At 43.1% G+C, this 72089-nt stretch overlaps 3 protein-coding genes across 3 annotated transcripts in view; all 3 read left to right on the plus strand.

Moving 5' to 3' along the window:
• Positions 1-15513: 15513 nt before the first annotated feature.
• chst6 (carbohydrate sulfotransferase 6) lies at positions 15514-16710 on the plus strand (the record flags this gene model as incomplete). Its single annotated transcript, XM_079223152.1, has 1 exon — positions 15514-16710. The coding sequence occupies one exon, from the start codon at positions 15514-15516 to the stop codon at positions 16708-16710; it is 1197 nt and encodes a 398-aa protein (XP_079079278.1).
• Positions 16711-24537: 7827 nt separating this feature from the next.
• On the plus strand, positions 24538-52127 carry spire2 (spire-type actin nucleation factor 2; the record flags this gene model as incomplete). The annotated part of the gene is made up of 15 exons (XM_079224065.1): positions 24538-24835; positions 33700-33740; positions 34036-34422; positions 35451-35528; positions 35642-35806; positions 36477-36563; positions 37672-37789; positions 40501-40661; positions 41423-41636; positions 46443-46570; positions 47425-47562; positions 47703-47770; positions 48536-48563; positions 49363-49460; positions 51668-52127. 15 exons carry the CDS (start codon positions 24538-24540, stop codon positions 52125-52127), a joined length of 2469 nt encoding a protein of 822 aa, XP_079080191.1.
• An 11341-nt stretch (positions 52128-63468) lies between these two features.
• The window catches only part of sntb2 (syntrophin, beta 2), a gene marked incomplete at its 5' end in the record, with an annotated part of 22939 nt that continues 14318 nt past the window's right edge, over positions 63469-72089 (plus strand). Inside the window, one exon of the mRNA XM_079224346.1 lies at positions 63469-64198. Within this exon, the coding sequence (XP_079080472.1) occupies positions 63469-64198 (730 nt within the window). The remainder of the gene's footprint in view (positions 64199-72089) is intronic.

Here is a 72089-nt window from a genome sequence, read left to right on the forward strand (position 1 = left end):
AACAGTCCAGTCGGAGGCACACCCTGTTTGCTCAACGCCAGCGCCTAAAGTTCCCTTCGGCCCTTAAACATTTTGTCCTTTTGCAGCCGCCCTCTGTAGACGGACACGGTGCAGCTAGAGACATAGAGTACTATTTGGTATGTAAGACAACAAGGATAAAGGAGAGAATGAAGTCATGTTTGTGTGTTTATTGTAATTCCTGGCATTAAAGTGACAGCTCACCCAAAACCTAAAAGGAAATTAAACCAGTCACACGGTCTTCACTTGTCCTCAGTAACTGGGTCATGATGTCTGGAAAGAGACATCGCTGTGGAGTTTTTCAAATGAACTTTTTGGGGCGCACAATATATAAGCTAACATGCTGATGCTAAGCAGGTGTCATTTTTGTCATGTTCGGCATCTTAGTTTAGCATGTTAGCATGCTAAACTACAAACTACACCTGAGGCTCAATGTCATCAGTTTAGCTGGTGTTCGTTCATGGTTCATGTTCTAATTGGACCAAGTGATATTTATACTTGATGGTGCTCGATATATAAAGTCATGGGATCCCAGAAGGGAGTAGGCTTCATCCTCTGGGAACCATGAATGTCTGCGCAAAACTATACGCCAATCCTTTTCTTGTCGGTGTTGAGACCTCTCACAGCAGAAGTGAAAATGTACAGAAATCCATAGCAATGCATCCAATAGTTGAGAGATATTTAAGTCTTGGCACGCCTTAAATATCATCAGTGGAACCCACTGATTATCGTCTGTCTGTGTCATGGGGTGGTTCAAGGAGTGGACTCAAATGCTGATGCAACAGTTCAAAATGTAAATGTATTTGAACAAAAAACAAGAAAAGGCTTCAAAAACACTATATCTAAACAGAGAAGTTGACAGAGGAACGGACAGGTAACACACGAACCAACCAACACTGGGTTAAATACACAGGTGATTGGACACAGCAGGGAACAATCAGGGACAAGGCAGACAATCACCGGGGCAGGAAGTGCAGGGAAGACAGAGGACAGACGAGACAAGGACTCCATAATAAAACAGGAAACAAGACAAACTCACACCATGGCAGTCTAGTAGCTGGTTTGTTAGAATCAACTATAGTGACGTCACACAAACGGTTACGTGTGAGTGACTTTTGTTTAAACAACAGAGCACTGTATTCATTCTTTTTTTTACACCTTCCTGTGGTTTCAAACCGATTCCACATCAGTGCACCAGAGCAGAGGCATCTCCTCATCCAGCATTCACTGGTGACCAAAGAGCTTTGGCTTTGGCCTCAGAGAGCCGGAGAACAGGATATGAGTGTTTTTTTTTACAGGATGCATCCTTTTTTTTTTACCAGGTGCATCCTTTTTTCAGTGTTGTGGTGCTCTGGATGAATGATGTGATCAATAGCATTCCCTTCCAGTTCAAAACAATGTCTGGAAGAAGATACGGTGGCTGTTTACGGTCGCTTAGCAACCTGCCTCTGCACCCTTGAAAGTTGGGCACAGTAGACATGCTGCTAAAGAATGCTACTCTGGACCTTCCTGACGTTAGAATGTCCCCAAATCATTTCAGTGTTTTGATCGAATCTCCCAACCGCTCCTCGACATTAGCTTTCTCCGGGCGTTTCAATAGCCTCATGTGTATCAGAAGTGGACGTAGTCACCGTAACGCCAGCCATTGGTTTGTGGACTGCCGCTCTGAAGCCCAGAGGTCGGCATTTGTGCCGTGGCCATCTTGTCTTCCCACTTTAACTCTGCAACCAGGATTGACACAAAGGGGTGGAGCTTAGTGCACCTGCATGCTGAGTAAGACATGTTTAGACGACCAACATGATTACTATTAACTTTCATGAAGTGGAAACACACTGTGACAGGGTTAAAGTTGTCAGACCACTCCCAGACCAGACCACCCTGTTAGCGACTTGTCAATCACAGTAAGCCCCGCCCTCAAGCATCTAAATAACCATAATGTACTAAATGAACATCATGCTGTATTGAAGAAGACTTGAAACTAGAGATTGAGACATAAACTCATGTTTACAATGTTTACTGAGGGAATAAATCAAGAGAAGTAGAGTCATTTATATAGACTTCTATACAACATAACTTTCATAACATTGAAACACGATAATGATAATTATGAACAACATTTTAAAGTAGATTGGGCAAAGATCACAGAAGATGATTTATTGCTTTACAAGTCACAAACTGATAAGAGCCTCGGAAATATTTATATACCATCCATCCATCCATCCATTATCAGCCGCTTATCCGGGGTCGGGTCGCGGTGGCAGCAGGTTCAGCAGGCCGACCCTATTTATATACTACTTGATGCAATTCTGTGTGGCAACATTAACTGTAAAAATCTTAGGCCAGGATGGAATGAATATGTGTCTGAACTCCATATAGAGGCAAGAGAAGCTTTTAAAAACTGGGTTTTATCAGGAAAAGCAAGACATGGTCCAGAGTGAGAACACAAGAAACAGGCGAATGCTAGATTTAAATATGCTGTGCGCTTTATTAAAAGAAATGAACAAGCCACAACCCCTCCAGCTAGACCTCCGTCACTGGTTCTAAGTGCTTTGACGCAAACACCGAAGTCAAAGCGCCGTGCCCCTCCCCCGCCTCCACAACATCTCCACAACATCCTCTATCTCCACGACCTGATAAAGACATTGGTTGATATCTTTTGGGTCCGGACTACAAGGTTAATGACACCACTGATTATCTCCAGGAACAGTCGGGCCCTGTATGAAGTTAACCTTCTGAATTCCTGTCCTGACTTATCGAAAAGGAAAGGTGAGGCTGCGAAGAAACATTAGTAAATCTGCAAATTTATCCAATTTAACATTAATTCCTCGTCAGCCTGTCCAAAGAAATAGGGCAAATATAGTTTTAAACACATTAAACTTAGCTTTATTAAATGTCAGGTCTCTGTCAGGAAAAACCTTTTTAATCAATGATTTCATTATTAGGCACAAACTTGATTTTTTGTTTTTAACTGAAACTTGGTTAGACCAGGATAACAGTGCAGCTGTTCTTATTGAAGCAACACCTCCCAACTTCAGCTTCATGAGTGAAACAAGAGCGCATGAGAAAGGAGGTGGAGTTGCTATTTTATATAATGAGTCTCTTCAATGCAAGCAGATGTCTTTTGGTCATTTTACTTCCTTTGAATATGTGGCTCTCAATTCCACGCAAGTTTTATTCCTCAATATTTACAGACCACCTAAATACTGTGCAACCTTCTTTGATGAGTTTACTGAACTGCTGTCTATAATCTGCATTGATTTTGATTGTGTTGTCATTGTTGGTGATTTTAATATCCATGTTGATAATCCCCAGGACAGAGGGTCTATAGAGCTATGTGGTGTCCTTGATAACTATGACCTGACTCAGCATGTGACAGGTCCCACCCACAACAAGGGGCACTCTAGACCTTATCATCACCAAAGGTCTGGACATTTCCAAGGTTGCTGTGACTGATGTTGCACTCTCTGATCATTCCTGTGTTTCCTTTGAGTGCAATCTCTCTACACACAAATGTCCAAACCAAGGTTGTGACAAAGCGTTACATCACTGAAAACACCAGTGAACTATTTATTCAGAAGTTCTGCTCCACACCAGGCCTCTCTTGCATCTCAGTCAATGAGCTTGTGGATGGCTTCAATTCTAAAGTTAAAAATGTTATTGACGCCATTGCACCCACTAAGGTGAAGGTTGTCTCGGGTAAGAAAAGATCCCCTTGGAGAAATGCCACGCTGGTCAGAATAGAGAAAAGAGAGGGTCGGAAAGCTGAACGCAGGTGGAGAAAAACTAATCTCCATCATCACTGTGGTATCGATAAAGAGAGACTTCACAATTATAATTTGGAACTTAGAAACGCAAGACAGGCCTTCTTCTCTGACATCATAACCAAAAACAAAAACAATACACGCGCCTTATTTGCTACCGTGGACAGGCTAACAAACCCTCCGGTGTCGGTAACGGATACGCTCCAATCCACCTGGGCATGCAATCAATCTGACTCCTATTTTGCTGATAAAATTCAGAGAATTAGACAAGCAGTCGGTGGCTCCACACCAACCACAGGATATGTGTTGTCCCCATCTTTAAATAGCATCCATTCAAATATCATGACTCAATTTCACTCAATTAACCAAAGAAGCCTAGAAGACGTTAAACAACATCTGAACACATCCTCCTGCTGCTTGGATATTCTACCAACACACTTTTTCAAAAATATTTCACACTGCATGACCGCTGATCTTTTACAAATTGTAAACACATCCCTTCTCTCAGGTGTCTTCCCACAAGCCCTAAAAACTGCAGTTATTAAACCACTTCTAAAGAAGGCTAGTTTAGACCCCGAAATATTAAAAACTATAGACCAATATCAAACCTCCCATTCTTAAGTAAAATAATGGAAAAAGCGGTTTTTCAACAGCTGAACAACTTCTTGGCTGAAAATAACTGTGTTGATGTCTTCCAGTCCGGCTTTCGTCAGCACCACAGTACTGAAACTGCTCTTGTTGAGGTTTTCAACGACATCCACTTAAACACAGACAGTGGCAGAACCTCAGTCTTAGTATTACTGGATCTCAGTGCTGCATTCGACACGGTTGATCATGACATACGACTAGACAGACTGAAGTCTGGGTAGGACTCTCTGGCGCAGCACTTAACTGGTTTGAATCCTACTTGAAGGACCGACAATACTTTGTGTCGGTAGCTAATTACACATCAGAGCTGACTAGGATGACATGTGGTGTTCCCCAAGGTTCAATACTTGGGCCTCTCCTGTTCAACATCTACATGCTTCCACTGGCTCAGATTATGAAAAACAACAATGTGTGTTATCATAATTATGCAGATGACACACAACTCTACATAACTATATCACCAGGGGACTATAGTCCCATACAAGGGCTGGCTAAATGCATTGAAGAAATCAATAACTGGATGTGCCAGAATTTTCTTCAATTAAATCAAGATAAAACAGAAGTAATTGTTTTTGGTCCCAAGGACGAACGATTGAAAGTCAGCGCTCAGCTTCAATCACTAATGTTAAAAACCTCAAACCAAGCCAGAAAAAAAGATTTTATAAAGGAAAGATTTGCATAAAACTACATAAAACACAGGTGAAAACAAAATTACTTCACGAAGACAAGACACATAACAGATTACAGATAGCGCTAGTTTTCTGAGGAATGAATGGTGTAGTTATGGATTCAGACCTCAACCTGAACAGCCATATCAAGACAATTACAAAATCAGCATACTACCACCTGAAGAATATATCAAGGGTTAGAGGACTTATGTCTCAACAGGATCTTGAGAAACTTGTCCATGCATTTATCTTCAGTAGACTTGACTACTGTAACGGTGTGTTCACAGGTCATTTCTCTTCAGGAGACTTGACTACTGTAACGGTGTGTTCACAGGTCATTTATCTTCAGGAGACTTGACTACTGTAACGGTGTGTTCACAGGTCATTTATCTTCAGTAGACTTGACTACTGTAACGGTGTGTTCACAGGCCTCTGTAAAAAGTCAATCAGGAAGCTGCAGCTGATTCAGAACGCTGCAGCTGGAGTCCTCACTAAGACCAGGAAAGTGGATCACATCAGTCCAGTTCTGAGGTCTTTGCACTGCCTCCCTGTCCAACAAAGAATTGACTTTAAAATCCTGCTGCTGGTTTATAAAGCACTGAATGGTTTAGGGCCTAAGTATGTTTGTGATCTGCTGCTACCTTATGAACCATCCTGACCCTCAGGTCGTCTGGGACGGGTCTACTTTCTGTTCCAAGAGTCAGAACTAAACATGGAGAAGCAGCGTTCAGCTTTTCTGCTCCACACATCTGGAACAAGGTCCTGAAAGCTGCAGGTCTGCTGAGACCCTCAGCTCCTTTAAGTCCACATTGAAGACTTTTCTGTTTGCTGCTGCCTTTAACTGAACCAGATTCAATTACTGCATCTCACTACTGCATTTTATTTCTTAAACTGCACTGCAACTTTTATTCAACTTTTATTTTTTATGTTGCTTTTTCTACTTTTATTTTGCTTTTTGACTGTTTTAATGTTTTCTTAACTGTTTTTAAATCTGCATTATGTTTTGATGCTTTTAATGGTTTTATGTGAAGCACTTTGAATCGCCTCGTTGTTGAAATGTGCTATACAAATAAACTTGCCTTGCCTTGAGGGCAAACTCCACGGCCAAAAAGTTTCAACAGAATAATGCCTATGATTTCTGGAAAGAAGTTAGGTTGCCAATAACAGTAAGATGCCCCTGCCATCCAATATTGATGGGGCTATTGGATCAGACAGTATTGCAGATCTGTGGAGTAAACATTATAGGGATATGTTCAACAGTGTTAAGAGTGACACATTTAATATTGGTGACGTTCCCAATGATGCAGGTGTTTGTATTAGACCTGACGAAGTGTTGTATGCCATTGAAAAACTGCCGTTGAACAAAGCATGTGGCCTTGACCGAATAGCAGCAGAACATCTGAGGCATGCGAGCAACAGAGCTTCAGTGTTACTTGGGATGTGTTTTTCTGGACTGTTGCTGCACGGCGTACTTCCTGACTCCATGCTGACTGTTTTGTTGGTGCCAGTAATTAAAAACAAAACATAATTGCTGAAACAAAAGAAGATCAGAAGCTACAGTTTCCCTCATTTTTTATGGGAGACCAGCAGCTGAATGTGCTGCACAAAGTCACATATTTGGGTCACATTATTAGGGATGACTTAATTGATGATGACGATGTGCAGCGGCAGTGTTGCAAACTTTATGCACAAGCCAATATGCTGGCACGTACATTTTTATGTGCACAGAAGACGTTAAAACTGCTCTCTTTAGAGCCTACTGTACTCCCCTCTATACAGCACACCTGTGGTGCAGCTACAGCAGAGCAAAAATTAAAAAGATTCAGGTGGCATTTAATGATGCTTTTAGAATCTTGCTAAAACTTCCCAGGTGGGCAAGTGCAAGTCACATGTTTGTGACTCATAATGTTCCCACTCTTCATGCTGTTTTGAGGAATTTCATGTACACATTTAAATGTCGACTGGATGAATCCGAAAATGTAATTAAAAAAGCCTTGACCAAGCCAACGCAGAGGGATACAAGGTATTTATCTTGTCTCTGGAAGCATTGGAACAAGTGTCTGTATGTTTTTAACCACGAGTGACTTTTTAACTAATGATTATACCTGTGTCCTTGTATTGTATTTTATATATTGTTGTTGTTCTGTTTGTTGTTGTATGGACTTACTTAAGAAATATATATGTATATATAGACTTCTATACAACCAGAGGAGTCACCCCCTGGTGGTCAGGAGAGAGAATGCAGCTTTAACACATGAAGCTATACTTCTATACAACCAGAGGAGTCGTTAAAGAGAATGCAGCTTGAAGGCACTGAACCCCAAAATGCTTGTGAAAGTGTTGCCGTCAGCGTATGAACATGTAGAAACATATAGAAAAGCTATAAGTGCAATAAGTCCATGTACTTTATTTAGGTCTTGTGGTTAAAATGGAACATGAGACCGACAGGCGGATTGGTGCGGCCATTATTCTGGATCTTTGTGGTGGAGAGGTGACGGGTCTCACCAGTCGGCCTCCGTTCCAACACTCATGAGTTTTGGGTAGCGGCCGAATGGATGTTTGCGAATTCAAGCGGTGTAAATGAGCTTCCTCCCTATAGGGGGTTAGGGCTCAACCTTTGGTTTGAAGAGATTATGTATCTCATCTGGCAATAAGATAAGCAGCAAATGGATGCAGTCACAAGCAGACAACAGACTACAAGCGCTACATGGTTAGCGGGAACGTTTCTGCAAGGCAGATTCTGTGCCGCCATCTTCATGCTGCAGTAGTCTGTGCCTTGCATGCAAGATAAGATTTGAACATGACTGAAAATGAGCTGACACTGGGTTAAGTGGAATTTCATGAAGTATTTCTTAAGATCAGTGGTGAAAGTTTATATAATTTATATAATCTACTCACGGCAAAGTAGCAATACCGCACTGTAGTATCAGCAAGATGTACTTTAACTATTGCAGATCATCATATGAAGAAGATGGTTAAAGAACTACAACATTCTAAATAGTAAATGTGAATTAAAACAACATTTTTAAGGCAAAATAAAATCTCAACACTACATCTGCTATATCGTGTGAAACAGCCTCACGTAAATACAAACACTCATGCGCGTAGACACAACAAATAAAGCTCAATCATGCATGAACAAATGAGAGGCAGCTGTACTTCTGCAGCTCAATCCTCTGTGGTCAAAGGTTTGAGGCAGTAGAGATGAGCCACAGTCAGTGGAATGTCTGCTAGTTAAATGTTTTAATGACTGTTAGGCACGAGCCTCCAACGGCCTGGATCTTTCATTGGGTTGTGATTCCTGAGCAGACTGCCTGCTGCTGCTATTTTGACAGTAATTCCATACTTCAGTAAAGTATAAATAAGTAAGTATTTGGGGTTTAGAAGTGAATAATGTTGTCGTTGCAGTATACATGCTCACATATTAGAGCACAAACGAGTCCTTTGTCCGAGTAACCGTTTCCTTTAAACACACCAACATTTTTTTTGCAAAAGAAGTAACTTCATCTGAGTAATCTCTGCCTACGTCACTGCAGCCGAATTTATTGAGCGTAACCTGCGGGGCTGCTGGGACGCGCACTGGGATCAGGTCCCGCCCGCCGCGCGCACTGGGATCAGGTCCCACCCACTGGCCCACCGCGCGGCCTTTATGCCGGCCTCCCCCATCGCATCCCCCGCCCAGCCCACTCGCCAGGCGGACCAGTCAAGAGCAGCTGGCCACGTCTCAAAACACCGCTGGGAACACGAGCGGACGGTGTAGGAGCCGAGCAGCAGCAGCAGCCGGCGGGCAGAGGACCGAGGACAGAGGACCGGGGACACAGGACCGAGGGCAGAGGACACAGGACAGAGGACAGAGGACCGGGCAGGAGGGCACAGCGCCGCGGGGTGTTTGGACCGGAGAGCACGCGCACCGACTGCGTCGCCAGGCAGCACGACCCAAAACAAAAGTCAAGGTAAGATCTGCCCTAAACGAGGGGTTCCCTAAACACGGAGAGAAGCACAGTCGCTCCCCACGTCTCCTCTCCGGCCGTCGGGTCGCTTTCCTTCTGGTCACCTTGGTGAGTCGTGTAGCTCGTTTCCGTCCTGGGCCCTTTCGGGAAGAATCCAGCAAAACGCACCTCTTTTTTTATTTATTTTTTAGGGCGAACCATTAATGCATTCTCCCTTTTTTAAAGTCCGGGCACGAGCGCAAACAACAGTTGGTTGGTGGCTGAGCGCGTGCAAAAACCTCTCCTTGAATCAGACTCACTGTATTAAGAAGTGAGGGAGTAACACCCCGTTACTCAGGTCCGGACACACAGCTCCCGGTGTGCTCGGTCATTGTACCCGGGGGCGAGAATGTAGCCACCGATCATTCAAATCATGCAAAGGAAAACTCCATATAACCACCGGGCTGATTATAATAATGCAAAGGAAAACTCCTCATTTGCTGCAGCCCTCCCTGGATCTCCCTCCTGTCGGGTGTTCGAGGCTCACACAGGACATCTCACTTGTCATGAGGTGAATAATTGCTGTGTGACGAGCAGCAGCCTTATTTCATAACTATCATAACAACCACATCAATGTGAGATTGAAAAAACTAAGATGACAAAAACTAAAATGACAAAAACTAAGATGACAAAAACTAAAATGACAAAAACTAAAATGACAAAAACTAAGATGACAAAAACTAAAATGACAAAAACTAAGATGACAAAAACTAAAATGACAAAAACTAAGATGACAAAAACTAAAATGACAAAAACTAAGATGACAAAAACTAAAATGACAAAAACTAAAATGACAAAAACTAAGATGACAAAAACTAAAATGACAAAAACTAAGATGACAAAAACTAAAATGACAAAAACTAAGATGACAAAAACTCAGACGACAAAGTGGGCAGCTGTTGGAGGTTGCTGTTGTGAAGAAGACTACCCGGCTCTAGAGTTTATTTATCCTCTGAACAAATACTGATGCTCTGGCTGTTCGGTGCAGCTGCGCGACACCCTGGAACAACCCCGAGGAGCTTGTTGAGCAGCTTTATGCAGCTTTTGTTTTTGTATTCAACAAAACATTCCCACATCTATCAGGACTCGAGGGAGGCGAGTGTCGCTGCGTCGAAGGCCCGATACAGACGGCCTGCTGAGCTCGGGTTCAGCAGGTCCCATTGTCATCGCCCGCCTCATTGTCAAAAAAAAAGGCCACAACTTCGTACTTTATCATGATGGACGGTAGATAAATATTTATCGGACTTGCCGTTTCCCTCAGGCGTCAACTTCTGGTTCTTAAACTTATATAAACTTGCCAAAATTGATCTTTTCCTTCGGAATCTGTCCCTAAACGGGCCGGGGACCAAATGTATGTTACGCAGGACATTAATGACAGCGACTGGGCTGTGTGGAACAACTGGGATGTATTTCATCTAAGATCAATTATAATCAGAGTTTAAAGAAGCTAGTTTTGAAATGATGCAGAGTGCTGTTGCACAATGAAGAACTAATCACTGTTTAGTAAATCAAAGTTTAAACCAAAATTAAATACTTTTTTATTAATATGGAGAAGCTTGCTTTTTTTAATTTAAATAGATTAATTGCCATCTGTTGGGAACTAGACCAGACGGGGACGCTAACTGGCACCAGCTCTGTATTCCTTAACAAAACGCTTCACTGTTTACCGGAATGAGAGGGTAGGATAGACTTTGTAGCGATGAAGTTTCTTCTTGTTGTGATAGTGGTTGAGCTCTACCCAGCATGCAGTTTGGCGGTGTAATTTTATAAATGTACAATTATTAGTGTTACGAATTGTTTATGTGTCCATGCGCTGGTAAAGAGTACATAGTGAGTACATACAGATTATGTTGTTCTTGTTCTGAAAAACTGTTATATATTAATTTTTCATTTGCACACGCCCCATGAAGCTTGGTCTGTAGTATGAAGTCATTCCTCAGTCCCATTTGATCTCAGTCCCTCTGAAAGTCGTGACAGACAACATTTCTACTCAGAAAACGATAATACAATAAGATTAGATTAGATAAGATTTGGTATTAGACATTTATCGACATGTATCTACCATTTTATTCATATATTCATATATATATATATATATATATTAAAATATATTAAAGCTCAAACGCTTACGGGTTTCAAAGAGTCAGAAGAGGACACGTCTCGGTTAGCAATGATGAGAAGGTTTTTCCTGGTTGTATTGTTTTTGGAGCAGACACTGGGAGGAATCAGTCTGTGGCAACACCTGAGGACTGGAAGTGTAACGCAGGATGATGTAAGATGCTGTAAAGTTAAACCTGTTGTAAAGTTTATAACTCGGGGAATCAGTCCCCCAATCGAATTCTGTGGAGATGCCAATGTATGAAGTGTTTGACGGTGAGACGATCCCATAAGATCAACACACTATTATAACCATGGGGTTTAGTTTATAAGGAAGAGAGAGAAAAGAGAGAGAGAGAGAGAGAGACTAATACCAGCAACTGGAGAGAGAGAGAGAGAGAGAGGGACTAATACCAGAAACTGGAGAGAGAGAGAGAGAGAGAGAGAGAGAGAGAGGGACTAATACCAGCAACTGGAGAGAGAGAGAGAGAGAGAGAGAGAGAGAGAGAGAGAGAGAGAGAGAGAGAGAGGGACTAATACCAGAAACTGGAGAGAGAGAGAGAGAGAGAGAGAGAGAGAGAGAGAGAGACTAATACCAGAAACTGGAGAGAGAGAGAGAGAGAGAGAGAGAGAGAGAGACTAATACCAGAAACTGGAGAGAGAGAGAGAGAGAGAGAGAGAGAGAGAGAGACTAATACCAGAAACTGGAGAGAGAGAGAGAGAGAGAGAGAGAGAGAGAGACTAATACCAGAAACTGGAGAGAGAGAGAGAGAGACTAATACAGCAACTGGAGAGAGAGAGAGAGAGAGAGAGAGACTAATACCAGCAACTGGAGAGAGAGAGAGAGAGAGAGAGGGACTAATACCAGAAACTGGAGAGAGAGAGAGAGAGAGAGACTAATACCAGCAACTGGAGAGAGAGAGAGAGAGAGAGAGAGAGAGAGAGAGAGAGAGACTAATACCAGTAACTGGAGAGAGAGAGAGAGAGAGAGAGAGAGACTAATACCAGCAACTGGAGAGAGAGAGAGAGAGAGAGAGAGAGAGAGAGAGAGACTAATACCAGCAACTGGAGAGAGAGAGAGAGAGAGACTAATACCAGCAACTGGAGAGAGAGAGAGAGAGAGAGAGACTAATACAGCAACTGGAGAGAGAGAGAGAGAGAGAGAGACTAATACCAGCAACTGGAGAGAGAGAGAGAGAGAGAGAGAGAGAGACTAATACCAGTAACTGGAGAGAGAGAGAGAGAGAGAGAGAGAGAGAGACTAATACCAGCAACTGGAGAGAGAGAGAGAGAGAGAGAGAGAGAGACTAATACCAGCAACTGGAGAGAGAGAGAGAGAGAGAGAGAGAGACTAATGCCAGCAACTGGAGAGAGAGAGAGAGAGAGAGACTAATACAGCAACTGGAGAGAGAGAGAGAGAGAGAGACTAATACCAGCAACTGGAGAGAGAGAGAGAGAGAGAGAGAGAGAGAGACTAATACCAGTAACTGGAGAGAGAGAGAGAGAGAGAGAGAGAGAGAGAGAGAGACTAATACCAGCAACTGGAGAGAGAGAGAGAGAGAGAGAGAGAGAGAGACTAATACCAGCAACTGGAGAGAGAGAGAGAGAGAGAGACTAATACCAGCAACTGGAGAGAGAGAGAGAGAGAGAGACTAATACAGCAACTGGAGAGAGAGAGAGAGAGAGAGACTAATACCAGCAACTGGAGAGAGAGAGAGAGAGAGAGAGAGAGAGAGAGAGAGACTAATACCAGTAACTGGAGAGAGAGAGAGAGAGAGAGAGAGAGAGAGAGAGACTAATACCAGCAACTGGAGAGAGAGAGAGAGAGAGAGAGAGAGAGAGAGAGAGAGAGACTAATACCAGCAACTGGAGAGAGAGAGAGAGAGAGAGAGAGAGAGAGAGAGACTAATACCAGCAACTGGAGAGAGAGAGAGAGAGAGAGAGAGAGAGAGAGACTAAAACCAGTAACTGGAGAGAGAGAGAGAGAGAGAGAGAGAGACTAATACCAGCAACTGGAGAGAGAGAGAGAGAGAGAGAGAGAGAGAGACTAATACCAGCAACTGGAGAGAGAGAGAGAGAGAGAGAGACTAATACCAGCAACTGGAGAGAGAGAGAGAGAGAGAGAGAGAGAGAGACTAATACCAGCAACTGGAGAGAGAGCACACTATTATAGCCATGGGTTTTAGTTTATAAGGAAATGCATCATGAATAGAAACTGGCAGCAACTGAAGAGAGAGAGAGAGAGATAGAGAGAGAGAGAGAGAGAGAGAGAGAGAGAGAGAGAGAGAGAGAGAGAGAGGATGCTGCCTGCTGTTTACCTTCCGGAGGCTCTGAAGTTGAGGCGTCGTGTCGGGGCGTGTTCAATACGCTCACCTGGATCCCCTCAGTCAGCAGGACCTGCATCTCCCAGAGGGAACGCCGGAGCCCCAGACTCTGTCTGTTTCTCCTGTCTGCTCTCGTCTCTGTTCACAGAATCATTCTGAGGCCGGGAGAGAGAGAGAGAGAGAGAGAGAGAGAGAGAGAGAGAGAGAGAGAGAGACCACTGAGGGGATCAAACATTGGGGCATACAAAATCACCAGAGTTCAGGAACTGTCCTTGACAGACTCTTTGTGTCTCTCCCCCACCCAGCTGGTCCTCGTGTGCACAAGTGGAACCTCCACAGGCTCTCCTGCTCCCCACATGTGAGCTGTGCTTTAAGGTCCCTGAAGGCCTCTTTCTCCTCGGCTCTCCTCCACGTGTTCCTTACCGGGAAAGGAATCGCATCATAAACTGCAGAGGTGATGATAAAAGAACACACATATGTCATAAGAACCGACCACCGACCTTTTTTTGTCGACAGGCTTAGTCCCCCTACTGTGTGTGCCCTGAACTAACAAAGGCATTTGACCTGCGACCTTGGCTCGGGGCCAGGCTGCCTGAAGGCCTTCCTCTTTTCCACACTTCGCAAAATTGCTGTTATGAGGTTTAACGTGACTGATCCGTCATGACCTCGGTTCCTCTCTGGTGTCTCCGGTTTGTTATTTATTTTCTGTTATCTCAGAAGTCGGAGCTGCATGATGTCATGCGGGTTCACTGTGTCGGAAAACCTAGCGAACTGATGAACTTCACCAACAGGAAATTACCCATATGCTGTAAGGCGACATGGCTTCCTTTCAGTAACCAGAATAGATTATAAATCAGTCACGAACAGTGAGACAAAGGTGAGGCAGAGAGTAGCTATTTCAACATTCATGGCACACTTGCGTTACACAGCAGAGGTGCATATTGTATACACTTGGGAAACTGGTTGTGTTTTCCCTCAGCCAAGATCAGATGACCGGGAGAGTCTTGTGGATGCGTGGTCACCTCTTTGTCCCACATCGTCCTTTGTATAGTGCTTTAATGTCGTCTTATTATGGGATGCCAGGGCATTTAAAAATGGCAAAATACCGCCACGAAAGCAGACGCTCTGCTTTCTATGCTCTATTGTAGTGATCACCAGGGATTGTCTCTATTCTGTTGTCTCTATATTCTATATATACTCAGGGTTCTCACGGTCATGGAAAACCTGGAAACGTCATGACATTTTAAAATGGTTATTTCCAGGCCTGGAAAAAAATAAAATCCCAAAAGTGTAGTAAAAGTCATGTAAATGTGTTATATTCATGTGTTCATGTAAATGTGTTATATTCATGTGTTCATGTCGTTCATTTACGCTGAGTTTGAAATAATGAATATGCTTTTAAAAGAAAGACTCAGAATATAAGCAGGCATACATACAGGCATCTATATAAATGTTTATTCTTTTAATCAAACTATTGTCTCATTCATTTGTGTCATTTAAGGTTTACTGTATGCTTTGTGTTCTCATTGTTAGTTTAAATACTACATTTACTCACTTTTTACTGTTTACACCCAGATTTCACTAAATGTTTGTCATGGACATTTGGTTTAAAGTCATGGAAATCCATCAAAAATGTATATGAACCCTGTTTAACTGCCATGTAACATCACATGACATCATATTTCGGCATATACTGCATATCCGTGAAATGTAAGGAAGGTATGAAGAGATGAAGAAACAGACACCGCCCAAGTCTAACCTCATATATAATTACAATGTACTGATTGTTGTTTAAAAAGGCTTTTTGGAAATGTTGCACTGTTGACTTGTGCTCTGTGTTGCTTATTGGGCATTTACAAGGAAAATTATACTTTGTGGAAAAAGTAATTTCCTATTCACATATCTATTTTGCGCTCTCTCTCTCTCTCTCTCTCTCTCTCTCAGCAGCAGAAGCTCCACCGAGGACAGAAAGGAGAAAGATCCACATCGAGCCCCAGCGACCGCCATCATGCTCCGCTGCAGAATGAACCTCAGCACCATGATCTTCCTGGTGATCCTGCAGGGGGCAGCGGTGGTTCTGTTCTGCGGCTGGTACGTCCAGCTCAGTCCCTGCGGCTCCGCCCCCTCCAACGGCAAAGTCCACGTTCTGCTGTTGTCCTCGTGGCGCTCCGGCTCGTCCTTCGTGGGCCAGGTGTTCAGCCAGCACCCGTCTGTCTTCTACCTCATGGAGCCAGCGTGGCACGTGTGGACCAAAATCCAGAAACCCGGCGCGCGGGTTCTCCGAATGGCAGTGAGGGATTTGATCCGAAGCGTGTTCCAGTGTGACTTATCTGTGATGGAGGCCTACCTGTCAGAGCAGCCCCAAGTGTCCTCCTTGTTCATGTGGAGTCACAGTAGAGCGCTCTGCTCACCGCCGACCTGTCCGCTCACGCCACGCGACCAGTTCAGCAACCAGAGCCAGTGTCTCAAGACGTGTGGTACTAGCGGCCTGCCGGCGGTGGAGGAGGCGTGTGGCACTTACAGCCACGTGGTACTAAAAGAAGTGCGAATCTTCGAGCTGGAATCCCTCTTCCCGCTCTTGCAGGACCCGAGCCTAGATCTCCGCATCATCCACCTGGTCCGGGACCCTCGGGCCGTGGTGCGGTCCAGAGAGGAGTCGGCCAAAGCCCTCATGAGCGACAACGCCATCGTCATGGAGCAGAGAAGCATCCCGGCAGCCGAGGTGCAGTACCAAGTCATGAAGGAGATCTGCCAAAGCCACGTCCGCATCAACGAGAGGGCCACGCTGACGGCCCCTCCGTTTCTAAATGGCCGCTACAAAATGGTGCGCTACGAGGACGTGGCGCGCAACCCGCTCGAGGAGATAACCGCCATGTACGACTTTGCCGGCCTGGAGTCGACCAGCCAGTTGGAGGAATGGATCTACAGGGTGACTCACGGGAAAGGCAAAGGCTCCAAGGAGGAGGCCTTCCAAATCACCTCGCGGAACGCCGCCGATGTCTCCCGGGCTTGGCGTACCACGCTGCCGCACAGCAAGGTCAAGCGGATCCAGGAGGTGTGCAAAGGGGCCATGTCGTTGCTCGGGTACAGGACGGTTAACAGTGAGAAGGAACAGAAGAAACTGGACATCGATCTCCTGATGCCGCAGGAACCGTACCAGTTCAGCTGGTTGCCCGATAAGACAGAGCGTCCTAGTAATGGTTAAAACTGCATTTGAAGGACAAAGACACCAAGAGACGACATTGGATTGACATCTGTTTTTTGTTTTAAGGGTTTATTGGCTGTATGCGTGTGTAATGAGTGCTGCCACAGAATGAGCAACTGACCAACTTGCATGATGTCCGAGTTTAAAGCATTGGTTTGTCAGTGGAGTGAGAGGGTTAGAAAGCTGTTGACGATACATTTTGTTCAGAGGGCTGTATCCCATGCATTTGGTACTAAACTGGAAAACACATTACCTGATCCACTAAGATTTGCTGACATTTTCCCTTCTTGCCTGAAGTCTGGCACGTGTGCAAAAGAACAATTTTACAGCAATTCTGCAACTTGGATTGGCCGCATAACCTCAAATTTACACTTATTTTCAATACGGTTTCACAATTTGTGAAACTGCAATCTTAATTCAGTTGTAAAATGAGTACCTTGTCTGGTCTGGGAACGCCTGAAAGAGGGACGCTGCACATCCTGGCCCCAGATGAGCAGAAAAGATAACGGATGGCTAGATGGATATAAGGAAGTTGACAGTTAATGAATAACATGATCAGGGCAAATACAAAGAGGCTATCTGTTTGTATTTTTTAACCAGCACTACAATTGGTTTGCCGTTGGTGAGATATGTGCTCTTGCCCGCTCATAGGGACTCTGGCTGGGTTTTTTGCCCAGTCAGAGCAGCTGTGGTCATGAGACTAGTCCTGGTGCTCTGTGGAGCTGCTGCCATCAGTCAGTGTGTACCAGAGAAGCAATGTGAATTCACTCCTTTTCAATCCACATTGTTTGAAGCTGGGCGTCGGGCCAGCGCCCCCTGAAGGCCCGGTCTTTCCCACCAGGAGACCGTTGATCCCAGATGACGCTCCCACAGAGGAGGAGAGGCCGCTGACTGTTTGCTAATGTTGTTGGATAGACATCTGTCAGGAAGCACATTGAAGTCGTTAGCCCGTTGCCTAGCATGATGTACTGAATTTGAATCAGCGAAGCAACACTCTGCACCAGGCAAAGTGCACTCTATTCTCAAAGTGGGTCGACAACTGTGGAGTCATTTCCCTCCACACAGATTAATTCCAGGTGTCCATGTGGCCACCTGAATCGTCTCCCACTGGAACTGATGGTCAAAACTAATGGTTTGAACCTGCTTCCCAGAACAGTTAATAGTTTGATTAATGATAATGCTGATTTTGACGAGAGTACATTTGGACAATTGAGGCCAACCTCCCCTTGTTCCCAGTCACCAATATAAAGATTTTGTAACTTTTTTTGGGCAGTTCATAAAAAAGACATCAACGTGGATTTGAGGCGTGCTCTCAACACATCTTTAAATGACAAACGTGTACACTTGAAGCTGCACTCATCAATATTTTATCCCCGGCTCAGATGTGAGAAATGTGAAAGAGGTCGTTGAAGCTCATTGCTTTAGATTTCAGTCTACCAACTGTGTTTCTGGCAGGCAGCTGTAGAAAAAAAAAGAAAGAGAAAGAAAAAGCTCTCCCAGATGGACCCCACAGAGCAGCAAGCATGAAGAAACCAAAACATGACTCCACCAGAGGCAACATGTAGAATGTGTTTCTCATGATTCTTCAGGATGAGTCGCATCACGAGGCTCACGAGAAAACAGCCGCTCAAAAGTAAATACTCATACATGAACCTTTTTCTTGTTTTCATGCAAATAATTTGCATCATATCTTTTTTTATTGTTTCGAGTCGTGACTTCTTTCACACAGCCTGCAACTATTATGTGACGAAGAAGAAGCTTTCGCAATGCAAATAAAGGCATCGACCAATCACATTCCGGGTTGAGTAGAGCCGATACTTCTATAAAACACAGATGCTGCACAGTCGGAACCAAGAAGGCAAACTTTATTGCTCCTCTCAACCGTGACAACCAGATCACAACGTTCCAATTCTTACCTTTCACAATAAAAGCCCTGAACATATGATATCCATAGGCGAGAATTTAGCATTTCCGCGTTGTTTATTGAGGTGTGTGAAGGTGCGTGAAGGTGTGTGAAGGCCTTTAGTGTGTAACATTCCCATCAGACACATTGTGGTGAAAGCATCTCTCGAGGTCATTCTGACCACACTCACTGTATTCCATAAGAAACGCTTCCAGGTAGCTGTTAAAGTTAAGTGATAGCTTCAGATTCAACACACGACGTCGACTGTGTTGCAAAGGTGTTGGTCAGCAAGAGTTAACATCGCCGAAGACGAGGGTCTGTTTCTTCACTCTGTCTGCCTGAGACGTATGGAACATATGGAACATATGGAACATATGGAACATATAATAGAACACATGGAACAAAGTGCTCGGCTTAGTACACTGTGTTCTCTCAGTGTGTGTGTGTGCAGAAATGTTGATGTTATATTGTGTTCTGGCCTGCCGGGTGTCCCTCCCTGTGCATTACAGAGTACATGTGGAGTTGGAAGGAGAGCAGTGTTTAACAGCAGCGTCCCCGCTTCCACATACGGACATTTTCCTCACTGATTCCAGGTCTGCAGAGCGAAGGAAAGCACGTGGATGACGGTATCTTCTGCTCAGTGGTGCTTCCACCTTCAGACAAACGGGATGGGCATCCAATGTGCAGAGGACCTGACCGGCATGATGCGGCTTCCTCTCTGTGGAGTGAATCAAATGTTTAAGAGTTGCCGCTGATTTCACAAAGTGCCTGAACAGTTGACATGTGGCCCCTGTGCAATGTGAAGCATGTGGAACCGTTTACTGGTGTGTGTGTGTGTGTGTGTGTGTGTGTGTGTGTGTGTGTGTGTGTGTGTGTGTGTGTGTGTGTGTGTGTGTGTATTCAACGCTTTCTCTTACATGTTTGGGTTTTTGTGCGAAGAATCCATTGACAATGTCGGTGCCTGTCCGAGGGGTTTGGTGTTCTCCTATTCATAGTTATGAAGCAGAAACTTCATGGTACTAATGACCGCAATAAAGATGTACATGTAACCTCTGGCTCTTTCCATTGTGTGGCCCTCCACTGGCAGCCGGCTGCTGAACCTGCTTCACAGGCTCTGAGGGAAGATGACGGCAGCACATGACTTACGCTTGGGCGCCATCTGCTGGCGGAGTCGAGTTGAGTCGCGTGAAATAGGATTAAAACGTCTCAAATACATATTTACTGTGTCGGTACTGATGAGGAAGAACTACAAAGCAATAGTTTTGAGTTATTCATTTTGACTAACTACTCTCATCACAATTCTTTCACAGAAAGCCACTCTTCCAGAACAAAGTTCAAGTAGAGTTATACGTGTATGAGTATGACGCATACATCAACATTTACAAAGTGGTGGTTTTATGTCTTTTTGTAGTCCTTTTTGTGTCTTTTTGTGGTTGTTTTGTGTCTCTTTGTAGTCCTTTTTGTGTCTCTTTGTAGTCCTTTTTGTGTCACTTTGTGGTTGTTTTGTGTCTCTTTGTGGTTGTTTTATGTCTTTTTGTAGTCCTTTTTGTGTCTTTTTGTAGTCCTTTTTGTGTCTCTTTGTAGTCCTTTTTGTGTCTCTTTGTAGTCCTTTTTGTGTCTCTTTGTGGTTGTTTTATGTCTTTTTGTAGTCCTTTTTGTGTCTTTTTGTAGTCCTTTTTGTGTCTCTTTGTAGTCCTTTTTGTGTCTCTTTGTAGTCCTTTTTGTGTCTCTTTGTGGTTGTTTTATGTCTTTTTGTAGTCCTTTTTGTGTCTCTTTGTGGTTGTTTTGTGTCTCTTTGTGGTTGTTTTGTGTCTCTTTGTAGTCCTTTTTGTGTCTCTTTGTGGTTGTTTTGTGTCTCTTTGTAGTCCTTTTTGTGTCTCTTTGTGGTTGTTTTGTGTCTCTTTGTAGTCCTTTTTGTGTCACTTTGTGGTTGTTTTGTGTCTCTTTGTAGTCCTTTTTGTGTCTCTTTGTGGTTGTTTTGTGTCTCTTTGTAGTCCTTTTTGTGTCTCTTTGTGGTTGTTTTGTGTCTCTTTGTGGTTGTTTTGTGTCTCTTTGTGTTGGTTTTGAGTCTCTTCCTGGTTGGTACGCGTCTCTGAGTGACATTTTATAGGTGAAGGCTCCTGGCACTTCGGGCTCCCAGGCCTGTGACGAGTAGGCCTGAATAGGCCTGTTCAGTAATCCATCCATGATGGAATTATTAAAAACTACTCAGAAATGTAATGAGGCCCAAATGAGAACAGTTTATTCTGGAAAGTGATTCCAGTATACACAGTGACATTTGACAACTATTAGCAATTCATATCGGGATGTCAACACGAGTCACAATATATCATATATATCATATATATCATATATCAATATATAAGTGTCTTCTTGTTTCGGGGCCTGAAGCTCCTGCAGTCTGAGTGCTGCTGCAGAGAACGATGCTGCGACAAGATAACACTAGAAGACAGATTTAAAACAGGAAACTAAGGGCCTTTCCTTCAAAATAAAAGGTTTGAAGCATTAAGACTCGTATGATGTGAAACATCCTCTCTCTCCTCCCTGGATCCACTTGACATGTTGGCAGCAGAACAAAAGTGAAAATAGTTTGAAGCACAACGTATGCTGACAAACTCAGTTAGTCAAGGTGTTCAGTCTCAATATTACCTACACAATGAGTCATGTAAAAAAAACTACCATATTTCATACTTGTTTCAGCTAAAAGCATAACTACATGCACATGTGATGCATGTTGAGAAAAATAACTTTTCCTTTCAATACAATCTTTACTGCAGCTTGAAGTCTCAGTCATGTCATGAAATTCCCAAACAATGCAAACAAGGGAGAATGAATTCTGCCACACATGTAGGGAAACCATCTATAAATACAAGTGCACTTGGGAAAAGGGTCCGCAGTGGAAGTGGAAACTAAAACATGAGGAACCAAAGTACACAGCAACTTCATTTCAGAGCGAAGATCAAGTCAAAATGTCCGAGGCCCTCCTGTTGCAAGATGTCTTCATAAAACCCACTGACATAACCAATGTAAAACAACACACTTCTGAATATGTTTCCTTACTTTTATTAATGCAATAATAATAACATTTGTACTTCAAATCTTGAATCAATCCATGAGATTCTATATTTCTGTTTTCCATTAGAAGCATTGTGTGTACTTCATGGTGGACATGGCAAATACGTTTTTGATGTGTTATTTTTAATATATATATATATATATATATATATATATATATATATATTATATTTCATTATATAATAATATATGGATGTGGACAACATCACATTCCACATCACTGAAGATTCTGTTCGTTCCCCTCCCATCAGGAAAGAGGACTATCAAAACCTGGACTAACAGGCTGAGGAACAGCTTTTACCCAGAGCGGTTCCTCCATCACCCCAATGACAATAAACATCCTTACCCTTATTAATAATAATAATCATTCAAATTGTCTTTTCCCTCATCTTCCTCATATGGAAATATAATTATATCAATTTCATTCATATTTCCGGTTTGGTTTTATATATATATCTATATAGATATATATGTATAGATATACACTCACATGCCACTTTATTAGGTACACCTTACCTTCAGAACTGCCTTCATTCTTCGTAGTATCGATTCAACAAGCTGTTGGAAACATTCCTCACATTTTGGTCCATATTGACATGACGGCATCGCAGTTGCTGCAGATTTGTCGGCTGCACATCCATGATGTGAATCTCCCGTTCCACCACATCCCACTGGTGATCTACTGGATTGGGATCTGGTGACTGTGGAGTCCAGTGAACTCAGTTTGAGATGATTTGAGCTTTGTGACATACGCCAAATTCTGACCCCACCGTCTGAAGGTTACAGCTTAAATCCAGACTCATCAGACCAGGGAACGTTTTTCAAATCTTTTATTGTCCAATTTTGGTGAGCCTGTGTGAATTGCTGGAGCCCGTCTGCTTCAAGGTCCCACGTGTCGTGCAATCAGAGATGGTAACGAGTGGTTATGTGAGCTACTGTTGCCTTTCTACCATCTCAAACCACTCGGCCCATTCTCCTCTGACCTCTGACATCACTGAGGCATTCTCGCCCACACAGCTGCCACTCACTGGATGTTTTCTCTTTTCCGGCCCGTTCTCTGTAAACCCTGGAGACGGTTGTGCGTGGAGATCCCAGTAGATCAGCAGTTTTTTGAGACACTCAGATGAGCCCGCCTGGCACCATGCAACGTTCAAAGTCACGTAAATCCCCGTTCTTCCACATTCTGCTGCTCGGTTTGAACTTCAGCAAGTCGTCTAAATGCATTGAGTTGCTGCCATGTGATTGGCTGACTAGCTATTTGTGTTAACAGGCAATTAAACAGGTGTACCTAATAAAGTGGCTGGTGAGTGTATATACATATTATATATGTTAGGTAAGTTTGGTGATATATAATAATAATAATGATAATTATATATACATATTTGTATATGATCTTAGGTATTTCAAATTTAAACATATTTAATAACTGACATAACTGACATGTTGCAGCATGGCGGTTCCGGAACTTTGTTTTGAAAGATGGAACTCGGAAGTTCTACTTGATTCTTGTTAAATGGCACAAGAGGAAAGAGGAGCAGCAAAGGTCCCGGTGTGACAACAAACGGCCCCAACGGTTCGACCTGAAGGGACATTTAGCCAACAGCTGCCCGGCGCTGCCCTCCTCCTCCCGGCCGCAGCAGGTGGATCATCCTGCGACAGGAGGAGGATGCTCTGGGCCCTGAGTGACATTCCCCTGCAGATCCAATAGTCTCCCTCATGTTCTGATATGGCAACAAGCTTTTTCAAAGTCCGCCAGAATTAGCGAGGCCTCGATTGGGAGATTCGTGGCTTCACTTTCAAAATAAAAGAGATAAACTGAAAACGTGAATAAAAATGATATAAATAAATGGCTCCACATCTATATTGTGAAACAGATGACACCGAATACTGCAGAAATATATAACACATTTTAAATATTACAATATGTAAAAATGTCTTCCACTGTTGCATATCTTAAGATATATACAATATCAGACCTTAACAGTGGTGTGGTGCTGGAGCTCAAAAGCACCTCAAGTTGCTGTTGATCAAACTCTGCCTCATAGTCACGAAGTACATCTGTATTAATGTGGTTTGAAGGTGTCAAACAGGGTTTATACACATTCTGAACAATGCATTTCCATGACTTTTCCATGACTTTAAACCAAATTTCCACGACCAAACATTTAGTGAAATCTCAGTGTAAACAGTAAAAAGTGAGTAAATGTAGTATTTAAACTAACAATGAGAATACAAAGCATACAGTAAACCTTAAATGACACAAATGAATGAGACAATAGTTTGATTAAAATAATAAACATTTATATAGATGCCTGTATGTATGCCTGCTTATATTTTGAGCGTCTTTCTTTTAAAAGCATATTAATTATTTCAAACTCAGCGTAAATGAACGTCATGAACACATGAATATAACACATTTACATGACTTTTACTAAACTTTTTTATTTTTACATTTTTTTTAAGGACTTTTCCAGGCCTGGAAATAACCATTTAAAAATTCCATGACTTTTCCAGGTTTTCCATGACCCTAAGAACCCTGGTATAAAAAATGTAGTGAAAAATAACTCCATATTTATGAACTACGCATTTGTTCTTTCACTGTGTTACTTTACGTTGCTCAAAAGCAAAACGATTAACACTGGTTTTATTTTGAAAACCGTGAACAGGAAGTGCCGTGGTCACTCCGGTGACCTTGACACTGTTGTGGTAACTCCGCTCAGCTGCGGTACTTTCAGTAGTGGTTTTCTCTCGCACGTTACGCGTAGGACAGGCCGAGGAAGACGGCGGTGGACGACATCAATGGCCGCGGGGTCTCCGGAGTGAAGAATGGGCTCCACGCCGTCGCGGCCATGGCCAGATCCACCAACAGAGGCGCCGAGGACGGGGGCTCGCGGGTAACGGCCCCCGGCGACCGCGCAGAGGCTCGCGACCTGGCCGAGCCCCGGGACCTGCTGTCTCTGGAGGCGGTGCTGAAGTCCTACGAGCAGCCCATCAACGAGGAGCAGGCGTGGGCCGTGTGCTACCAGTGCTGCAGCGGGCTGAGGGCGCCCGCCGCCGCCGGGAGGGCGCGCCGGGTGAAGGACCCGTCCTCCATCCTCCTGCACCGGGACGGGACCGTGTCGCTGCAGCGGGAGCCGCGACGCAACGGTAACGAACACAACTCTGAAACAAGTCAGTTATGTGTCCGTGCCGTATGAAGTGTCCGACGCCGCTTTTCAGTTCGGCGTCATGTTGCGTCCCTGAATCTGCGCTCTCTTTCCCAACGGGTCCGGCGCTGACTCCCGCAGTAACCTAGGTTACATCCTCCGGTAAACCTCTCCGCGGTCCCCGATGTTCACTTTGATGTTTATACGAAAACACGTGCTGCTTGCTGGACCACATCGCCGCGGAATTAAACAGTGTTTTCCACTGTTTCATTAAATACATAGAGCCATCTTTTATCTCCTTGAACCTTAAAGTAAAAGCAGTGACACCTGGAATCATCCGGGGTTCGTAGGCAGTTTGGTGCGCAGGCGTTGATGCTCTCCATCCCCACACAACATGTCACATTCCCGCTTAATAGACCTTTAACTACATCATTTATCATCATTAAACCGACCCTACACACTGTATGTTGTGTGTCTATTAGTCTCTATTGTGTGGCCATCCTGATGCCAACAAGGATGACTTGTATTATGCCGGTAAATGATTAATTATTCATGAACAGCTTCGTGAGCATCCCCTCTTGCAGAGACTTGGAGACTTTAATGGTGGAGGTGGTGTTTGAGGCAGTCTTCTGGTGGCTCCCCCCCTGACTTACCCCGTACCGCCATTATATCACTGATTGTGAAGTATTTATGTCCTCACTGCGGCCTGGGCCCAATACACCTGTTCAGACTGACTATAGCACAGACGTCGCCATGCCCAGCTTAATACAAAATAAAGAAAACAGGTTTTATTTGATCCGTATATTTCATAGCCTCTGGTTCATTTGCAGAGTCACTTTACAATACATAAATACATTTAAAAAACATGCATATCACTAGTTAGAAGGAGTCTAAACTCTTTTTCCCACTTCATATTCCTTCTTGAATATCAAACACTTCAGTGAGAAATGTTGAGAGACATAAGCAGGAATGTGAGTGATCACATTTCCTTCATAAACAGTCTCACGCATCTTTTGTTGAGTGTAACGTGAAGCCGTCACAGCGGAAGAAAACCTACTTTCCTGCTTTTGTTTGCTTTTTCAGGAATTTAACAGGGAATGACTTGTATTACACCTCTCCTGTTGTTTAGGCTCTTTTGGTTACTGTGAGTCTCTGCTGCATCATTTTGTAGTTGTTTTGAGTCTCTTTGTAGTTGTTTTGAGTCTCTTTTGTAGTTGTTTTGAGTCTCGTTTGTAGTTGTTTTGAGTCTCTTTGTAGTTGTTTTGAGTCTCTTTGTAGTTGTTTTGAGTCTCGTTTGTAGTTGTTTTGAGTCTCTTTGTAGTTGTTTTGAGTCTCAATTGTAGTTGTTTTGAGTCTCTTTGTAGTTGTTTTGAGTCTCGTTTGTAGTTGTTTTGAGTCTCTTTGTAGTTGTTTTGAGTCTCGTTTGTAGTTGTTTTGAGTCTCTTTGTAGTTGTTTTGAGTCTCTTTGCCCCTGCTGCATCATTTTGTAGTTGTTTTGAGTCTCTTTGTAGTTGTTTTGAGTCTCTTTTGTAGTTGTTTTAAGTCTCTTTTGTAGTTGTTTTGAGTCTCTTTTGTAGTTGTTTTAAGTCTCTTTTGTAGTTGTTTTGAGTCTCTTTGTAGTTGTTTTGAGTCTCGTTTGTAGTTGTTTTGAGTCTCTTTGTAGTTGTTTTGAGTCTCGTTTGTAGTTGTTTTGAGTCTCTTTGTAGTTGTTTTGAGTCTCGTTTGTAGTTGTTTTGAGTCTCTTTGTAGTTGTTTTGAGTCTCTTTGCCCCTGCTGCATCATTTTGTAGTTGTTTTGAGTCTCTTTTGTAGTTGTTTTAAGTCTCTTTTGTAGTTGTTTTGAGTCTCTTTTGTAGTTGTTTTAAGTCTCTTTTGTAGTTGTTTTGAGTCTCGTTTGTAGTTGTTTTAAGTCTCTTTTGTAGTTGTTTTGAGTCTCGTTTGTAGTTGTTTTGAGTCTCTTTTGTAGTTGTTTTAAGTCTCTTTGTAGTTGTTTTGAGTCTCTTTGTAGTTGTTTTGAGTCTCTTTTGTAGTTGTTTTAAGTCTCTTTGTAGAGAGGATTGTGTAGTGTGTGTGTGTGTGTGTGTGTGTGTGTGTGTGTGTGTGTGTGTGTGTGTGTGTGTGTGTGTATAGAGAGTGTTAGCGAGAGCCGTTCTCTTTGTGGTCATTTTGAGTCTCTTCCCGGTGGATGCGTGTCTCTTTGAGTCCCATTTTTCTGGTGAAGGTCAAGGAGGCCTCTGATAAATCAGTAATCCGTCCATGTGAGAACTACTTAAGATCCTGGTGAACCATGTTTGCCATTTAACAGTTGCAAACACTTTGCTGTGATCATTAATGGTCAGCGCTCACTGAGCAGAAGTTTATCTGTCATTATAACAGTTGTGTATCCCGTTAGCTTGTGTCGGTTCACGCTCTGCTGATCCACAAGTAAAGGCAATCTAAGTAGCGGTGAAAATCCCTCAACCAGCATGAAGTGAATCTATTACTATTATTATATTAGTAATGCAGCGCGTGACCTCTGTGTGCTCATGCCAGTTTTAGACAGCCGGGCTAGAGAGGAAACGTCTATTATTTAGCAATAATCTGAGGTCCAAGCTTCATTATTGTTGCAGAGTATTTTTTTTACCACTTTATATTTGTTCCATTCATAAAAAACGTGATTTAGGGTCATAGAACTGGGCCTCATTTAACACCCATAAAAGTACAACTTAAAACTAGATTTATGCAACACAGAAAATAAAGTGTTAGCTTGAAATGAACCCCAAGCTGTCTTCATCCAATAAAGCAACAATAATGACAACAATATCTTCTAATAAATATGCTTTTGAAATGACTTCTACTAATGTATTATCTAAATGATTGTGAATAGATTTCCTGTTGATGGACTCATGGTAATCCAGTAATTGTTTGAGGACTAGTCGTGATCTTTGTGTGTTCAGCTTTGGCCTTTGAGAGAACCGTCTCACCTCCAGGTGCACCCAGGAGGTGTTCCGGTGCTTTCAGGCACATTGCATGGTCTTCTCCAGCAGATGGACTCCGCCCAGTTGTCACTGAATCGTGGATGTGTTTTATTCTCCTCGTGAGCATTTGACAGACGTCTTATCTATGTTGCCTTTTTAAAATGTGACTCTTTAGAGCATTTAGTAAAATCTAAATCCCCAGTCTATTGTAACTGTATATTCACAGCACGCATCCTTTCTATTTCCTGTAAACTGGCCCTCAGGTGATACTCCAACCTTCAACTGAGGAGGAAGTTACTGTGAATCCCAATATGAGCCGGCGCCAAAGCTGCACGACTCAGCATTTTAATGTAAACGTATCGGCCTGAGTCACGAATGACCCCGCAGCAGAGGAGAAGGGCTGCAGGCGCTCTGCTCGTCACACGGAGCTCTGGCGTCCGGCAGCAGACCACGTCCACAGGAAGCCGGACTCCTTTCTGCTGCCGTCTGCACCGTCTTCAGGCTCCTTTGGTAGCAAACGGGACGGGTCGACCCTGCTGGTGAACACGGGTCCCGTGTGTGCATGCAGTTTACCGATGTTGATGACATCAGCAGGTTGCAGCGACTATCTGGCAGTCAAGCCCTTCAGAGAGAGAGAGAGAGAGAGAGAGAGAGAGAGAGAGAGAGAGAGAGATGTGACCTGAAACAGCCGTAATACAAACGTGTGAAGGCTTAATATTAGTTCTGGCTCTGGAGAGACTGGTCAGGGACATGCTGGCTGGGATAACTGTTAAAATTACAGAAAAAAGTGACAAGCCTTTGCCAACATTAGCCTAACAAGGAATACTGTGACGGAAAGGATTTCTGATCTTTCATCAGATTTGGATCAGAAGAAGCATAAAGTAAAGTCATTTGTTCAGGGAGAAATTACAAGCTGCAAATGGAGGAGAAACCTTTCACTGTATTTTGTGCATTGTGTTGCTAGTCGTTAAAAATGGATGACGTCATGAAAGTGAGTGAATCTGCAGAGGAGACCAGGCAGATAAACAGTGGGCTGATGTTTGAGGTTTTCGTCTTTATGTTTCTAGTTTATTGTAGAAAGACCTTAAAATAGGGTTTATCACCCAAAAACCTTCACCAATGATTTAAACATAGAGAAATATTGTCATTATGTATGCGTTATTATGCTGTGATTTTACTTGAGATCAACATGGGCAGCATGTGGCCCCTTCACTAAAATGAGTTTAACACCCCTGATCTATACGAGTTGATTTATTGATGTCTGTCGGGATGGTCAGGGAACTTCAACAAACCAAAGATGTTTTTAAAGAAGATTACCTTCCATAGCTTTAATATCAACTATTGATTAATTGCTTTTAAGCATAAGGAGGAACAAACTAACGAAATGGACAGACTGCTGATTTATTTCAACATTATTCAAATATGCCTATCGACAGACCTGATAAACTTTGTTCTCTTTCTTTGGTTGATAAAATGAGATCTATTATATTGTTCTCTCTTTGACTCAGCATTTCATTTTGTCACGAAACCCATGTTTCAGTTCCGACAACAAAATATCTGTTGATACCTTGCTTTGAGAAGTGTAAACATGGTTTCTGCTTGTATTTATTTATAAAGGAAATATGAAAAGTATTGCCCCCTCCCATCAAGTGCAGCGCTGTCCTCAAATGAATCTGGATCACTTTAATGGCACAGTACCTTAATCCCCATCAATAGATGTATGACTAAGTGGGCCTAATGGAAATCATATTGTCCCTCGTAAAGACTGTCTGAGCTCGCTGCAGCTGCGGCATGTATTGGAAATATATTCCAAAGTGTTGGTACAGCACAACGCTGCTTCGGCATCTGCTTATCGTCTCGATATCTTCCTCCTGCCTGGACTGGACTGCGTCCTGATCCGGGAACAATAAACCGACGGGGTCGAGGGATGAGCTGTGGAAGAGCTTCAGATAAGAAGGTTTACTCCATTTGAAATGAAAGGTGTCTGTTTGAAGGCTTGCCGAAAGCCATTGCAGGACGAATGCTAAAGAGGTGATTCTCTGAGTGCACTTCAGGTCAGCAGGAAGTCAAAGTCCAGACGCATATCGCTCCTGTCAGATAAAAAAGCTTGCATCACACAAACGTTGACTGCTCTTTTTGAAAGGCCGTGCATCGCTGAAAGAAGAAAATTCGATTTGCAAGCTTTCCCCGTTACAGCATCACTCCTCAAGAGATCATGTCACATTTCTGTGGCGCCAGTCGCTTCACTGAACAGGTCACTGATTGTTATTCTCTTTTTATAATAAGTGCAAAGGTCAGCGCTGGCTTGGCGTGCAGGTAAAGGTCAAAGTGTCTCACCCGACATGTGTATTGGAGGTACATGTCAATTCTGGTGACGGCTGCAAAATGATCCTGTCCATTTATAACTAGCTCTGCTCCTCTCAGCCCGTTTCACTTCTTGGTCACTTTGTGGTTCCTTTTGAATTCAGTCTCCCAGACCTTTATTACCATGGCAACAGATGGCAAAGTCCATCTTTGGAGAGTATGAGATTTGTTTGAGGGTTTTGAGGAAACATTTTTCCATCTTTGGCCAGAATAAACGAAGGGGCTCGGGGTTGTCCAGACGTAACATTAAATACCAGAATGCAGGATTTCGTGCCAACTTGTGGTGAGATTGCAGATTGCAACCAGCTGAATGACCCGCTAGCCTTCAGGTAACATAATAACACAAAGGCCTCTCTCCAGAGCCAGCGTTTGGTTTGTCCGCTCTGGGATCCTGTAGAAACATGGCCGTGCACCACGGTGGACTCAGTGAAGAGGACCCACTCCCTAAGTAGATGTGGTAAATGGGCTGTACTTGTATATCTCTTTTCTAGTCTTCCAAAACTCTTCAACACTACTTGTCATCTTTCACCCATTGCCATTGCGGCCGATGTAGCTAGCTTCACGTAGCTAGCTACGTGAAGCTAGCTACATCGGCTGCAATGGCTACTTCATGTAGCTAGTTTCATGTAGCTAGCTACATAGGCCGCAATGGCTACTTCAGGTAGCTAGCTTCCTGTAGCTAGCTTCATGTAGCTAGCCACGTGAAACTAGCTACATTGGCTGCAATGGCTACTTCATGTAGCTAGTTTCATGTAGCTAGCTTCACGTAGCTAGCTACATCGGCTGCAATGGCTACTTCATGTAGCTAGTTTCATGTAGCTAGCTTCACGTAGCTAGCTACATCGGCCGCAATGGCTACTTCACGTAGCTAGCTTCATGTAGCTAGCTTCATGTAGCTATCTTCCATATAAACTAAACACGTCAAGTGGCAGAATTGCAGTTATTACTAAAAACGAGCACTACTTGTCATCTTTCACCCATTGCCATTGTGGCCAATGTAGCTAGCTTCCTGTAGCTAGCTTCATGTAGCTAGCCACGTGAAGCTAGCTACATCGGCCGCAATGGCTACTTCATGTAGCCAACTTCATGTAGCTAGCTTCATGTAGCTAGCTACATTTGCCGCAATGGCTACTTCATGTAGCTAGCTTCATGTAGCTAGCTACATTGGCCGCAATGGCTAGCTACATTGGCCGCAATGGCTACTTCATGTAGCTAGCTTCATGTAGCTAGCTTCATGTAGCTAGCTTCATGTAGCTAGCTACATTGGCCGCAATGGCTAGCTACATTGGCCGCAATGGCTACTTCATGTAGCTAGTTTCATGTAGCTAGCTTCATGTAGCTAGCTACATTGGCCGCAATGGCTAGCTACATTGGCCGCAATGGCTACTTCATGTAGCTAGCTTCATGTAGCCAACTTCATGTAGCTAGCTTCATGTAGCTAGGTACATTGGCCGCAATGGCTACTTCATGTAGCTAGCTACATTGGCCGCAATGGCTAGCTACATTGGCCGCAATGGCTACTTCATGTAGCTAGCTTCATGTAGCTAGCTTTCGTATAAACTAAACACGTCAAGTCGCAGAATTGCAGTTATTACTAAAAACGAGCACCATGGTTGTTGCGTTACAAACAAACCAATTGCTGAATGGCTGATTGGTACGAGGCCACCGTACGGAAGAGAGGAAGAGCAAGTTTCAAGAAGATAATACCTAAATGTTCTTGAATGTCTTGTCGTCCCCTGTAATGATGTAACGATTACTCCCAACATTGTGTGTCCGATTAACATTTCCATGAGGTCATGACGTAAATCATAAAAGGTGCTAAATTCAGAGCATTTCTATCTCTCGCTATGGCGTTAGCTACCGACGCTACCGACGCTAACGACCGCAATAGTGTCGACCCCGCTGGCGGTGTTTACCTATCTCGACATTACTTACTCTGTATCTTTACATTTGTTTGCTGCTATCATAATGCTCTGAGCATCATATCGGGAATCTGTGAAGCTGTTGAGATGCATTTAGAAAAACCAGCCCTGGTGCCAAACATCCCCTGTCCGTGTATCGAACTGGGTTATTGTGCTGTTTTCCAGCATCTAATCTTCTGGAAGTGTTTTTCGATGCAGATTCCTCTCCTCCCTGTTGTGTTCACTGACCTGCAACTGTGGGAAAGAGGCGGCGGTATCATCGGGTTACACCGCCTGACCGGGCCGAGCATCATTCCAACCTGTCTGGCAGGTTGGCAGGGGTTCATGTCTATTATAACAGAGTCTCCTCCTCGCCCCTCCTTCAGTGTCAGTTGCTGCCCTTTTGTTGCCTCTTGAAGCGGCGTCTGCATTCACACGGGGGAACAGAGTGACGCTCTGTTGGTCCCGGGTTCGAGTCCGGCTGTTGACGGGAGGATGCTGCGGTGGGATCCATCACCACGTGACCTACACTGATCTCTCATCTCTCTCTCTCTCTCTCTCTCTCTCTCCCTTCTCTGATGTTTCACCGGCTCCCTCTCTCCGTCTTTGTCTCCTGCATTTCCTGTCCGTCCACTCTCCTGTTTCTCTGCAGAGAGAGCTGCTGATCGAGGAGTTTCAGGCCTCTCGGGTGTCGTTACTGACATCTGAGGAGCCTTTTTACTCTCTCTCACACACACACACACACACACACACACACACACACACACACACACACTTTAGTTATGCACGGTATACGTGTAAGCACAATAATGCGCGGCCCAGTTATGACTGTGGGACATATGGAGTACCGCATCCACATTTGATTTATGGAGTTGAAGATTGAAAAGCAGCTGACTGAGGTTTTATTTGTTATATTGGTGCTATAAAGCCTGACTGTTAGTGGCACAAATATCAGGTTTCTTTCAAACAACTTGCTGATTTTGAATCATCCCGTTCACTACGGAAGCCTTATTTATGGGTGAAAGCTGCTCCGTGTCTCCGGGGGACAAATCAGATGTGACGTGACGTATAAATCTCCCTCCTGAGCTTTGCTGCAGAGGAGCCAGCTGTTAGTGCAACGCTTTGTTTTGGAAAGAAAAGTCATGAAAACCAGGGAAGCAGAAAGCATAAGTAATGCACGTGTCTCCTGTCTGTCGCTGTGGCGTTCCCACAATGCTCACGCTTGCATAGAGACAAGGCCGTACACTGCTTTGACACATGACATAACTATAATCAAACCTTCCAAGTAAACTATGGATGCAAGTTTACAAGAACTATTTATTTCATATAGCAGCAGAATCTGGGACTCACTAATAAAGGCAGAAAAATAGGACTAACCCCAGAAGTGTAATAATAATATAGTAGTTTATGCTTTGGCAGCATGTTCTTTTTATTTAAAGAAATGTATCCTGTGAAAAAAAAGATATATATACAATTTAATTTAGGCGAACTAACCCGAGAGCTGTCGCAGGAATATCAGATGTAGAAACTGTCATGATGAGCATTTTAATATAGTAATAAAGAAAAGAAAAGGAATCCCCAGAAGTCTCAGGTCCTGATTGGTTGCGTGTCTCCTCCTCTTGTCTCCTCCTCTTGTCTCCTCAGAAGAGTCTGATGGACCTCCTCCTCCTGCGGCAGAGCGGCAGGTGAGGAAGAAAGAACCTTTATTTGCACACAAACGGGGTTTTCCAGGTGACATGAACTCCATTTTACACATTGTTTCAGTCACTTTGTTGTGTGTGTGTGTGTGTGTGTGTGTGTGTGTGTGTGTGTGTGTGTGTGTGTGTGTGTGTGTGTGTGTGTAACAAACATGAGATGTTTACTCCAAAAACAGTCTGTTATGTTTTGTCTGAGTGGATTAGTATGCATGTATGTGTGTGTTTAGCTGGATTTCGATTGTTCTGCTGTCATTATTCCCCCCTCGTCTCCTCCGTCCTCCAGCTGGTCCGCTCGCTGGGCGTGGCGATCTACCGCGCTCTGGACTGGGGGCTGGACGACAGCGAGGAGCGGGAGCTCGGCCCCCAGCTGGAGCGCCTCATCGAGCGCATGGCCGGCGGGGTCCAGGCCGGAGAGGGCGTCTGCGCCGGCGGGAGCAGCACCACAGATGAAGGGTACAGTGGCCAGGATGAGGAGGAGGAGGAGGAGGAGAAGCAGCAGGAGGGCGCCATGAGGCCGGTGTGCACGTTCCGCCAGGTGATGGCGCTGTGCGCGTCCCGGCTGGCCGACCCCGGCTTGGCCCCGGAGCACTACCAGGCCGTCTGCAGGGCTCTGTTTGTAGAGACTCAGGAGCTGCAGACCTTCCTCATCAAGATCCGAGATGCTAAGGAGGTACGTCAGGTTGCCGCGTCAGCGTCACGCCGGTGTCCCTTTCTAGCAATGGAGCTGGAATAAACACGGGGAAATAGACTCATGACCTACTTTCATCAGCCTCCACCTCGCTGGGTTTGAAAGACTCCTTTTTAGGCCTGTCATGACAAATACTTTTCTTGGTAAATCTAGACACCCACAAAACAATGTCATTGTCATTTCAAGACCAATTTATGCCACTAATATAAATATAATAGCATGATAATGTAAGTGCACCCTTTCACAGATCGAGGTCATCATGTCCACATGGTTTTACAACTTATTCATAGTGTTTCTTCCATCAGTAATAATATTATTCACCACATAACAGGTTCCCTGAGTTTCCATCAAAAGCTCATCCATTTACATTTCTCTTCAACACGTGTGAATCCTTCAGGCTTAACGCGTATTTAATACTTTCCATCTCTCAGAAATCATTTGCAAAACTTGATTCATAAATTTTGCATTGCGGTGTAGGACATAATGTGTCCCATACTTTGACACGCTAAAAGCAGCAAACCTGACCTGGTTGTCAGGCAGTTACGGCTTGTTTTAATGTATAACACAAAAAGTCTTTGTTTTTCTTGTTTTAAAGACAAAAACTAGAAATCATGCAGTCTTTCTGCTTTTTTTAAAGCTGACATAATTGGAATTCTTTTTAATTCTGACACATTGGTTTGTGGATTGGATGAAATGATTGGACAGGTGTGCACATTTTACATTATAATTGACGCTTCACATCTCACTTTTTTCATTTAGTTTTTACATGGAAATAAAGTTAAAGCCACGATGTGCAGAAGTAGATTTCTCTCTGACTCTGGCGCCCCCTAGTGGTTCCCTTATCGGAAAAGAAACCGCCCTGAAAGCAGTACATGGACAAACTTCTCCCATTAGAACATCACAATACTGCATCTTATTTAACGCTGTTGAATGCAACCCTTTTAGATTTGGCTTTTCGTGGCAGTAAACAGTGTTTTTAAAGCGCCTGTTGCTTCTTTTACGTCGCACAGATGCTGAAGAAGATCACAACAGACGAAGCTGAAGACCAGTCGACAGCGGAGCTGGACGCACTGAAGCACACAGACTGGGTGAGACGAGGCGGCCGAGAGGACAAGGCAACAGTGTGTTTGACAGAAGAAGGCAGTGTTGTCGTGCTATATATGTGTGTGTGTGTGTGTGTGTGTTGTTGTTTCCATCCCAGGCACGTCTGTGGGTGCAGCTGATGAAGGACCTCCGGCAGGGAGTGAAGCTGAAGAAGGTGCAGGAGCAGCCCTTCAACCTGCTGCCCACCGAGTTCAGCCTCACACCCTTTGAGATGCTGATGCAGGACATACGGACGCGCAAGTTCCAGCTGCGCAAAGTCATGGTGAGGGACGAGACTCGGCTTAAAATAATCACGCCAAGCTTTAGTTATGATATGAAGATATGAAAGCAGATCACATGTCAGCTGACGAGTCAGAGAGGAAAGCACATCACATGTCGGTTCACGAGTAAGAGCACAGTTGAACTGTAAGGAATTTAAGCCATTTCAATTTCAGGTGTCCTTAGACTTGTAACTGAAAGCAGTCAAACTGTGAGCCCTGGTGTTGTCAGTTGAGGAAAGCAGCTGAATCGAAGCGTCCTAGATCTTCTGCAGGAAATACAAGCTCCTCTTTCCCTCTGAGATCTGAAAGGAAGGTGTTTTATCATCACTCGACTGATTAATGCAGCATGAGGACATTGAGGGCAGACAGGAGTGAGACCGAGTCATTTCCTCTTCCTCGGGCCTCACATAGTGTGTAGCTTTGTGACCGGAGGGCCCGCTGTGTAGCATGCATACAGGCAGTCACCTTGAGGCAGATACATAATTCAGCCTCGGAACAGAAATATGCCCCGACTGCTCGCCGCCAAATGGCAGCAAGCTGCTGAACACGGTGCACCATTAATAGCTAAACATCTTTAGCTTCATCAGGCGTTGATATTCCAATGTTGTGTTTGCAGCCTGTTTGCCCTGCTGCATGATTTACAGCCGGCCGGTGTGTTGTTGTATTGCTCAGGTGGACGGTGACATTCCCACCAGAGTGAAGAGAAATGCCCATGAAATGATTCTGGATTTCATCAGATCAAGACCTCCACTTAAACCAGTGAGTGGGAGTCGCCTTTTTTTGAAATGGAAGTTCCCCACAGCAATGTGGAGGAGCCACTGAAAGTGTGCGGTGAAAAGCATGAGTGTGTGTGTGTGTGTGTGTGTGTGTCGTAAAGAATGGCGCAGTTTTGTAAGTAGATGTGCCCGTTAATGTAGCGCTGAGGTTTATGTGTCTTTGTCTGGACCAGCCGTGTCCACCTGGATTCAAGGATGGAGGTCAAAGGTCACTGTGACCTCACGAAACACCTTTTTTAACAGGATAAAATGATGACGTGATGACATGTACAGGGTTCTTACGGTCATGGAAAACCTGGAAAAGTCATGGAATTTTTAAAATGGTTATTTTGGCCTGGAAAAGTCCTTGAAAAAAGTTTAGTAAAAGTCATGTAAATGTGTTATGTTCATGTGTTCATGACGTTCATTTACGCTGAGTTTGAAATAATGAATATGCTTTTAAAAGAAAGACGCTCAAAATATAAGCAGGCATACATACAGGCATCTATATAAATGTTTATTCTTTTAATCAAACTATTGTCTCATTCATTTGAGTCATTTAAGGTTTACTGTATGCTTTGTATTCTCATTGTTAGTTTAAATACTACATTTACTCACTTTCTACTGTTTACACCCAGATTTCACTAAATGTTTGTCATGGACATTTGGTTAAAAGTCATGGATCCATTGGTCAGAATGTGTATGAACCCTGATTTAGGATGGACATGGATGTAAAGTGCAACATGGCGGAGGCTTACATCTGTTTCTAGGTGAATGAACGGCTCGATTGAAAGGCAACCAAATATTAATGCAACTATGAGTCCCTAACAATAGCTTTGACCTCCTACTATAATTGATATATTACTGATTTTAAAAGCCGTTACGGATACAAGCTTTCATGTCAGCGCTGTGTTTCTGTCTGCTTCATTACATTCTAGTGAATCACCCTTTCACGATAAATAAGTAGTGCTACATGTCTCTCTTTGTTTCATTGGGGTTTTGTTGTCTAATCCAAAGCGTTCACAGTGTGCAGTTACATCATGTCTTTAAATGGTGGCACATGTCTGTACGTCCTTCTCGATTCCTCCTAACGGCTTCTCCTCTCCGTTTAGGCTTCGGAGCGCTGCCTCCCCCCTCCTCCCCCTCAGCAGCAGACCCTCCATGAAAAGGTCCTGGCTGGGATCAAGCAGGAGAGGAAGCTGCGGCCGGTGGTCCCGCCCAGCTCCAGACGTAAGGCGACGACGGTGCACCGTCGCTTCTTTTACCACTCAGGGGGAACGGTTGGGCGCCTTGCTCTCTTAAAGGTAGCAGAGCAACAACAACCTGGTCTGAAGTCAGTGTTTTCCACATTATTCAAGGGCACGTTATTCAGAAAGTAAGATGTTCCTACATAGACGGGTTCACGTAGTTTAACCTCGGTTCATTTGCTCTCATGCAGTGAAGATGCAGTTGTTGATGGGACAGTGGAATGGGAGGCGTTCCTGTTTCTTCTCTCAAGGCTCAAGGTTTTAAAAGAAAGAGAAAAAATATAAAATATGAAAACACTATACATACGGTGGTATATGTACAAAAGGTGGTAGTATGTACAAGAAAGGTATTGGATACAATTTTAAAAAGTGTTAAATAACAGTAATACATAGGCTAGTCCTGAGTGCTGTTCCTGGATTGTGAAAAGAGGGAAAAGAGAGAGTTATATGGGAATATTGCACATTTTGCACAATCTGCTCCGACATCACTTCAGCACCCCGTCCATGGACAGCGACGAGGATTAAACGGAGTCGCTCTTGTTCCGTGAACAGAATATGAAAGCTATCAATGAAGAACATGCTTAAGCTGTTCTGAATATATTGGACGCTTTGAAGCTTCATTCACAATGTTGACGGACTCTGAGTCGACGGTCCGATGCTGCTTTGTATTCCTGCACAGACGTAGATGAACATCGTAACCTGAGAGTATCTGTAGATGTAGTGGTGAACGGACTGTTGAGGGACGCAACGCTTCAGTTACATTATGATGCGTTCAGGCTCTGCTCAGTGAAAATGAGTACTGTACAAAGGTACATTATAACGTTGTCATGATGTGTTCAATGTAATCTGGTAAAATGAAGTGTTGGTGAGAAACTAGAATAAATCCAGTAGTTTGAAGGAGATGATTTTACAACATGAATAGATATTAGAGATGAATTATGAGCTGTTTACACTAAACTCTAAGCATCTTATATTACATCAATATACAATGTTTGATTTCTTTATCATTTTTATGAAGAAACAAAACATTATATATTACTATAACAAAGTAAAAGGAGAACATTTGTAATGTTTTATCGTTTACTGACTTCAGAGCGTTGAAAAGATTTTTGTGGTAAAAAGACATTTCCTGGAGCCTTGCAGACTAACTGCTGTAACAAAGGGATGACAACATGATCAGCATCTAAAATATATATTATATTTGCTCCCTTTCTTCTTCTTTTGTGCTGATCCGATATCCGTGACTCTGAAACTCCTTAAGCTCCAGAGCGGTAGATTTATTTATTGCTTGAATTCATATTTGTTGGCGTCTAGCCTCTCAGAAGCAACGTTGTCACTGCAGAAAAAAACATTCACCGAGTTTTTAAAGGGATTCGGAAAAGACATTTGATGTGATGATTTAAGAGACGAAATACAACCTCATTTTGCTGCTTTGCATCTCTCTTTTACAGCGTTAAGTAAGGGAGAGGCGCCTGGGTGCTGCAGGGCTAACAGCAGACCGTGTTATGTTTCCACCACACAGAAGTACTTACAATACAAATGGCCTCTCACTGTGTGTGTCTGACCTTCACAGGACGGTCCGTGTGACTCTGGCTGTGCTATCCAGAACATACATGTTAAGCTAGTTGCTAAATAATGAATCCTCAGTCTGTACATTGTGTACTGTAGCCTGTGAGGGTCAGACCACAGTGGGCTTCTGAACACTGTATGCCGTGTGTAGCAAGAGCATCTTGTTCACGTGGAGGAGGAGGCATTGCTTTTCATAAATATTGAGCATCTATTTCCGGATCAAGGTCAGTGCTGATGAAGGACTTCCCTCGGCACGCAGTCTGAAGAACACACACTGCTTTGTTTAGCGCCGTTATGGGATCACATATGGAATCTCTGTCAATGAATTATTAGCAATATGGTCATATTATAATTTACCTGATGGTTCCTCTTCATTTGAGTGACTCCTTAACATCTCTTTGATAGTTTACGGTGGTAAGAAAACAGTGCTGACAAGTGCTATGCAGATTATTATCATTTACAGGGTTCTTACGGTCATGTGAAACCTGGAAGAGTCATGGAATTTTGAAATGGTTATGTCCAGGCCTGGAAAAGTCCTTGGAAAAAATAAAATCCCCAAAAAATCATGTAATAGTCATGTAAATGTGTTATATTCATGTGTTCATGTCGTTCATTTACGCTGAGTTTGAAATAATAAATATGCTTTTAAAAGAAAAACTCAAAATATAAGCAGGCATACATACAGGCATCTATATAAATGTTTATTCTTTTAATCAAACTATTGTCTCATTCATTTGAGTCATTTAAGGTTTACTGTATGCTTTGTATTCTCATTGTTAGTTTAAATACTACATTTACTCACTTTTTACTGTTTACACTGAGAGTTCACTAAATGTTTGTAATGGACATTTGGTTTAAAGTCATGGAAAAGTCATGAAGCCCACTGGTCAGGATGTGTATGAACCCTGTTTATTATTATGGTTTGGTATTGATGCCAATAGCCCTGGTCTGATCAGTCCTAGTGCTTCTCAAAACTGAAACCACATTTCCCATAAAACGTACTTACTGGGATCCTCATTGCATGTTTTAATGTCTTTGATGACGAAGTGAAAGCGTAGCGTTCCTCTCTGCCCTCAGTGTCTGACTTGCTCGCCCCTGACGCCGCTCTCTCTGTCTCCTCCTCAGCGTTTGGCTCTCTGCCCTGCTTGGCTCAGACTTGTCCTCGCGACGTGAAGTCCACGTCCTGCATCGACCTGTCGGTGTCGGAGCCCCGGCCGCCGCCCCGACCCCGCGTCCTGCTGAAGGCCCCGACTCTGGCCGAGATGGAGGAGATGAACATATCCGAGGTGAGGACGCTGACGCGGTTTCTTTTCTTTCCGGGTGGAATCCTTGTCTCTTAGGGCTGACTGGTGTTCCTCCCTGGAGCTTAGTTTCCAGCCTAAGTGTTAAGATGCCTCTGTGCAGAAGGCACAGTGTGGAAAAGGAAACAACAATCGAGAAGAATCCTCTTTGTCTTTTGCACAAAGACTCGACAACCTGGGAAATTGTTTCGTTTCCGACGTTGAAAACGTTGTGCTTCAGTATCTTCAGAAACCTCCTCACTGGCCCAAAAAGAACCAACCGAAAGCAGATCGGAGTTTTAGTTACGCAAATATTTCTTGGAGGAGCAGCTTCTAAGTTACCAGCTTGCAGTCGTCTTCTTTTCTGGTGCCTTCGCTGGTGCATTGCAGTGCCTCTTGGCACGGTGCCGTCAGCGCTGGTAGGACCTGGCGTCTCGTCATCTGTGTGTCACGGATGGATTACTGAACGTGCCCTTGACCTTCCCTCACCAAATGTCCCTCAAAGACACACGTGGGAACCAGGAAGAGACCACAGAGAAACATTACAACGACTCCAAAGAGACACAATAGAACTACAAAGACACAGAGCAACAACACAAAGAGTCTAAACAACTATACAATGTGTCTCATTCTGCCAGACTGAAGTCCAGAGTCCTCTTGACCCTGTGTCGCCTTCTGTCCTTCCCTTAACCTTTTTCTTAATCTCTGTCCCCTCCTTTCCTTCCTTCCTCTTCCTCTTCCCCCCTCAACCCTTCCTCGCCTCCCAGGAGGAGGAGTCCCCGGACAGCGGCGAGCTGAGGAGGGCGGAGAGCTCCCCGACGCCTCTGAAGAGGGACCGCTCCTTCTCGGAGCACGACCTGGCCTTGCTGCGCGGCGAGCCGCTCTGCGAGTCGGCCCGGCCGGGCGCGGCGGTCCGGCTGCGGGGCGAGAGGCCTCGGGCCAGGACGCTGACCGGCGCCGGCCCGCCTGCTTACCACAGAGGTCAGTGTGCGCCGGCCCTCGGTCAGAGTTCCTACTCCTGTCTGTAGAGCCGGGGCCTATTGATGAGCAGCTCTGCCCTTTTGTCTCCGTGTTCAAGTAGTCGTATGAACCTCAAATGAGGTCTAGTACTTGTTATTTTATATGAATTTATATGCTTTTTCTTGGGAATAAAATTCCCTTTTAGACTATTTTTTTATCATAACTATGAACATATGAGAAGAATTCCCCCCAAAATGCCTCCTTGAGTGGTCAAACTGTTTGGTTCAGGGCATTAACAACAACCCACATAATAATAAGACACCTTTTTTGGAAAAAAACAAAATCACAATAAAACGAAGCATTGGCATGTTAGAAGGATATTCAGTCAGAGAGAATTACAAATGAGGAGCATGAGCAAAGCTGATAATGGAGTCTAGTTGCTTCCTACGTTCATTACACATCATTAGTGTTTCAACAAAGACTAGTGTGAGCCGCCAATCAGTCATGAGTGGATCTCCACAGAGATTTCTGCAGATCTTTTTTTTCACTTTTGGAATAATTTGATTCTGTTTTTAATAATTGAGATGCGTCCGCTCATTTTCAAGGGGGCCTCATTAATGACCAATGAGTCATGGTTATTCGAAACGACTTAAATGACTAAATTGGCACAAATGTCCATTTGGACCTAAGGTCAAAGGTCACTGTGGCCTCTCAAAACTGTTATTTGGGCCATAACTGAAGAAATCCTGTGCTAATTATGACGATTTCACACAGATTTGTCTCCAGAAAGCAAAAGTACAACATGGATGCATCATTTTTTGGCAGCGGAGAAAAGAAGAACTGGTGAAGCTCATCGAGCAGACGCATCAAATCCAAGAGAAGCAGAAGCTCGTCATGCGCTCAGCCGTCAGTAATAATGCTAATAATAACTTTATTTATACAGAACCTTTAAAAGCAGAGTTTGACAGGATAATAAAACAACAGAATCTCAACAGAGCAAAACGAACAAAGGCAAGAGTGGATGAAACATATTAACAATAAAAAGAAATTAAGAAATAAAATAAATAAAGACAATAATTTATTAAAACAATAATATCAATGATAAAATAAAGCAGTAAAGCGACAAAGTCATATTAGTGAAACATCAGAAACCAATGAGGCGATGCAGTTTATGGTCTGGAGTTTAGCTTCCAGATGGTGTGGTTAAAAAAAAGGAGTATAAATACAAAAAAGAGAAGTTTCTCCTTCTCTTTTTTGTATTTATACTTTTTTTGCGCCCAAATAAAAAATATGCAGTGCACATGAATGAACACCTGGTGGCACTGTTGCTACTAAAACCGCATCCCGGCCTCACTTTCCACCAAACGCAGTGAAGCTGCTTACGGGACATTTGAATATAACCGGCTGTGCTCTCCCAGTATGTCTCATGCAAATAGTACAGTCTGGTATCTGGTATTTGTTTTATTTGCTGGTTGATATCCAGGCGTCTGAGGTTGGTTGGTCCCAACCAAACATTCCTCTGGTGCATGAGCTCGGCTGCTGAGCCCTGCAGCCCTCTGTGCAGACGACTCGTACGCAATGCTGTGTTTGAGGTGACGAGGTCAAACTAAAGGATACCACCACTTCCCCAGTTGATTACTTGCACTAAGACAATCATTTTTGGAAGTGCAAGTTCTCTGAAGTGTTATGTTTAGATATGCAAATGAGGCATTATCTTAATATGTACACATTTTTAGAGCTTTCCAGAACAGAAATGTAAACACTGGATGAAGCCGTGTTTCATGTTGTTGACCTTGAGAGTTCAAGGTTTTAGAGGGGATTTTAGATTGTATCACTCCATAAATCAGAAAATAATGTCAACAGCCATAAGAAAAAAACTTGTCTCCATTTTTAGTCATAAAATGTTGTAAAAAAACGTACTATGAATGATATACAAACACATATTACATAGCTCTGTAAAAACCTTCAGAATGTAGATGGGACTAAAAGTGGAAAGTTCAATGTCTGTATCTCATTTGAATGTTTTTTCAAATGACAGACATTTTGAAGGCCCTACGGGTGAATAAGGTACAACTAATAGATATCACTTGTATTATATTACAAGTTGTCTTATGTTTTAATATGCATATGAGGCATTATCTAATGGTAACTTTTGTTGAATTTAAATCTACAGGAGTAAAAAAAAAAAAAACACTAAACAGTAAAACAAACACCTCAATGTGCATTTTGGATGTTTTTCTTTCCACGGAAAGAAGCCAAATGGACCAAAATCTCCAAATGAACCGAAGTGATGTTTTGCCAGTAGTGTCTCTCTGTCCTCACACAGAAGAGACACAGTGCCAGTCATACTGAAGCTGTGGAGATTGTGATTGTGAATGTACTACCATTTGGCCATTGACTGACATCGAACCACAAACGGTTAAACTGAGTGCACTTACATCATTGACACCGCGGCTGCCGGCCAGCTTCCAGCTGCTCTGCCTCGAGGCCTGGAAGGAAAGAAGCGGTGCATTAACTAGAAGGTCATGCAACCAACAACTACTTTGATTGTTTCCATTCCGTTAGTAATTAATGGTAAAGGGTGTGCAACCTTAAATCAAATGATTCTCATGCTGTGGGAACATGGTGTCCCCACTGCTTCCACTCTCTCCTCAGTCATACCTCGAGCACTAACCTCATTAAATGACCGGTACCTCCCTGAAATGAGAGCTGAATTACCCGTCAGTCCGCAGCAGCGGTCCTGCAGTCCTTGCTGACAGAGAGTTGATGGGGGATTACATCTGCCGTGAAGCTAATCAAATCAAAAGATGTGCTGATAAAGTCTAACTGAGTGAAGGAGGGTAGAAGCTAATAGGTTTGAAATGTGTGCATATGTAAGCCAAAGGGAGGATGTTGTCTGTTTGATGGCCATGATTCATGCATTAGCAGCCCGGCCGTCCATCTCCAGAGGCTGGAGTCCATTCTCAGTCTGCAAGCCGATCCACCAGCTGGGTGTGAGACAAGGGGCCCCTGGGCACCGACATTAAAAAGGCCCCGCCACCTCTCCTACATGGGAGCAAGACACACAGACTTCATAGTTGTTAAGCCTCTTTTTGTTGTTGTTTTGTGTCTCTTTGAAGTTGTTTTGAATCTCTTTGTAGTCGTTTTGTGTCTCTTTGTAGTTTTGAGTCTCTTTGTAGTTGTTTTGAGTCTCTTTTTAGTTTTGTGTCTCTTTGTAGTTGTTTTGAGTCTCTTTGTAGTTGTTTTGAGTCTCTTTTTAGTTTTGTGTCTCTTTGTAGTTGTTTTGAGTCTCTTTATCGTTGTTTTGAGTCTCTTTGTAGTTTTGAGTCTCTTTGTAGTTTTGAGTCTCTATGTAGTTGTTTTGAGTCTCTTTGTCGTTGGTTTGAGTCTCTTTGTAGTTTTGAGTCTCTTTGTAGTTGTTTTGAGTCTCTTTGTCGTTGTTTTGTGTCTCTTTGTAGTCGTTTTGAGTCTCTTTGTAGTCATTTTGTGTCTCTTTGTAGTTGTTTTGTATCAGACCAGTTGTGAACCACTGCTGTAGACTGATAGTTTCATATACTGAAGAATACATTCTGTGACTGAGGATGAAAGCCCCGGCTGTTATCGGCAGCTGATCCAAATTAGACGAAACTGATGATGTTTACCGGCCTGTTCCAGCCTGTTAACTTTCCATTAGAGCCACATTGACACCTTCCATTTGCAGGATCGAAGAGGCACCCGGTTCCAGCTGTGTGGGGTCTGTTTTTTAACCCCCTGTGAGCTCCTCTTTAAGAGCAGCCGCTGAGCAGACCTCTCACTGGGATCTAAGTTACAGATGTAGCAGCATGGGCCGAATCACTCCACTGCAATCAGATGAATAATACATGACGGTGGTGGAGTCAATCGTCAGGCACTCTGAAGGGCAGAGACCTGAGACGGAGCTGAATGAAAGAGGCTGATGTGTAATTCATGGACCTGTTAGTCTCCATTAGATTTGGTGGTATTTAGTTCTCCTGTTGAAGGGTGGCTTTGTTTTGTTTTACAACCAGGATCCTCGTGGCTAATGGCCACAACAATTGTTGAAATTGGTCCAGTATTGAAGGAGAAGGCTGCAGACGTAATCGCCCGGGGCAACTCCTCAATGTACGGCCGCTGGAAGTGATTGTTTTTGGTCACTGACAGACTCGGAATGTTGTTTGAAGTATCTGACCCTAAAGTAAAATATCATAAACTTTCACACGAGCCGGTCTGTTGTCTGTCTCGTTCAGAAACCTCTCGTTGCATCTACACTGTCTACATCAGCGCGACCTTTTAGAATTACTTTAAATACCACGCAGCTCCGCTTTCTGTCTTCCAACACAATGAACTCTGACATCACCTGCAACAAGTCACATGACTCAATCACAAACAGACCGGATCAAGCGAAAGGTCAATAAAAAGGTTTTATTTCTCTGCGGGGTCCTTCCCATAATATTATCAGACAGTTACAGTAACAATCAAATACGTCACCTCGTCTGATTTATGAACGAAACTTCTCAGTGAGGAGACTCTCATGGTGTTGTCAGACACTTATAATAACCAGCTGAGCCTGTCGGTGCCAAACATAAGCACATTTAAAGGGCGTACATTGACAGTGTGGTGTTGCCTTCGAGTGATTATATTGCAACCCGTTTTAGCCTCTATGGTCTGCAGCCTTCTCCTTCGATACTGGACTAGTTTCATCAATTGATGTCCCCATTATTAGACGCAAAAACATGGGACGGCTTCCAGGTTGAAAAATATGATTGTTACCGTGTCAACTCATCATTTCCTTTCTGTCTCATTCACTTTTCATCTGTTTCCTCACCCCAGCCTCCTACCCGCTTCACGGCTGGGTGCCGCCCTCTCCGGCCCGCCTGTCTCTGACTTCAGTGGACGAGGCCACAGAGGGACCAGAGGCTCGGTCTCGCTCCAGGGCGGCAGATGAGCACCAGTGGATGGTGAGTCAGAATCCCAGTGGTCCCACTGGTAATGACAATGCACTGCAAAATCATTTGAGTAATAATAATATTTTCTGGAAATGAACGTCGGCCTCTTTTCAGGAGACAGAATGATGCACTAGATTACAGAATTATGACACTTGGTGTCGATCAGGGTTCTTACGGTCATGGAAAACCTGGAAAAGTCCTCACATTTTAAAATGGTTATTTCCAGGCCTGGACAAGTCCTTGAAAAAAATAAAATCCCCAAAGTTTAGTAAAAGTCATGTAAATGTGTTATATTCATGTGTTCATGACGTTCATTTACGCTGAGTTTGAAATAATGAATATGCTTTTAAAAGAAAGACTCAGAATATAAGCAGGCATACATACAGGCATCTATATAAATGTTTATTCTTTTAATCAAACTATTGTCTCATTCATTTGAGTCATTTAAGGTTTACTGTATGCTTTGTATTCTCATTGTTAGTTTAAATACTACATTTACTCACTTTTTACTGTTTACACCCAGACTTCACTAAATGTTTGTAATGGACATTTGGGTTAAAGTCATGAAACCCACTGGTCACAATGTGAATGAACCCTGCTCGAAACAAGTCGATATTCAAAATAAACAAGTTGATATGATCTCCTTTTATCTCGGCACGAGGTCCATTTAGAAGCTGCTCTGGAGCTTTCGGTCATATTCCGTGATCTTCATGAGCAGTGGGAGTTTGTCATGGAATTGTAAAGGCTAAAACCTCCATTCCTCTAAACGCCTAAAAGGAGTTCTTCACCTGAACATGAATGCATTCTCCCAGCTCACCGCTCGCTACAGAGTCCACTACCACTGATAAGCCCGTTCTCCTCTCCAGGAGGAGTTCAGCCACCCCGTGGAGAGCCTCGCCTTGACGGTGGATGAGGTCATCAACGTGCGCAGAGTGCTGGTCAAAGCGGAGATGGAGAAGTTTCTTCAGAACAAAGAGCTCTACAATAACCTGAGGAGAGGCAAGGTACCGGACTGGAACTTCACTCATTGCTGTTTCTCACTTTGCTGGGTTTGCGCTAAGTGTGTGTGTGTGTGTGTGTGTGTGTGTGTGTGTGTGTGTGTGTGTGTGTGTGTGTGTGTGTGTGTGCGTGTGTGTGTTCTCAGGTTTGCTGCTGCTGCAAAATGAAGTTCCCTCTCTTTTCATGGCCGTCGACCTGCTTGCTGTGTAAAAGGTATCAGAGAAGACTTTCCTCTCCGACGTTTTCTGAAATGTTGAATCCACATTTATCCGTCTGTGCCGCTTCATGTTTGTCCCATTGAGGCGAGACTAAGAGCACGAGTCTGATGCATGTTTTATTTATTTCATGAACCGCCCATTAATATGCTTTCTGTGTACAACATTCCACAACGTGAAGGTCTACATGCGACCCCAAAGCCTCTTCACTGCCAAGATGATGTCTTTGTTGCCCTAAAAGTAATCAAAGTGAAATATTGATATTTCTACGTTTAACGTTCAGTATTAAAATGTGCAGTAAACGGTCTAGTTACTGGGTTGGAGTTTAAAAAGGTCAACTTTGATTGATTTTTAGCTGCAGCTTGAGGGAGATATCACTCTTTAGCTAGCATGAAAGCTAACATGAAGCTGTGATATTCATTGTTCCATATCATTCGTTTCAGTGTTAGACCTGCTGTGTATAGAGAGATGAATATATTAGACAGAAACGGTCAATTGTTGAGTTCATCTGTGTACAGTTTGAATTCCTTATTTTCTATGAGTATTGTCTTAGAAATGAACAAAAGCAATACACAATGTCTCTGAGCTCCTCCAGATGCTTTAAACCTCCTACACGTGTTCAGAGGCAGACAGAGAAGCTTCACCTCATTACTGGACCAATACAAAGCAAATAGTTGCCTCTATTTTATGATTCAAGCTAGTAAGGCTCTTACTTCACATTCAGCAGTGCATGTGTATTGATTCATGTTGTCTTCTTTTACAGGTCTGTCTGCGGCTCCTGCAGCGCAAAGGTAACTTTCAGAACTTCTGCTGTTTAATGATGACTTCATCAATATGGCTCAACGATAACTTTTAGAAGTGGTTGCCAGATTGGCAACCAGGCATCAACTTTTGGTTGCCATTTGTAAATCATATGTTAAGATACTACTGTCAGCAATATTCAAAATGTCACTAATGCCAAAAATAATTCCAAAATGTATGAAAAGTGGTTTCCACTGATGGGAACCAAAGGCCAAGAGTTAGTTGCCAATTTCTCAAAATGGTTGCCAATGCCAACCCTGGCTGTCAAGCTTTTTGCTTCTTCTTTTATTTTAAGTATGGTTCTCTGTGCCTATTGCTCTATTTATTGCTTTGAAAAGAGTTTAGCTAGGATATAGTTCCACTTGTCAACACATTATTTTAACTAGTAAAGTCCATTGTTCAGCAAAGTGACAGGTTTTTCTGTTGACGTCATTTCTTCTGTTGTTCTTTTGTCGGTTTGCGTTTGTTGGCTCGGTCCCAGACCGGGTTGGATGTCTGGTTCTGTGCTCCGTAGGTTTGACATTCAGAGTGTTTGTTTGTTTGTGTGATTCTAAATGAAGTGTGCAGTGCCGTGACTCGTTTGTGTTGTGCAACATTTGCCGTGGTTTGAAAGCCGTGCGTTTGTACTGGTTCCGTGTGGATTTGCAGCTAATGGTCATGGTGGTTTGCTGTGTCAGTGTGGAGTCCTTTGTGCTTGTGCAGTTTGAATCTATTGGCTGTACTTTCCTCACGGTACTCTTCTCTCCTCTGTCTCAGTATTGTCCTCTTGTTCCTCTTCCTGTGATCCAGATGAAGATTCCCTCGAAGAAGATGGCCCACATTCCTGTGTACACTGTCGGTTTCCACAGCGCTCCAAAGAGCCACGGACACAAGAGCCAAGTCTATAAGTGAGTCTGTGATTTATTATTTAGACATTAATAAGAGGGCGCAAGATAGAGAAAAATTGAGAACATTTGAGTTTTTGTTGCCACACAAATTAAATAATTGGATGCGGCTGCGCCACAGATCACTGTGGCTGCAGACGTTATGTTCCCTCCGTCCATTCTTGTGAATTCCTTTAAACTTCACTTGGACTCGAGGATGAACTGATCCGATTTTGGCGGTCGAAGGTCATTGTGACCTGACGAAACCGGTTGTAATAATAATAATTCCCATGCTAATAGGGCACATTTAAGTGGATGTGAACTGGACTGGTTGAGGGAGGTATACCAAGGCAAGACAATACTTTTTGCTTCATGGATCATTTTACACCTCAAGGCCACTCAAAATGTCTGAAAGGATATGAGAAGCTTTTTTTTAAATACTACCCTCCAGCCGATCACAATCCCTGTTCCATGGGAGGACCCCCGCACGGCTCCAGGTTAAGAACACAGGTTCAATCTATGTGAGTCTGTTAACTCTCAGACCTGAGCAGAAATGGATTCTGTGCTTCCCTCAACCGATCGCAGACTGCTTACTCAATCCAATCCCCCCTTTTGTTTTATCATTAGTGCGGCGCCTTACCCAGCTGTCATTAATGTCCTCACTCCTTGTGCAGAGAGAGAGAGAGAGAGAGAGAGAGATAAGGGCGGAAATGTTAGCGTCATTTTAATCAGAAACGATGACCTTAATCTTTTCATCAGTAACTGTAATGGTTCCACCACGGCATGTTCTTTTTTTTTTTGCACAATTAATCGCTTAAATATGCTTAAAGGAAAACAAGATAAAGTCCAGCTTCCTTTTTCCCAGCTGCTCAGATGATTCACTGTGCCGTTAATAATCCGTTTGCTATAAAGTTATTAAATCCTAAATTTCTATCTACAATTATATGGGTGAATGGGAGCAGATCATGACTAATAACAAGGGTGAAGAAGAAAAAAGTGAAGGTCATATCTAAATCTCATCATAACCTCCGAGCCCTCAACCTGAAAATGTCATGGAACCAAAAGCCATTAGTTATCGCTGTGTGTATGAAAGGTTTGGGTCAAGTGGACCTTTCCAACCTCTTTGTCACTAACTTGACCTAAATACCACATCAGGGACGGGTTCCTCCTCCTAACCCTCTGAAGAGGTCGAACGTAGCTCAATGTAACTTAACGTAACTCAGTGGGTAATCTGTAGTGGCAGTCTGTTCAGTATTTGACAAAATGTTGGATTTGTAATGTATTTTCTTTTCATAGGATACTTAATGTTAATGCCGATTGCAATGAGCATATAATGCAAACGAGTCATGGCAAAACATGCTAACAAGTTAGCAACACCAGGGAACATGGTAGTGGTAGCAACTCACCACCATAGATCTTCAGCTAGCTCTTCAGCTAGCTCGTCTGATGACCGTCAGTTAAGAAGCTAGCTCCCGCCGCTCGGCCGCTAGCTGCTCAGTAAGTTGACAGTTTATTAAGAGACAGACAGCAGCGCTGACTCCCGTCTCATGAATGCCTGTAAACAGCATATGCTCCAAACGTTCCTAACCATCCAAATCTCTAAGTCTGGATGAGGAATCCCACTTGATCATGCGTTAGAGGCGTGTGGCCGATTGTTCATTATTAGCATAGCTTATGCCCGCTAAACACTGCATACGGGCAGGTGTTCGTGAGAAGAAGAACTCCAGAGCGTGAGTACTGGCATTCCAGGAAAATCCAAAAGCATATATATCACCATCCAAGGGTTTTGGAATAGTCTTACTGGGACCAATGGTGTTTCTTTAATCATCCAATCATTATAATTACTCCTAATTTTTCTTCTCATGTTCTATTACCTTTTGAGAAAAGAGCAAAACTAAGAGAACATTGGTGAATCCCAGAAATCAATGGGTGCTAACAAAACAGATGTGGATACAAACAAAAGTAAGAGGAAGATGAGAGGCTTCCTGCATGAGGCCCTGTGATAGTTGGTTCTGTCTGAGACTCAGTTTTTCATTCGCTCAAAGGTCAGGACTGTCGAGACAATTTGAGATTGGTCAACCTGGTGAACGGCGCAACTTCACACGTCAAAAGCTGACGAAAAAGATTGTTTGCCCTTTGTTCCAGTAAGCGGAGATTCCGTTGAAATGTATCGATTTGACCTCACCATCTGGTTCCATATCTAGCAAACTAAACCTCCCAACCCTCTGCAGGTCCCTCCGCAGCTTGTCCCGCCGCTCGGTCGAGGAGGAGTTCCCCCACCTGTACGCCCACGGCTGCACGCTGCGCATCATCTGTGCCGAATGCACCAAATTCGTCGCCGGCGTCATTTCCTCCAGCCGCCGGAGTGTGGACATCCTCAACAACACGCCCAAGAGGGAGGCCCAAGCTGCCGCCGCCGCCGCCGCCGCCGCCGCTCCTCAGAGACCACAGCTGCAACGGCAGTCACACCTGGAGACTTGCTCTCAACCTCACCCTCAGTGTCACCCTCAGTGTCACTCTCCACCTTACCTGCAGCGTCAGCCCCAGACCCCTCCCCAGTCCCATCATCATCATCATCATCATCATCATCAACAGCAGCAGCAGCAGCAGCTTCACGCATCATCGCCGTCTCCTTCGCTGCATCTCAACGCCAAGACGATCGATAATGTGAACCAACGAGTAGATGAATGACTTTTTAAAGCCTTTCTGCCCCCCCGCCCCCCCACACACACACACACACACACACACACACGCACACACACACTCCATGATGAGTTTTGCTCCTGTGTTACAATGTGTGTGCACACAAAGCTGCACAATCAAAGTTCTTTAAATATTGCTGGGTGTTGCATTAAGTCTGTTGTTTTTTTTTGTCACTTACATTTTTATTAATTTAATTAAGTGCGTTATTTAACGGTTGTGCTATGATGCATAAATCTTTTCTGGTAGACTTGTTATCCCATTCTGCCAACACACACACACACACACACTTCTTTATGAGTTTTTGTCTTGCGCTACACTTTGTGCACACACACACACACACACACACACACACACACACACAAAGTGGGGTTCTTTAAGGGTTCTAGTGGTTACATGCACACAAGTAATGAGTCAAATAGCCATCAGATAGTTTCAAATATATATCGATACATAATCCAGTGGGGGTCCTTCAAAGTTCTTTAAATACTGCTGGGTGGAGCGTTACGTTTGTTATTTAACGGTTATGCTATGATACATATAAAACCTTTCATAGCATAAGCGTAGAACCTTTTTTTAGTATGAATCTAGAGACTCTAGACCACCACCTCGCCCATCATCCAGGTCCAAACGACATTATCTTCGTAAGCAGTAAGGAGCTGCTCCGTCAGCTGCTGGGAGGCCAGCCTATGGGAGCAGAGGACAGGGGAGGAAAGCCTGGGGCCGGTGGGAGGAGGAGGAGGAGGAGGAGGAGGAGGAGGAGGGGGGTCTGGGGCCGGTGGGAGTAGTCACTGTGAGAGGAGGAGGAGGAAGAGGAGGTGGAGGTGGAGGAGGAGGAGGAGGAGGAGGAGGAGGAGGAGGGTCTGGGGCCGGTGGGAGTAGTCACTGAGAGAGGAGGAGGAGGAGGAGGAGGAGGAGGGTCTGGGGCCGGTGGGAGTAGTCACTGTGAGAGGAGGAGGAGGAAGAGGAGGTGGAGGTGGAGGAGGAGGAGGAGGAGGAGGAGGAAGAGGAGGGTCTGGGGCCGGTGGGAGTAGTCACTGTGAGAGGAGGAGGAGGAAGAGGAGGTGGAGGTGGAGGAGGAGGAGGAGGAGGAGGAGGAAGAGGAGGGTCTGGGGCCGGTGGGAGTAGTCACTGAGAGAGGAGGAGGAGGAGGAGGAGGAGGAGGGTCTGGGGCCGGTGGGAGTAGTCACTGAGAGGAGGCGGAGGAGGAGGAGGAGGAGGAGGAGGGTCTGGGGCCGGTGGGAGTAGTCACTGAGAGAGGAGGAGGAGGAGGAGGAAGAGGAGGAGGGTCTGGGGCCGGTGGGAGTAGTCACTGAGAGGAGGCGGAGGAGGAGGAGGAGGAGGAGGAGGAGGGTCTGGGGCCGGTGGGAGTAGTCACTGAGAGAGGAGGAGGAGGAGGAGGAAGAGGAGGAGGGTCTGGGGCCGGTGGGAGTAGTCACTGAGAGAGGAGGAGGAGGAGGAGGAAGAGGAGGAGGGTCTGGGGCCGGTGGGAGTAGTCACTGAGAGGAGGCGGAGGAGGAGGAGGAGGAGGAGGAGGAGGGTCTGGGGCCGGTGGGAGTAGTCACTGAGAGAGGAGGAGGAGGAGGAGGAAGAGGAGGAGGGTCTGGGGCCGGTGGGAGTAGTCACTGAGAGGAGGCGGAGGAGGAGGAGGAGGAGGAAGAGGAGGAGGGTCTGGGGCCGGTGGGAGTAGTCACTGAGAGGAGGCGGAGGAGGTGTTGGGGCGTAGAGTCAACATGTAACCCTGGTGTTTGAGCTCTCTGTGGTTTGCTTTTTGTCATGAATGTAACTTAAGACTCTGAGATCAAATTGTAAAGAGATAAACTTGTACACAGTTAAATAACGTTTATTTTGAATCACCCGAATAAGGGATCGGTAGCGAGTGGCTGCTGCATAACCAGGCCTCTTCTTTGTGTTTTTAGACGTGCTTGTGAAGCCCCAGGTGCAGCTCGACGAAGTGCGACACTGTGAATGTATCGGGGCGGCGCTGCAGAACGCACCTTTTTAATTTGTGTTTTTTTTTTTTTAACCGACTCAGCATGATGATGCTGATGTGGAAGCGAGCGGATGAAACTCCCGCCTCTCTCGCTCCCCGTGGACGCTTGCAATCTGCTCTGGTTTTCTAAACACTAAGTAAACCTTAACTGCAATAAAATGGAATGACAAACACGAGCAGTGTCTGACTTTCAGTGTTCACATCAGCGCATCGAGGCCTCAGTGGTCGCAGAGCTGCACTCCAGCATTTTTCTTATTAGTTATGGTCAAAAATGTGATTTGTGACGTCAACCACCGACATCTAATCAGATCATCCTCGAGTCCAAGTTTCTGTCAGAACCAAAGGAAGTGGCTCCACTGAAGAGGTCACGTTCAGGAACGTGGGACCGACGGACGGACAGACGATCTGGAAACGGGCGTAATAAGAATTAGTGGTCTAATTTTGACAAGTTCAACACAAGCTGATAGGAGATGACATTTTGGACAGACCTGATAAGAACTGCAACTTGACTGGTTGGTGCAGGCAAAAGAAAAGCATTTAATCTGCACAAAGCCATTTTAATTTAATCAAAGCCCTGAATTTTTGTTTTTTAATATCCAATAATCTGAGGAAAAACTAAGCACTTAAGTTGTCTTGATTGAATACAGGTAGTTCTATAATGTGAAGCCACATCATTATTGTTTTCATCCATCTGGACTTGGAAATAAAATCTCCAACATGTTTAGTTTCCACTTGTGTTATGGAAATGACCTTTTCAATCTCCTTTAGAGAAAACAAATGTGATGTGAAACATTTCAATGTCTTTAGGATTTATTAAACAGATTCTTGGAATAATTGAATGGACAGAGCTCTTTCACACTTTGAACTGCTACAGATTGATGTCCCAGTTCACCTCTTTTAAGGACTTCATTATGACAGAATTCCATTCTTTTATCCGTCAGTATAGTGCAATAGCACCAGAATGTCTGAAGCCTGATTCATACATTTGTCTAGCGACAATTATTGATAGTGCCAACTGTCACAAAAAGCATTATCTCCTTTCCTTTGTGTTTACTGATGTTTCCCTGAATTTGGTCTGAAGTTCCAAAATGAACAACGGAACATTATTTTCATCAATGTTTAATTGAGAATGACAACCCCAAAATATAATCGCAGTTCGGATTTCTTGTAAATAAAAATTAATTGGCAGTTGAGTTGTTAAGGTCGTAAATGTACAATATAGGTTTAATCTCTCAGTTCTCCCTCATGAATGTCCCAGTGAATATATTTTGGTATTTTAATGGGTTTAAGGGTTTAAACATCCCTGAAATAGCCAACACAAAAAACATTTCTGAATGTTGGGCCTTCATTTCAATTCATGGGAAAATCAAGGTTGTTTTCCATGGTTTCAGTTTTAAGTTATTTATTTATTGAACCCTTCAAAAGATGCGTAGTCTATTATAAACACCTGATCATGTTGGTACAACCCTCTAATATAGCCACGAACCATCTCCTTGTTTGGACTCATGAATCTGTACTAATTAACGTGAAAACACCAATTTGACCTGTACTTGATGATGAAAGGATTTGTTAAATACATAAAATTGTGTGTAAGTTGAATCAACCTGTTAGATAGACTTGTTCGGCCCCCAAGCCCCCCTCTAATACATTCACTCTGAATGTTATTTAGGAACATGAACCCCGTCACCACAATATAAATATAATTAATAATGTCTTAAAAACAGATTAGAATTGTCAAGATTTATAATTGTGCATCCTGGGTAATACATTAAATACAAAGACATTTATTAATGAACTCAATTGTAATGTTTTGATAAGCCACTGTTCCTTTCGACAGCGCCCTCCTTTATGATGTCACAGCAGGCCCCCGCCACTAGAGGGCAGAGCGGGACAAAACCATGTTTACCTGCAGTGTCTCTGTGTCTGTATAGGTGAGATACAAAGAGCATGTTCTACATGGGTGCAGGGTTTCTTCTGGTTTAGAGAACAGCTGTCTAAGGGCAATGCAGGCTGGTGTGTATGGGGAATATGCTGCTGCCTCTCTCTGGTCATTGTGTGAACAACCTTTTGTTTCACATTTGAAATGTCTTGCTCGTTCTGAAAAGTTGAACGATGATATTAATCTCGTTCAATACCTACATTTACTCCATAGGTAGGAATGCTGAAATCATGTTTCAGCCTTTTAGTAATATTCTCCAGCTCGTTGCCAAAAGTATTAATTAATTTTCGGCAGCCCTGATATAGTGAGAGACATGGACCAGAGACTGGGACTAGAGTTCAAAACAGGACTTGCTGTACTGGACGCCAGCAGGCTGAGAGACAGAGGAACACAGGAGCTGTGCAATGAGAACATAATGATAGTACATCTAGTGTATGTGTGAAAAACAATTACATTATAAAATAGCTATAACTTTTAATTAAAAAATATATTTTATATTTTATAATTTAAATTTAAATTTAAATTTTGTAATTATGTTTATAGTCCAGGCAATCTAGCCAATTTAACCATTAAAAAAGGAAAAAAATGCAACAGAATTTAAAGAGGTCTTCTATGAAGTGTCCTGAATAATCCACTATCAGAAGAGACATTTAAAGGATTTAAAATGCTATTATACGGTTTTTGGACATAAGGAATCAGTTTGAATAGGTTACGACTTGATCGAATGCAATAATCATGGAAAAAAATCCAATATGGCCACTAAAAATCTATTTCTTATCATATATTTGAGTGCGAATCTTCACCAATCACCAGTTTGCTATACTTTGGGTATTTAATACTGAAATATGAATCACAACATTACCTGGTGGTATCTATTTCCTTAAGTGGTGGGCCGTCTCTGATGGCCTAAACAGAATCACAAAGTTGGAGCTATTTTATAATTTAATTGTTTTTCACAAATACAGTGGCGGGCTCAGGTATTGACATTCCTGGGTCCACATCAGAACATACTATGTAATATATAGTAATATCCTCATTTCTTTCATCATCATCCATTAACTTAACTACTATTTGCCTCAAAGATGCCTTTCAGAAGATAAGAGTCATCTTCCTCCAAATGACCTCAAACCTGGGTAAAGTCAGACCATGTGGGCCCTGGAAGTCATCTTCCGCCAAATGACCTCTAAGTTCCCAAGTGTCCCTGGTTCTTTGATAGTGGGACTTCTTACTGACAATGTGGGTCACAATATAGCCACTGTTGATGGTACAGGTACCTTCCATAGAATGGGTATAATAAGACAAGCCAAGAAGCATATACCTAAAGCAAATGTACATACAGTATAAAATACTGATCTAACAATTGTAACAAAACCATAGTAGTAAAACACCATTAAACTACGACACCATTAAACTACAAGGAAAATAGCACACAAACATCCAGCTCAGTCATATTACGCTTATTGCAGTACACATAATAAGACTAATCTTAAGATGTTTTAAATCACAGTCATAGACATAGATCAGGCCAGAGACTGTGGGAGTTGAATGCAGCAAAGACATCCGCCATAGTGGTAGAAGTCACATCGTCACCCATTGATTTGCGTACTGCCGTTTTGAATCAGAATCAGAACCATTTATTTGCTAGGTATGTTACACATACGAATAATTTGTCTTGGCGGGTGATGCATACATTAGACAACAACAATCAACACAATGCAATAGAAACATATTACATTTACAATAGAATATCAAGCATAAAACAAAGTGCACGGTAAAACAGATAACAGTACTGTAAACAGGTGTACTGTAGGTGTATGTTAAAGTGTAATGTTAAAGTGACCGGTGTATTTAAATATGAAGTATGATGGGATGTGCAGGGGAGTGACTGATAGGAAATTGTGCTGTGGGTGACAGAGTCAGTGAGGCCTTGAGCTCGGCATGTTGGCCGCCACCATCTTGTTTTTTTGGACACATTGATGATTGCAAGTGATGCAAGTGATTTTGCAACCAGAAGTGGTATCACAATGTTGAGATGTTTCTTTCACCAACGTAGACAACCCTGAACATGTATAATCTGAACGATAAATCTCTGTTTGTTCCACTCTTTTATTGACACTGACTGCTTATTATACAGTAGTGTCAGTTTTTGCACATTTTTACTGCCAGATGTAATACCATCTCATAGATATTTATGGGATTTACATGTTTGTCTGATATAATCTCATAACTGAATGGATAATTTTGCATGCGATGCCTCCAACGATGACAGAATGTTTCACCAAGAAGAACTCACTCCATCGCAACACAGGAGAGATGAGTAAAGCGTTTAATCTATTCTGATCATGAGCAAGAACGCGACCTTGAGATCTTGAATATGTTGTAAACTCAACAAAGGACTTTTTCCTTGTCACGTATTATTTGCAGGCCCGTCAGTCTGATACGGAAAGGCCAGAGATGACACGCGTGTCATGAGCTTTTCTTGTCTCTGTGTCATCTCAACATCACATGTTCTTCCCCGTGATGTGAACAATGGCTGTTGCGCAATACATTGGTTTTGACAGAATGAAAAGAGGACACACGTTAATGTGTGTCCTCTTTTCTTTAACCCTAGAACACTAACGTCTTTAATCCTAGAACACTAACGTCTTTAACCCTAGAACACTAACGTCTTTAACCCTAGAACACTAACATCTTTAACTCTAGAACACTAACGTCTTTAACCCTAGAACACTAACATCTTTAACCCTAGAACACTAACATCTTTAACTCTAGAACACTAACGTCTTTAACCCTAGAACACTAACATCTTTAACTCTAGAACACTAACGTCTTTAACCCTAGAACACTAACATCTTTAACTCTAGAACACTAACGTCTTTAACCCTAGAACACTAACATCTTTAACCCTAGAACACTAACATCTTTAACTCTAGAACACTAACATCTTTAACCCTAGAACACTAACGTCTTTAACCCTAGAACACTAACATCTTTAACTCTAGAACACTAACGTCTTTAACCCTAGAACACTAACGTCTTTAACTCTAGAACACTAACGTCTTTAACTCTAGAACACTAATGTCTTTAACCCTAGAACACTAACATCTTTAACCCTAGAACACTAACATCTTTAACCCTAGAACACTAACATATTTAACCCTAGAACACTAACATCTTTAACCCTAGAACACTAACATCTTTAACCCTAGAACACTAACGTCTTTAACCCTAGAACACTAACCTTTAACTTTAGAACACTAACATATTTAACCCTAGAACACTAACGTCTTTAACCCTAGAACACTAACATCTTTAACCCTAGAACACTAACATCTTTAACCCTAGAACACTAACATCTTTAACCCTAGAACACTAACCTTTAACTTTAGAACACTAACATCTTTAACCCTAGAACACTAACATCTTTAACCCTAGAACACTAACCTTTAACTTTAGAACACTAACATATTTAACCCTAGAACACTAATGTCTTTAACCCTAGAACACTAAACTTTAACCCTAGAACACTAACATCTTTAACCCTAGAACACTAGCGTCTTTAACCCTAGAACACTAACATCTTTAACCCTAGAACACTAAACTTTAACCCTAGAACACTAACATCTTTAACCCTAGAACACTAACATCTTTAACCCTAGAACACTAACATCTTTAACCCTAGAACACTAACGTCTTTAACCCTAGAACACTAACATCTTTAACCCTAGAACACTAACATCTTTAACCCTAGAACACTAACGTCTTTAACTCTAGAACACTAACACCTTTAACCCTGACTTTATTGAAGGTGGGCGTGTCTCCTTTGAGGTAGGTGTGTCTTATTGAAGGCGGGCGTGTTTTAGTGGAAGTGGGTGTGTCTTATTGGAGGTGGGTGTGTCTTATTGAAGGTGGGCGTGTCTTGTTGACTTATTGAAGGTGAGCGTGTATATTGACGGTAGGCGTGTCCTGCTGTCTTATTGGCGGTGGGCGTGTCTTACTGGAAGTGGGTGTGTCTTATTGAAGGTGGGTGTGTCTTATTGAAGGTGGGCGTGTCTTGTTGACTTATTGAAGGTGGGCGTCTCTCTCTGCTCCAATCCCTGTTTTAACATTGAAGAAGACTTTTCCTTCACAGGACAAGACTCACATGTCCCAGGAACATATGGACCAAAGAACAAGTTCAAAGCTCCTTTATTTATACTTTTTTATCATGTTTTATTGCTGATTCCCTAATTTTTCACCCGATTTTGAGCTTTTTTTCAGGATGCCCCCATGATACCTGTTTTTGGTTTTATGAGAAGTTCTATAGGATAAAATAAAAGAAGAGTACTTCAATTTGCCTTGTATTGTTGTATTTTAATATATTTTGATGAGAAATATATTTGATCAGGTACATTATATCGGGTGAAATATCCCCGACGTTAGTGATGGTGTTACTATTTTTAACGTTTGTGTTCTAGGGTTAAGTAGGCTTTGTCCCCATGTGGATCCATAATGCGTCGATGGACGTCCCGCCTCTTCCATCATGAATAAATAATCTACAGGTCGACGTGTCTATTGGCTGTCTCCGTCTGTCATCCGGCTCTGAGTTCACTCTTCAGAAAGACAGGCTGCGTGAAGTTACAATGAATAAATTAGAGTGAAACGGGAAGTTAGGTGATTACACTTTCAAAATAAAAGCGCAAACTGTATAGCATTCAAATATGTTTCCTCATTAACCTTTTAATACGTTTTATGTGTATGTTAAGGGAAGATGTCCAACGCAAAACATTGTTTGTTTTTTTCATGCACGTGCCAATTTTGAGATTGGACAGTTTTGCTTCCATACACGTCTTCTTTCACTGAAGTAAGAAACATCCACAATTTATTTTGATTTTATTTTTCTACTTTGTCTATTTCCGTCAGTAGATTTCACATAAATTCACCAAAACGTGTAGTAAATAAATTGCCCTACTGTGAGTAATGAATTAGGGTAGATGCATGGTTATATATATATATATATATATATATATATATATATATATATATATATATATATATATATATATATATATATACATATATATATATATATATATATATATTATATGTATATATATATATATATATATATATATATATATATATATATATATATATATATATACTTAGACCCCTGCAGACCCCTGCAGCAAAGCACACTTCATGTTCTCCTGCGGGCTTAATAATAATAACTAGAAAATTTCACAAGAAATTTTGAAAGTGTGGCTACTACTGCCGTAAGACGTCGCAATATATATATTACCGGTAGTGAGATGTGTTATTGAGGTATATATGAGGTATATTTGAGGTATATATATATATATATATATATGCCAACATTAGCTATGAGGGCTTGATGGTGTAAATATGAATAGGACAGCACTTTGCTGCAACATATCACGTGATTACATATGAATACCAGCCCCTATTGTCCTTGATCTCTAAAGAATAATCATCAAGAATAATCATCATAGTCCCACAAAAACTTTGGCACGTATCTCCTCCCACAGCGTTGCCAGCACATGCGTAAAATATACATCAAAACATGAGGCCTGATCAGCAATCGTGTGCTATGACTTTTCTAAGAGATTCGACCGGACATTTTCCCGAAAAGTGCGAAAAACGGCGAGAAATTGTCCCATTCACTTGACTGGGGTTTCGGACTGAAGAGAGCAAAAAAACATTCATCTTTGTGCCCACAGTGACTCGCCATAATTTATCGTAGAGAAATTATTTGAAGTTTAAAACGTTGACAAAAGTCTGGAGTTTATTTGCCCAATTGGGCATTTTTTGATAGCTAGCACAGTTTTCATATAATTATTGTTCAAGTTTAGGAAAATGTGGGAACCATTTCAGAGTTTACAATGAGTGTGTATGGGGCAGGTTAGAGCTGTGATGTCATCGCTAGAGCACGAGTAGCTGTGTCCTAACGAACCTTTTTGTATTTGTATTTTGCCATTCACTCCACAATATTGACTTTTGAGGCATAATTTATATATGAAAACGTTGGAAATATTGTGCCGGTGGTACACATGCGTTGTGGAATCCAACACATTTACACTGTTTTGTCAGCAAGCCTGAAAGCGACATGAAGACCGGCCAACTGCTCCATCAACCTCCATGTTAAATCTGACCACAATTTTCTCTCATGACGGAAACGTGAGCACTTTACAAACTGAATTCACGCTCTCATTTATAAATCCTTACAAATATTTAAGTAGACGGAAACGTTCTCAGAAGTCTTGTGCTTCTCATGATTGCTTTATTTTCGCGATGGGATTCACGGTTGTCTGTCAAATACAATAGTTTAAAAGGTTGTTTTCTCATTAAATCCACAGTCCAGTCTCCCGCTCTGTGACAGTGTCACAGCTGTTTTAAGTTAGCCAATCAAGGCAGTCACCATGGCAACCAGTGACATGCAGGCACACACACGCAGGAGGAACACGTGTAATCACGTGATATGTTGCAGCAAAGTGCTGTCCCATTCATATTTACACCATCAAGCCCTCACAGCTAATGTTGGCATACATATATATATATATATATATATATATATATATATATATATATATATATATATATATATATATATATATCCAATCCACACATAGTGTCAAGGAGTTATTGATTCTTTAGAGGTCAAGGACAATAGGAGCTGGTATTCATATGTAATCACGTGATATGTGGCAGCAAAGTGCTGTCCTATTCATATTTACACTATCAAGCCCTCATAGCTAATGTTGGCATATATATATAATGTACCACAATAACACATCTCACTACCGGTAATGTATATATAGTGCGACGTCTTACGGCAGTAGTAGCCACACTTTCAAAATTTCGTGTGAAATTTTCTAGTTATTATTATTATTATATTCACCTGAGGTGTCTTGCAAATGTATGCCCTTTTACAATTTATATCTATCTATCTATCTATCTATCTATCTATCTATCTATCTATCTATCTATCTATCTATCTATCTATCTATCTATCTATCTATCTATCTATCTATCTATCTATCTATCTATCTATCTAGCGGTCTTTTATTTTGAAAGTTTTCTAGCGGATGTTCCGTTGTTTTGTTGTCGCTAACTTTCCAGTGGAAGTCGGGCGGCTTTAGAGCTTGAACTCAACAACAAGCCGTCTCCGGCTGGCTCATCACAGACAGTTGTTCTTTTCCCGTCCCCTCCCTCGGTCCTCTCTCCCGGCGGTCCTCCTGCGTGTCCCCGGCCTCTGCCCGCTACACGGTGGGAGTGGGTGTGTCGACGCGGCCAGTGGAGCCTCGTCGCTGCTTGTGCGCTCTCTGAAAAAAAGAGGAAAAAGTTGAAGATGACTTTCGTGTGAGCGCGGCCCGCCTCGGAGCAGCTCACCCCGTCTAGGAATGGCGGTTTGGACCAGAGCGGACAAAAACGGCCAACTGGACCTTCTGCTCCGGGACCGCTGGATACGAGTGGCCGCCGAACTCACCCGGGAAACGTTGACTCTAACGGCCGAAGCCGAGGCGGCGGGACCGGGGGGAAACCACTGGGACTACAACAACTCGTCGGCGGGCCCGCGAAATGGCATGTCGAACGGAAACGACCCGGGAGCGAGTCCGGGGACCCGCGGTCCGAGCTCGGGTCCGGACCAAGTCCAGAACCAGAACCACAACCAGGCGGGTCGGGGACGCAGCGGCAGCCCGGGGCGCGGGGGTGTCGGTCGGGGTCAGCACGACGGAAACCACGGTCCCAACAGCCCCGGGAAGAACCCGAATAACGGCACAAACTCTGAGTTTGGAAGCCCCGGGTCCAGCTACGGAAGCCCCGGGTCCAGCTTCGGGTCGAGGCAGGGCGACGTGCCCGTCAGCCTGGACGGCTCCTCGGAAGCTGTGCGGAAAGTCCGGGTTGTCAAACAGGAGTCCGGCGGGCTGGGGATCAGTATCAAAGGTGGGCGCGAGAACCGGATGCCCATCCTCATCTCCAAGATCTTCCCCGGGCTCGCGGCCGACCAGAGCCGGGCTCTCCGGGTGGGCGATGCCATCCTGTCGGTGAACGGGAGCGACCTGCGGGAGGCGACGCACGACCTGGCGGTGCAGGCGCTCAAGAAGGCGGGGAGAGAAGTCACGCTGGAGGGTAAGTGGGCCCACGCGAGGTCGAGGACTTTGCGAAAGGCCGAGATTAGGCTGCTGTGGTCCGGCTGCACACCTCTGTGTTACCTCCCTTTGCACAGGCGCTATTGGCGGGCGCGTCAGTTGACTTTGGTGCTTTTACTTTTACTTTTAATATATACGAGTCTAACCTGAACCTGAAGCTCAGACTCAGAAAGCAGTCTGAAAAGTAAAATACATTTCATATATATATATATATATATATATATATATATATATATATATATATATATATATATATATATATATATATATATGACTAGTTGCTTTGCCCCCAGAACTGTATGTGTAAAAGTATATTAAATACAATATGTTATGCTATATTAAGTAAGGTTAGGGCCCTAAAGCTTTCTGAAGATTATAGTGACCTCAATATCATCCAAAAGCACCAAAACCATTGTGTGTAAAATGTATATTTTTCTTGTTTTACACAGTGAAAAAAAGCCTGGGGTCAAATTGACCCCAAAGAACACCGATGCGTACGATATGTGTACAGGACAAGTTGTTCATTTTATGTTTACCCAGTTGTCCCCATTAAATTAGGAAAAGTCATGAATTATGACGAAAAAAAAATTGTCAATCATTTATTTAGAGACGTAAACATTAAATGGGGTCAAATTGACCCCAAAGGTAACAAGATAGTGCATTCATTGGTTCCTTTTTTAAATAGTAGGATGCACACTGCCATCACTAAAGCTTTGTGAACTTCCTCGAGACGCCACACCTTCTTGTGGGGGTTTTAACTTTGTGCCACAGAACAAGCATTACTGCACAGCATCCATACCAGCTGATCTGGGACCAGAGGAGGAGGAGCGGGGCCTCAATCAAATCAACAGCAGAAAGCCTTTGATTAGTGCAAACAGGAGGCGAAGCACAGTTGTGGTCACAGTCCGGGGTCAGATACCTTCTCCTCTGTCGGCCGGCCTGCTGGAGATAAGAGGTCACTGTGCAGGAGAGATGCAGAGAATGCACTATCTTGTTAGTATACCAGAACATATTGTATTTAATACACTTTTACACATATCTATGTGGGGAATCCGCCTGTTGCACGACACATAACACAATATACAACCAACTGTAGTATAAACGCAGAAGTGTGTTGGAGTACAACTGTGTAATCATGTCCACAAAGGTTAATTAAGGGCCATATGGCCATGAAATGTGTTCTCACTGCATTTAGATGCTAATGTACATATACACAGTGTCAGATTTAAGAAGTAATATCTGGATGTAAGTCCACTGTACATTTTAGCCAGGAATTAGCATTTAAAAAAAGTTTCTCTCACGTGTATTTTTAAGGTTTGTTGTCCAATACGACTGCGAAACAGAATATAATGAAACCACTGTGGCCTTTTTAAATGAACCGCTTAACGACGTTAAATCAGTGGCGGCCAAACTACGGCTGGGGGGCCATCTGTGGGCCAGTTGTCGTTTCCTATTGAACTTTAGGGGTCTGAACTACTCGATCCACATTGATTACTTGTCGGGGAAAACCTTTCCTCGGTTGATTAGGTCGAGCCGAAAAGGGGAAGTTTGTTGGCTCAATTTGTGAAGAATCCGTCGCGTTGATGGACAAGTATAATGTCCCACACTTTTGTTCTTTTGCAGCACAACCAGTTGAAAACTACACGTTCACTGTTGTTTAGCTCTGTGAATCCTGATATTTTTGGAATTACTGAAGTTCATAAACTGCATACACACTTACACAACAACAACTGTTATCATTTGCTTTGAGAGGTAGATCAGTGTGCTAAACCTTCGATGGGAGGCCCATAATGTAGGGAGTGGCAGGTGGAGGTGGATCAGTACGTGGGACCTCACACAGCTCCATGGAGATGAGTTGGGATCCTAAACGCCGCTGATCTAGAACACTTCCCTCTTTAGAAAAGTGGTAAAAAGAGTGACTCGGAGGGAGAGTGCTCCACAGAGCCCTTGAGGCGGAGGGGGGGGGGTTCGGAAAACTTCAGGCCAGGAACCGCTAAATGCAGCGGTTAATGGCCCGGAAACGAACGCCGGGTGAATACTGACGAGCAGGAATTGTGGGGACGAATCAATGTGCGGCACATTTCCCCCTCCAGTCGAAACGGGTTCTGCTCCTGCACCTCCCGAAATAAACCGTCCTAGAAGGTGTCAGTCCTCCACTAAATGGGATCAACCAATCAGTTTCACACAACCAGAAATGACACATGATGGTGTTGTTACAGCTTTTTAAAATGTTTGATCAGCTGGTGGATGGAGATCTCTAGATATGCAGACGCAAACACACCATGTATCGCAGTGGAAGTATCATTGCATCACCTTCCTAAAATAATGTCCCAAGTAATTTTTTCAGAAAACACAAAAAACTTGACCAAATGTAATATGGTGCACAATCTGCCTCTAGACACTGTTATACCGGTGAAATTATGATTACTGATATTATGTTCCAGTGAGATTTTCATTGACAAAAATGCTAACTAAATTGCTAGCTTCAATGCTAGCTTCAAAATGCCATCTTGAAAAGCTTGTAAAATGGCCTAAGTCTACAGGGGTCACATGATCTGTTCAACTGAGGATGGAGAAGATGTTACCAGAGGTGGCCAGTATCATGAGGAGATGATTTAGGCAAGAACATCATTTTTGTCAAAACATGACATTATTTTAGGAAGGTGACGAAAACCACCGGTGGAATTTTGGCCTTTTGCAGCTGACATGGTGCGGAACACAAACATTTGCAGTGCGTCTCGGGCGCAGACGGAGAGGAGGGGAGGGGGGGGGAGAATGTGTCAGCTGCCTGTCACTGTTTGTCAGTTTGGGACGGGACGTCTCCGCTCCCACCGCTCTGAGAAGGAAGCAGGAACGAGGCTGGAGTTTTTCCAGACCGCTGCGCCGTGTACACAACACAACCCCCTCCTCCTCCTAGATGTTCTCACAATTAGCTGAGGTGCCCCACATTCCTGACCTCCGCTTGCATGTGCATATTTAGGGCAAAGGTCAACACCGGTGGCGGCTTGGATGGTTCCATGCTTGCAACACACTACAGGGATCGTTATCGCTGCTTGTTGCATTAGAGGAGAGAGAGAAGCACGGAGGGAGACGGGGATGATGCACCAACCCGTCTCATTCAGAAGCACGTTGAATATGAACATGAATAGGTCCGTCTAGTTGTGGCTACACGGCTAGCAGCTGCAGCGTGAGGTCGCTTGTCTCCTCGACACTGTGACCTCCGTGCCGCTCTCGTTCACGTCCGCTGGCTCTCGGCTCAAAGCCGGATGCCGGAGTCACGGTATCTTGTTTGGGCCGATTCAATCTTATTCGCTCGTATCCAAGAGGGATAATCTTGTCAAGTGCCACTAGATTATTAAACTTGTTTCAAAGAAGTTTCATTAATATTTGAGACCAGTCGGGTTTTATTCATATAGCACCCTTTGAAACAATCTAATGGCATTCAAAGTGCTTTGAAGATGATTGACAGGACGCAAACAGAGACCAGTGCACCAAATTGAGTTAAGAAAAATAATTAAATAAATAAAATACACTGGGTAAAAGATTAGAGCCAAATCAAATAAATACATTTAGTCATTTCGTTCTGTTTTTAAATTATTGAAACGTACTCAAACAAATGGTTCCATTTGACTCATTATTAATGAAAGAAAATCACTTGTTTTGATGATGGGTTGTTTTATTTTATTTTGCCATAGATGAACTTGTATTTCCATGCGTGTCATGGAGGCTTTCATCTTGAGGCTGCCGAGTTAGGGCTGAGCCATATATCAATATTATATATATATAAATTAATAAATAGATAAATTATGGGACCAGATACCGTCCTAAATTTTGGATATTGTAATATGGCACAAGTGTTGTTTTTTTCCCGCTTTTAAAGGCTGAATTACAGTAAAGTCATGTTTAACCAGACTTTTCTAGCTGTATTTGACTCACTTACTCATTATATCCACATTGCTGATGCTTTTTACTTTGAAATATCATTGTTCCCACCCTACAATATCGATATCGAGGTATTTGGTAAAAAAAGATCATGATATTTGTTTTTCTCCACGTGACCTGGCCCTAGTTAGAATCAAGGTTTGTTTTGCCATCAGAGGGAATGAATAATAGTTATTTTGCCCATTAACACATGACACGCTGCTGGTTAATCCCCCCCATCGCCAGCTGACTGACATAATATCCCACATGTCACAGTGATTAGTTGAAGCTTGTGTCTCATTGGGTCATCCGGCCGTTCGGTGGAAGGAGCTCTTTTGTGCGGGTAATTGGAGGACTAAAAACAGCCCTCAGCAGACACAGGGGCCATTGAGGGAAACGGGGACAGCCGTGACGAGTAACGCCGCCTCTCTTTTGTTGCGCGGCCAACGCCGGCCCACCGTCCGCTCACCGTGTCGCTGCCCGGGGGGGCGGGAGCCCGCCTGAAGGGGCCACGCCAGTTTGTCAGCTCCGTCTCAGTAGGAGGTCCGAAGCCTGTGATGTCCATCTCAGTTATGTCTCTGGTGTCCAGCCAGAGAATGTTAAATGGACTCCTGGAATGTGACAGGCACCGAGTAGTTAGCACTGCTTCAGCTGATACATTTATATATAATATACTATATATTCCTTCATGTAAAACGAGTTCTTGCTCCATGGAGTCAGCTAGTGAGAGACATTTAATGGTGTCTGAGGACGGCAACACAAATACAACTTCTTTCAAATATGCACAATTTACATGATTTCAAACCACAATTATAAAAAACAAAAAAAACATAAGGCCGGTTTAACGCCGCTCGCATCCTGTTTAGTTATTTTATCCAACCAGTTAAATTATTGAGCATCGGCCTCGAGAGCCTCAATGCATTCTGGGACGGTCAAGTGTGTCCAATCAGCTCAGTCTCAGAAACAAGTCCCCTCATGTCTGCAGTGGCCAAACGGCAGAACTACAACTTCTGGGTCCTAAAAAGACTTTCTCCATGTTCTTACATTGAGAAAGAGACGTCTTTTAAATTAGATTATTACAATTTTCCCAATGCAGAAACTTAAATAGCCTTTACTTTATTATACATCATGAGGCCACACAACGTTCAGCTTTATTCTACCAATCTTTTATGGTATCCAGCCGTGTAGGTTTTGCATGCATCAATAATACCACACATTGTTTTCAGGTTTCTTTCTGAGAATGTACATAGGAAAAATGTTCAGGGTCAAATAGACTATTTCTTCAATATTTTTTTTTTTAATTAAAACGGTTCACAGTGAGGTCAGATAATTACCTTGAGAAACCAGATCATTGTTTCTGTTGCCTTTTGATTCCATAAAGCTCTGAGACAAGGCAAATAAATCAGAGCTAAAAGTGGGGATTGGACTCCAAATGTTCCTCTGTATCTATTAAGACGTCTTCTTTGTACTTGTATTTGTGATGTTGGGCTGTATAAAATAAACTGAATTGAATTCTTTCAGACCAGTTGAAAGAAAACATCCAAAATACACATTTATCTGTTTATTTTTTACTTTGTCTGTTTGCGTCTGTAGATTTCTCCTAAATTCACTAAAGTGACCATTAGATAATGCATCATTTGCATATTTAAACAACAAATCTGAAAACTTGTCTTGCATCCACCAAACTTTCCATGACCTGATTTATACAATATGTAATACTAAAAACAGGATTTTTTTACAACAAAATGAAACAAGAACGTTGAACCTGTCTTATGTTCTGGAAATGAATGAAAAATGACACATATAATAAAATAACGCTCAATTTGTATATTATACAATTTCAGAAAACTTATAGTAATACCAAAACCAATAGTCTAAACGTAAATAGTCAGTTGGGAGTGGAGTCCGTTGTTTCCCCTGAGGCCGTCCCTTGAGCTAAACGGAGTTGAGTGTGTGTTTGGCGGCGTGTCCTGATGCTGTGAGCTGCTTCACCAGCTGTGCTGTCGTTAAGTGAACTGGAAACTGGCTCAAAGAAGCATTCATTTGCCGCCATAGTGAAACATCTGGTCGGAGCAGATTTCACTTGGCCCGGCGCCCTTTTGAACCTAAATGCTCCGACCAGTTGAAACGGCGCGTTATATAACGTTACCGAGTGCCTGTAGAAGAGCTGAACACTGTGGAGTACGGTAGTCCGACTCAAACCTCGTGAACTCCTGAGGGTCGCATTAAAACATTAGTTAATGTGTTATTTTATATGATGTAGATGATAAAGAGTTTGGCCATTTAACAAACGAGGCAAGAAACCATCGATGCCTCATTAACGAGTCAAAGTACTAGTTAGTTAGGGATATTAGTGACAACACCCTCTTCACATCAGAATGTATGTTTTGTAAAATTATTTTAATAACATTTTTGTTTATGATGATCAAATCAAAAATAAACGTATCAATCTATGAATCAATAGTAGCAGGTGAGTCTAGTCCAGGCTCCTGTGTGGAACACATGACATGAAGGATCTTCTGGAGTAGCTGAGATGTTTTACTGCCAGATAGACAAACCTACTTAACCCAAAATACAAAATATCGGCCTGTTGATAAATTATCGTAATCTAGTGGTTTGGACAAGATAACAAAATAGAAAAAACTAAATAAATGTTTTTCTTCTACTTTCTTAATCTCAGCTATAGTGGTTATTTGCATAAAACATTCAAATGAGGAGCAAAGTAGAACATAATTTGGTAAGATTACGGTAGTAGTTTGTGTTAGAACGTTAAATAGATCATAATTACCTCTCTGATGTATATTTCTGTGACTCATCCAAAGCTACATTTTACAGGATTACATTTGAACATATCCTGATAACGTTAACCCAATGCTAATGTTTACTATTTGGAGCTTGAGCGCACCGTAATGTACGTGAATGGAACCTCCGTACGTTATCTGTTAGCAGAAGAAGCGGTCGCTATGGTTACTCTGAGCGGCATGATGGGAATAAATTACAATACAACACGTGTCTGAATAAGTTAGTTGTCGGAAATACTGCCGTTTAGCCCAGCAGGACCGCCCGCTAACAGCTAACGTTAACTAACTACCGGTTGCGCCCCTTTTGCCGATTTTTAAATGGATTTGTTGTTTACAATGTAGCATGTCGAGGAATCGGCTACTAGAACGTATTAATGCCGATTTCTCAGATTGCATATTTGTACTGAAGCCTCCAGCCTTTCCTCTCCGTGGGGACATTTGTAATCATGAACAGCCACTACAGTAGAGAATGATGATTGTGTTTTTGTTTTTTTTGGTCCTTAATCTGCTTTATCCTCTGTAGAAAGTTGACACGCATATTCAAATACACATACTATGAATGCACTGGCCTTTAGAAAACGGACTTATGTAATTTCATGGTGTTGCAGATAAACACACTTTACTGTGTTTACACTCCAACAGCGTGATTTCCCAAAGGCTTTTCCTCCGACCCGGGTGAGAGGAGGGGGCAGGTGTGACTCTGTGTTTGAGGGATGAAGGGAATACTTCCTCTTGTTGTGGTCCGTGGAGACATTAGATCGTCCATAGCAGAGAGCGACAGGGTTGATGTGTTTTTGTGAGCCAACCAGGAAGTGACAACCACACTGGTTCCCTTGACAGGTTGAGAGGTTTTTCTATTGGATTTGGGATTATTGCAGAAAATAAGCTCTGTGGCAAACAAATGTTTATGACACTTATACATTTTGTTACGCAAGATAATCTTCACAATTGAACGCTACTTTTCAGATTTTTGAAGCGTGCAATCGGAAGAATTTAAGCGCTAACGTTAGGCTTTAAACAAATCAGCACTAAGCTAACGGAGGACTCGTTCAGGTGAGGACCTGTAGTTGTCTCATTTAGACGCGTGACAGAAAAGCACTAAAATGAACTGTTTACTTATTTTATAGTAGAACAAAACGTTAAAATCTC

The sequence above is a fragment of the Taurulus bubalis genome (genome assembly GCF_910589615.1).
Source record: "Taurulus bubalis genome assembly, chromosome: 9".
Taxonomy (NCBI): Eukaryota; Metazoa; Chordata; class Actinopteri; order Perciformes; family Cottidae; genus Taurulus; species Taurulus bubalis.